A 61,704-nucleotide genomic window follows, 5' to 3' on the forward strand; every position below is an offset into this window, starting at 1 on the left:
CAAGAGCCCGGCTTGCCAGGCTTTGAGGGGTCAATGGAAGGAGGGCGCTTCCCTGCCTGCAGACAGCCCAGTTCCATTTTTTGTCAAATCAGTGCAGTGTTAACTTACTTTAAAACTCAGGTATCACAGGGTAACCAAAGGGACCTTAGGTGGCTTTCAGTGCCAATAACCAGTGTTGGAGACTTACACAACCTCAGTAACCAAAATGAACACAGAAGAAACGGGAACTCTGTTTGAGAACTTTTGCCCTTTAATTTGCATTTAAAATCGGTTTCTTTAAATATTTCAGTTACGAGTTCTGAATAGTGAAGACATAGCAGATGCTGCAGGCACTCAGTACTGGCTCCCATCCCTTCCCCCCACCCGTCCCCCAGGCCTTCCCTCTTCGAGATACAGGTGGGCACTCTGCACTAAGTGGCTCCCATGTCAGGTGTCAGCAGCCTCAGGCCTGAATGCAGCTGGATTTAAAGCGATGCAGCCTGGTAGCTTTCATGACAAGGCGTGTACCTTTAACCATGTTCCAAGGAATTCCAATGACTGTGTCCAGACCCATCAGGCAGTGCCTCAGAGGCGACATCAGTCACTTCCCCCGTGTACTGGCATCTTGGGGCTGGTTCCCACCAGTCCACCCTGCCCTAGACCCGTGCTCTGCAGAAGAGCCAAGGCCCCACTTGCCAAGGGCCGTGATCAGGAAAGAACAGAACGGCCTCTTCAGTCACATGCTCATACCAAGGGAATTTAAAAGCTCAAGTCAATCCGAGCCTGTCCACAGGAAGCCTCCCCCGCCCCAATCTCTACCAGGCTCCAGTCCATCCTCCACTGCCTTGATGTACTAGAATCGGCTCCAGATGAGAACAATGTGCTAGAACGGTTCCTAGCAACCTAGAAAGGTTGGCACAACCATAGCTGTGCCATAATGGGTTTTCCTGGTGTGAGGCTATGACAGAATGTGAGGGCAGGCCTGGCTTCTGTTCTCTTGTTTATAGCTATGACCTCAGGGGGAATCTGCCCTCTCCCCCTCCACACTGCCAACACCTCTCCTACCCAGGTCCCCCGGCCTGTGCTTCCTGGAAGAGGTAGTAGAAGCATCCTGAAGTCAATGACAGCTGAGAAGGAAGGTGCATTTAGCAGCAAGGCAGCACCTTGGCCTGTGGTCAATACCTCCACACAGGTGGAATCAAGTGAGAATGTGCACAGCCAGGGCAGACAGAGGCTGCTCCGAGCGTGGGAGGCACAACCCTCCCAGGCAGCTCTGGAGAACACTTTCAAAAGACTGAAACTTAATACCATGGTCCCCAGTGGTTTCCCTATCGTGTACTGGCACGGGGGAGAAGCAAAATTATCTCGGCAGAGGGTTAATGAAGAAAGGCAGGATATTAATGAGCATCTGTGAAGGCTCTCTCTTTCTCTCCCTCAAGCCTAAGGAAATAAGATATTTGAGTGTTGAGAGGGGTACAGAGAGAGAGAGAGAGAGAGAGAGAGAGTGAGAGAGAGAGAGAGAGCTGGTAGGAACACCAAGAAAGACCTGCGACTGCTGGTTATATAGTGCCCTGGCTTCCTTGCTTGAGGCCAACAGCATGTGCCTGTCTGTCGCCAGGCGAACCCGGGACCCACGTGGGGCAGAGAGAAGACTGGTTTTCAGTTCCTGCGTGGTCAATGTGTTGGGTGTGTGACTTCCTCCTAAAGGTCCATTAGGAGGATTCTGGGATCCTCTACCGCTGCCTTGATTTTTCGGAGGAAAGTCACAGCCTCTCTGCCGTCGATTAGCCGGTGATCATAGGTCAGTGCCACGAACATCATGGGCCGCACCTCCACCTACAGAGAGAGGAGGGTATAGATTTGTCTGCAGTAGCAGAAAAGCCCCATGGAAGTGGGGAAATGAGAAAAGTTCTGTTCCTTTCCTATTGGTGTTGCTCTAGATACAATATTTTCAAAGACCAAGCCTTATCCTTAGTGCACAGCTGCCCTGCTTGCCCCACTCTGAGACAAAGAACAGGAGTCTCCGCACAGCTGCCTTTTTACACACACTTTACTCTTCATTCGTTTCCTAAAGGAAGAGTTCCCCTTTCAGTCTGGCTTTAGGGTTATAAATTTAAACCTGGGGTCCACAAATTCTCTGAAATTGTATGTAAAGTAGGGTGTGTGAGCATTTTCGGGGGGAGTGGGGGGGGGGGAGAAGATCTATGATTTCAGACTCACAAAGGAGTTAGTGACCCAAGAAAGTTTGAAACGCAGTCCCAGAAAATGTTTTCGTCCTGACATGTCTTTTGGGGCCAGCTCGACCCTGGGACTTCCTTCCCTGAACTCCCAGAGAACCTCTAAGCCTTACCCTACACTTGGAAGCTCGCGGACTGCTCTGCATTATCCTTTTCCCGGGCAAGGACCAGGTCCCCAACTGTATCCCCACTATCTACAGCACCTAGAGAATGAAGCCGGCTGACTGTCCTAGATGAAGGAGCAAGCTTTCCTAGCTCAACTGTCCTCAAACTTTACTGCACCAGAATCATCTGCAGTTTCTGCTTCAACAAGTCCAAAAGGGGGTCCAAGATTGTGCATTTCTGGTAAGTTCCCAGATGATGCTGATCCACACACCACAATGAGAATCAGTGCCTTAGTTTTAATTAGAAACTAAGAGATGAAACTTAAGCCTAAAATTACAGTGAATCTCACAATTAGCACTTAGTAAGATTTCCCTCTCATCACCTTACTCCTAGGACATGAACAGTGATGGTTCTTACCTTGCCTCCCACAGCCACTGGCCTATCAAAGATGGCGTGCATGCCTAGGATGGCAGACTGAGGGGGGTTGATAATGGGTGTTCCAAAGAGGGAGCCGAAAACACCTCCATTGCTAATGGTGAAAGTACCACCATCCATATCTTCAATGGCGAGTTCATTCTTCCGGGCCTAAAAACAGAAATTACATCATTGCAATTTAAGGTCAGATGAGCTTTCTTCACCTAAAGGAAGTCCAGAAAGCTCATATCTGAGGTCAACATGGCAAGACCCAGCTGTAACATGAAAGCTGTTCAACTGAGCCCAGCCAGTGTGGCTCAGCGGTTGAGCGTAGACCTATGAACCAGGAAGTCATGGTTCGATTCCTGGTTAGGGCATATGCCCAGTTGCAGGCTCTATCCCCAGTGTGGGGCATACAGGAGGCAGCCGATCAACGAGTCCGTCTCTGCCTCTCTCTCTCTCTCTCTCTCCCCCTTTCTCTCCCTCTTCTTTCCTCTGAAATCAATAAAAATATATTTTTTTTAAAAAAGGAAGTTTTCCAGCTGAGATGCTCCACCAAAGGACAGACACAAGGCCTTCAGGTCCTTTTCTGTTCCAGCAGGTTCACTTGATGAGATCTTCAGTCACGAGAGCATGCTAAGCTCTGCCCAATGTCTGCACTTCAGCTCTAGTGGGTGAGAGGCTATGCACTCTTACGGAACAACGTGAGGCTCCAGCTCTCCGAGAATTGCTCACTGGCAAGCCCTGCCTTCCCCAGGCTGCTTCCCTGCCCTGCCCTGCAGCTGAAACACATGCTGCGTTCTACTTTACCTTCTCTCCCAGTTCAAAGATGGTTCGCTCAATATCTGCATAATTCATTGTTTCCACGTTCCTGATGACGGGAACCACCAGGCCCTGATGAAAGTGAAGAGCGTTTTCAGCTGCAAATTAATAGCACCCTGTACAGTTATAACTCCCTGATTCAAGTCAATGGTCTCCCCTTCCCAGAATATCTAATTACTCAATTTGATTAACACAGTCTAAAATATTTAGGCTTAACATTAAAAGAATGTGGTATGTTCAAAAATAGGTTACTCTTTTATTAATCCCCTTCTAAAAAGACAGAATTACAGACATCATCTGTGCCTAGCTGTCTGCTTCTTCACACAAATAAAGGTGAGAATCTAAGACGAGAACCCCCATCTCCTGTCCCAACATACCCGTGGGGTGGCCACCGCAACACTGATGTCAATATAATCCCTATATACCACCTCTTTGGTTGTATCGTCAATCACTACAAGAGAGAAAACACGTGTTACATACAACTCCTGAGGCCTAGGCTAATGAGGTAATATTTGCATTAATAGAGTAACAATCCACAGTGCCTGGTACAGTGTGAGCTGACCAATCAGTATGAAAAAAAGCACTGCATTACCAGAGGCAAACTCCTCTCACTCCCATACTAACCAATCATAACATCTCCCAATGCCCTCACTGAGCCCAACAGCCTGAGCATAGGGCACCATTTCTTTGGCAGCCCTCGCACGGGCTCAGTCCACTGGCTCACATACGGTAAGTATGCATTTAGTTCCTGTGAATAAGCCTTCCCTTAGCTGAGAACAGCTGGGTTTTGCCCGTCTGCTGTCAACTCGCAAAGGGGACAAGGCAGGAGGGAAGGCTCTTCTAGGAGGTTCAGGAGGAAGCAGGGTGGTCTGGCTTTAATAGTGATAGCAAACAGCAGCTGCACATTTAGGCCCAGTGCTCATGAAAAAATAGGCTTGGGAATCTTTTCCGCAGAAAGTGTATGTTGTATTGTTAGACAAAGACACCAGGAAAAAAATGTAAATGACAAAGAGGCCACAAGAACTCAGAAATGCCTAGGTGTATGGGCAGGCAGACGACCAGAGAGTGCCAATCAGGAAGCATAAGAAGAATGGAAGAAATAAAGAGGTAATATATAGGTAAAACAAAGACAGCCCTCCTATCTACCTAGGGCATATCACTTGATGGAAGGGACTAGGGCAGGGGTCCTCAAACTTCGGCCCGCAGGCCACATGCAAATACAAATATTGTATTTGTTCCCGTTTTGTTTTTTTACTTCAAAATAAGGTATGTGCAGCGTGCATAGGCATTTGTTCATAGTTTTTTTTTTAAACTATAGTCCGGCCCTCCAACGTCTGAGGGACAGTGAACTGGCCCCCTGTTTAAAAAGTCTGAGGACCCCTGGACTAGGGCTTCTATTTCTAGATCTTTAGGGACCCTGGCCTTGCTGAGGGTTGCAAAAGTGTCAATGTCACTTCTCCAATCTTTCAGGGAACAGAGAAGTGTCTCAATGGGAAAGAACTGCTTGATAGGTCAACATTTCAATGATGTAGGTGAATAACACAAAGAAAACGAGCACAATCTTCCAATGAGGCCCATCAACCAGAAACCAAAGGTCACCCTGGAGCCTATGCCAAGTGTGGAAGTCAGGCCCCAAGACAACAGAGCCCTGGGGAAGGTGAGGAGTGCCAGACAGGACATGAGCTTCCACCCTGACATGAGGGGCCTGGAGAGCTGAGCTGGCGGAGAACTTCCGAGCTATGCGCTAGAAAGAGAAATCACACTGTCCATTTAATGGGGACAAAGTAATGATGATACTATTTCCGGAAGGTGAGCCAAGAAATCCCCAAGAAACACACTCATGTTTTCACAGGTATGAAATTCAAAGTTTGGTCTGCCTGGCCAGTGTGGCTCCATGGTTGAGCATTGACTTATGAATCAAGGTCATGGTTTGATTCCGGGTCAGGGCACATGTGTAGGTTGCAGCATTGATCCCCAGTAGGGGGCGTGCAGGACGCAGCCAATCAATTATTCTCTCATCACTGATGTTTTATCCCTCTCTCCCTCTCCCTTCCTCTCTAAAATCAATAAAAATGTATTTTTTAAAGTTTGGTCTGATGACCCCCACCCTTGTGTCTGTGTTTGTGGGAGCAGTTCTGTGTTCATACACATACCTCCCAGGACCTCTGCAATGCTGGCCACCACAAACTCACCTGCATTTACAACAGGCTGTTCCTGCAAGGCAAAGGCTGAGGCCTTCACAAATGCCGACATGAAGCCCAGTTTGAGGTTATGTTTCTTCAGAAAAGCATCTTTGTGCCGGGCCCTCATATCCTGGATGTTACTGCAAAAAACACATTACAAAGCAAACTGACTGTAAGTGAAGCCTTGATTCTGACTTTCATACTAGTTTCCAACTCCATGTACATGATTGAGTAAGCTTTCCCCCTTCACTCTGTACCGTAAAGTTCAAGTTTTGAAATAGTCCACTAAAGGTCAACACAATAACCTTCCTTGTTCCTTTACCAAAAAAACCTGGACACAAAGGAATCAGGTCCAAGCTTTCCTTAAGGTGGGCTGAGCCCTGGACAGGCTCCTTCATACTCCGTAAGTCAGAGATTTCAGTGACAGGATAATATGGACAAGAACTCACACAGCACACCAACATCCTTGCCCTGGATGAGAAAGTGATTTCTAGCTACCCTAAAACCATGAGCTACCTACCCTGGGGGGAAAATGTTTTTAAGCATAAAATCCACAAAATAAACAGTATTCTTTTTCTTATTAAAATTATTTTTTAAAAACCACCAAACCTGATTACAACTTCCTTGTGACATGCCTCCTATCTCCTAATTAAGACAAAAACCAACCAACAAACAAAAATTGCACAGGTAAATGGGCTCCCTGTGAGCAACAGCAGTCATACAGAAGAGTATAACCCAGTGTTCTTTTAAGCTGACGGCAAAGTCAGTAGATTCATTCTTCATCTCCCAGAGTAATCAGCTCCATCACTTGTTCCTTCAAACAGGTGCCCCACTACATGCGAGGGTCAATGGGGGACACAACGATAATCAAGACACAGCTCTTGCCCTTAGGACCTGTTTAATGGGTGTGGATTCCTTGGTATTTAGGAACATGGCCATGTGTGAACCTAAGCTTCCCAAGTGTGAGCAGCAGTGCCTTCTGAGAAGTCTCTACAACGAGAACAGCCTTTGCGCCTTCGGGACCGGGTTTTCTACATATACACCATGTGCATACTGCAGTGAGTGGAAAATGGCTTTCCCATCATTTAGCTGAAGAAACCCCAGTATTTATCGAAATACAGTTCTGTGATGGAAATCGAATTTAACTTTATTTCAGGCTCAAATGCTCAGTTCTCCCTATAATGGCCTAATTCAACATTAGCATGAAAGATAAGATGATATAACTTTAACTCACCCTTTCAGACCTTTTGTTTTTCAAAAAGGAAGTTTTCCTAGGAGGATTGATTGAGTTTAAATGTTTGTTTTCCTGAGTCTAACCTTATTTAGTGCTAGGATTACCACCCTAAAGACATTACTGGTTCCCAAGACACAAGAGCTGCAGAAGAGAGAAAGAGAAGGGATCAACATCTCTGCTCTCAAACCTGCCCCAATGCTATTGTCTGGTCATTAAGTAGTTTCTATTTCAGAGCTCTGTCCTTGGAGGCAGAGGCTGGGACAACAGGGAGAGGAGAAGGTTTCTCAGAAAGGCCCCTTATGGGTTAGCTGATCAGCACAAGACCCAAAGGGCACTCGATCTAAACCAAATTACTGACTGCAGCGAGACCCCAGGCCATTGTTAAGTGACACCTCGATTAGCTGCTAAAAGGAGACCAAACTATTATTCCTACCTTCCAATCAAAGCTGTTGAGCCAACTGAATCTTTCAAGACCACAAATATTTACATGTTTTGTCTTAAGAAATTGGGTAGAATTTCAAAGTCCAATTCAATTTGTGCACAATTTGGCCCTAATGCATTGAAACCTAAGCTGCAGACTTTGTGATTTATTGGTCAAGGTTCTTCCCCACATCCGACAGACAGGAGAGAAATCTCTAGCTTGAATGACATCCGATCTTTTTAAGAAGCTTCACAACAGAATAGATGATATCTAGTGAAATAGGCCACAGAGCCCTCCTCTGCAAACAATGCACACGGTCAAAAACCATCCCCTCCTCTACACTTTTCAGATCCCTTCCAAAGGAAAACAAATTTCCCTAATGAAAAGTAGACTAAACACTTAGGACCAAAAGAAACAAAGAAATGCCCTGAAGACTCAATGACTTACCCCTGAATTAAATATAAACTCATATCCCTGTTATTCCATTCCTTCTCATACACATTCCTCAGAGCAAATTTCTCAAATGTGTTTTTGTGCTATCCTGTCTGTTAAGTCCACATTGTTAACATCGTCTGGAACAATCTTTCTCCACAATGTTACCTGTGTCAAAATGCTAGTTGTGTCCTGGCCAGTGTGGCTCAGTGCACCGAAGGTCTCGGGTTTGATTCCCAGTCAAGGGCATGTACCTGGGTTGCATGTGCAGGAGACAACCAATCGAAGTGTCTCTCTCACATCTTTATCTTTCTCTCCCTCCCCCCGCCGCCCCCCCCCCCCCAATCCACTTTCTCTAAAAATAAATGAGAAAATATGCTCAGGTGAAGATTAACAAAAATAAAAAAAATAAAAAATGGCCCTAGCCGGCTTGGCTTAGTGGGATAGAGCATCGGCCTGTGGAGTGAAGGGTTGCAGGTTCGATTCCAGTCAAGGGCGCATGCCTGGGTTGCGGCTCGATCCCCAGTGGGGGACATGCAGGAGGCAGCTGATCAGTGATTCTCTCTCATCACTGATGTTTCTCTGTCTCTCTCCCCCTCTCCCTTCCTCTCTGATATCAATAAAAAACATATATATTTAAAAAATGCTGGTTGTTCTCTTTTCTCCAGGAAGCCTTTCCTGACCTACCCTCCCTACCTCTTCCGCCACCTCAAAAACAAATGATATCTTTCTCTTTTCCACTTCACACTCTTTGTACCCTTCTGATACTTATTTGATGCTTACCCACACTAGACAGTAGGCTCTAGAAGGGTAGGGGCTCTTTTCACTCATCTTTGTATCCTCCTCAAATACATATAATATCTTATACACAGTTAAGTGCTCAAAAAATGTTAGATTTAACTACATTCTCTTCCCTAGAGTGCTGGTACTTGTAAACACCAAAGTCTTTTCAGAAAATAGGCGAGTTAACAATTAGCTTACTACAGAAATGTGTGTACAATAAGTCCTCATTGGTATTATCACTGCTAGGTTCTATGACTTTAAACAAAATGATATATAAAGAAACCATTTTTACCACAGGCTAATATAAACAAAAGTTAAGTTCCTACAGCCTTTTTAACATTATAATGAAACTATGTTGAATGAAACAACTTTATTTGAGGACCCAGTGTGCTAATTTGAGTTAGTCCCTTAATTTAGTTAATATTCTGAGGTTTTCCTTTGAAAACACCACTTGCTTTATTTATTTTTTTCAAATATATTTTTATTGATTTCAGAGAGGAAAAGAGAGGGAGATAGAAACACCAATGATGAGAATCATTGATCGGCTGCCTCCTGCACACCCCCCCACTGGGGATGGAGCCCACAACCCGGGCAATATGCCCTTGACCGAAATCGAACCCAGGACCCTTCAGTCCACAGGCTGATGCTCTATCCACTGAGCCAAACCAGCGCAGGCAAAACACAACTTGCTTTCCATTTCACTATCAAAGGTGGGAAAGAGGAAAGATAAGACAAGCCTATGCCTTTTCACCCGCACAGTTCTGAGTCTCTCAGGAACATGTGTGAGGCGCAGTCTCTGTGAGGGTGGGATACCCTGGCTCCAGGCACTGTCAAGTGGTTCTCCATCCCAATGGGTAGGCCCTATCTTTACTTGGCAACTCAACACTAGTCATCAGAGTTTAAGACTATTTTCAGTCTCATTTATCAGAAATCACAAAATTTAAGTATAAAAGTCTGAAAAGCTAAGTTTTTAAAATATATTTTTATTTATGTCACAGAGGAAGGGAGAGGGAGAGAGAAATAGAAACATCAATGATGAGAGAGAATCACTGATTGGCTACCTCCTGCATGCCCTCTACTAGGGACCAAACCCGCAACCCAGGCATGTACCCTTGACCGAACCCTTCAGTCCACAGGCTGATGCTCTAACCACTGAGTCAAACCAGTTAGGGCTGAAAAGCTGTTTTTTAAGTCAAGAGGAGGCAGGCACAGTATTAGCAGTTGATGAGAGAATGACACCAGTGGGTCACTCTGTTTAAGTCAACAAGCAATACAAAACAGGAAGAACCTCTTCCCTGCTCAGTCAGTTTTGGAATTAGCACTAATGGGGACTGGGGCAAGTTCAAGTGTCCTCCAAGAACAAGGGTATGGAAATAAGAGGAACAGAGCTCTCACCTCATGTCAATCTCATTGAAAGTCGTCAGCATTGCACATGTATTCTGGGCCTCCTTCAGACGCTGAGCAATGCGTAGCCGCATCCTGTTCATTTTCTCCTGAAAGTGAAAGTGGGACCAAGTATTGACAACCTGGGTCTCTTTGGATCAAGCACTCCCCATTTGGCCTGTGGGAGTAGATGGCCAGGACTATTAATATCCAAGTACAATGAGAGTGCCAGCCTTCCTCTTTCCTGTGGCCTTGCTCCTCTGAGCAAGAACAAGGAAACAGACAAAAACTACTCATTCAGACTCACTTAAAGTTTGACCAAAAATGGAGGCCCAGGAAATGGTTTGATTTAAAAAACAAAACCAATTTATAGAAAGGAAGAGTGTGGTGTGGTGTAGGGCTAGTCAGCCAAGGGATACGGCAATTTCTAGTGTTAAAGACTTGCATGAGAATAGCTACTTGTGGAATGGAAACTCTGAAGCACTAACTTTTGAGGCTATAGTATTTTAGGAGGCATTCTCTCAGGCAGAGAAACCCACACTCTTGACCATACTTCCTTGAGGTTTTATGTCTGCCCCTGATAGCTACTGCTACTGTGAGGCCTCAGCTAGGTATCCCGGAAGTATAGGGATAGAGCTCACTAAACCACCTCTCTGAAGTGTGTTAATGCACTCTTCCCTCCCACGATACTAAGCTATCATCCCTACAAATAATTTACTCACACAAGACAATTCAGTGGTAGCACAACATACTAGGAAAAACCACTGGACAAGTGTTCATTCAGGTCCTAGTCCTATCATTTGACAATCCATGACTATGAACAATTCACTTCCCAAACTCAGTTTCCCTGTCAAGGTCAAGAGAATAAGCAGCCAGCCAATCAAATGCAGGCACTACCATGCCCACACTTCACTAATCTCAACATGCCCTCTGCCTCGGGCTTACCCGATGTTCTGTACGCAGGCCTTTACCAGCTCCTGGCTCAGCTACTGGAGCAGCAGTGGGTTTTACCGCAGACACTGAAAAGAAAGTGGGGGTGTGGGGAGGGGGTGGGGACAGCTGCATCAGAAAATGAAACATTTACTGAGTATGTGCCAGTGCTTTCATACTGTATAGTCACCTAATCGTCAAGATATTCTGGGGTAGCCCTAGCCCGTTTGGCTCAGTGGATACAGCATTGGCCTGCGGACTGAAGGGTCCCGGGTTCAAATCTGGTCAAGGGCACATGCCCGGGTTGTGGGCTCAGTCCCCAGTGTGTGTGTGTGTGGCGGGGGGAGGGGGGGGTGCAGGAGGCAGCCAATCAATGATTCTCTATCACGGATGTTTCTCTCCTTCTCCCTTCCTCTCTGAAATCAAAAATATACTAAAAAAAAAAAAAAAAGGATATTCTGGGGTAGCCCTGGCCAGTGTTGCTAATTGGTTAGAGCATCAGCCTATGCACCAAAGGGTCGCAGGTTTGATTCCCAATCAAGGGCTCCTACCTGGGTTACAGGTTTGATCCCCTGCCCTGATTGGGGTGCGTGCGGGAGGCAACCAATTGCTGTGTCTCTCATTGCTGTTTCTCTCTCCCTTCCACTCTCTCAAAAAAGAAAAAAAACTATTCTGGGGTGAAGATTAACAAAACAAAAGATATTCTGAGGTACACTGGTACCATTCCCATTTCACAAATTAACAATCTGCTCAGAGTAGTTAAGAAGCCAAAAGTCACACAGCTGTAAACAGAAAGCTGGAATGCAAACCCAGGTGTGCTGATACAAAGTCTACAGTTCTTTCCACAGAGTAGCCAACAGAGCCTGTTCAGAGGCATGATTAGTCTCAGACTTTGCCCTGTGAGAAAAAAGACACATGGGAGCCCTGCCAGTGTGGCTCAGTGGATAAGCTTCAACCTATGAATCAAGAGGTTGTGGTTCAATTCCCAGTCAAGGCACATGCCCAGGTTTCGGACTCTATCCCTGGTAGGGGGCATGCAGGAAGCAGCCAATCAATGATTCTCTTTCAACATTGATATTTCTATTTCTCTCCCCCTTTCCTTCCTCTCTGAAGTCAATAAAAATATATATTAAACACACACACACACACAGGAGTGAAGGCTTACCTGGTTTGCTAGCAGAGGGTTGTGAGGGTGAGGGCACTGGCGGCATCTGAGTGGGTATGGATGCTGCAGGGGAAGGAGGAACTGCCGATGCTATCGGTTCTGCCTTTGGGGCTTCGGCAGCAGGGGCTTCAGCGGGCTTGGCCTTAGCAGGAGCAGCTGGAAAACAAGAAAAACAGATGCCACTGTCTGGAATGGAAAGCAACCAAATCACCGATATAAGAAGGATTTAGCAGCAAAATCTCTATCTCCAATCAATTAACAAATGCTTACTAGATATTCGCTATATATGCAAGGAACTATAAGTTACATATAATGATATAGGCACCATTCTTCTATTCTCCAGGGCTTCTAGAACCTACATAAGACCTACTGAATTCAGCTGCCTCCCTAATTTCACAAATATCCACTGATCATCACATGTGGGAGAATATAGTTAACTATTAAAAAACAAAAGTTTAAATAATCAAGTGTTCATTTAGACTTGAGTTCAAAGCATTTCATTTGGATGATGCTTTTAAGACAATGAGATGGTCAAGTAATAAACTCACAAGGTTAAATTAGATCTTTATTTTGATCTTACCCATCTGGACATTATATTTGGTTTTATATTTAAATTAGAACTATTTTTTTCCAAGGAATAAATGATCAAAAGAAGGAATTCTTCAACTGAAAAATCAATCTTCTTCACTAGCCTTCTACTGAACTTTCTTTCCATTCTGGGCTTCTATACTGCCCTGACCAATCTCAATGATGCAATCTACCATCTCTCTGCTATATATTTTAACAATGAGAAAGAAACTTTAGTATATAGCATTTAACTGAGAATTAGGAAAAAAGTTATATTCGCCCTATTCGGTTTGGCTCAGTGGATAGAGTGTCAGCCTACGGACTGAAGGATCCCAGGTTCGATTCTGGTCAAGAGCATGTACCTCGGTTGCGGGCACATCCCCAGTAGGGGGTGTGCAGGAGGCAGCTGATCGATGTTTCTCTCTCATCAATGTTTCTAACTCTCTATCCCTCTCCTTTCCTCTCTGTAAAAAATCAATAAAATATATATATTTTTTTAAAAGTTATTTTCTGTTCTGTTCTCTAATACTGATTGTAAGGTCCAGTACAAATTCATTTGCTTACTTCTCATTTATTCTCAAGAGAAATACCAACCCTCCCTACAAATGTTATGGAAACAGATGTAAAAATATTGCACTGAATTCTCCATAACAGACACCATGAAACATTGCTTTTTCTCACTTCTCACTTTAGAACAGTAGCTCTCAGTTCTGGCTGTGTATCAGAATCACTTGGAGAGCATTAAAAACCACACACACACACACACACACACACACACACACACGAAAAACTATGACAGACAACCAAGATCTTGTAACCCCAGATTTAATATATCAGAATCCCTAGACCATGGAGTCTAGGCATTTGTATTATTTTTAAAGCACCCATGTGCTTCTGATGGCAGGGTTGGGGGGGGGGAGGGGGGAATCCCTGTCTTCAGAACCTTCTTGATTTCTATCATATTTTTAAGAAAAGGTCCAGCATAAGAAACATACATGGAAAGAACAGAATACTATGAGGTTTATTTATTTAAAAATATTTTTTTATTGATTTCAGAGAGGAAGGGAGAGGGATAGAGAAATAGAAACATCAATGATGAGAGAGAATCACCAATCAGCTGCCTCTTGCATGCCCCCTACTGGGGATCGAGCCCGCAACCCAGGCATGTGCCCTTGGCCAGAATCGAACCTGGGACCCTTTAGTCAGCAGGCCAATGCTCTACCCACTGAGCCAAACCAGCTAGGGGCTATGAGGTTTATTTTAATACCATTTTCTTCTAAAACTTGACATTTAAAGTTCACATTATATAAATATCACCCCCCTCTATTCCTTCAACTAAGGGCAGCTGGAATGCCAAATTGCCTGAGGTACCAAGGAATTAGTACATTATGCTCAGCCCCAATTCCCAGGGCAACACTGAAGGCCTGGACAACTAGGGGAACTTCCTTACCGCCAGTTTTCCTGAGTGTGAAAAGAGGAGTGCCTCCTTCTACTTTTCCCCCATCAGGTACCAAAAGAGCTTCAATAACACCGTTTGCTGGTGATGGAACCTGCACGGATGTCTGGAAAAGGAAGACAAATGGACAATGGACAAATTTTTACTCAGCATCAGAAAAATAATTGTACAGAATCTCAAATATGAGTTACAAGAGTTGCAACCCAGTTATACAAGAACACGCATAAAAAAATGCCAACGCAACACCTGAAAGTGATTGAGAGTATGACAAGTCAATGCTACTGTGAAGATACACTCTTCACTCTTTATGTCCTTTCTCAGAAACATTAAAGCAGCATTCAGTCCATAAGTTTCCAGGTGATACTTGAAAAAGAAGTGGCAACAAATTGTGCAGGCTCTTACACACAGGCACAAAGAGCTACAAAACTATTACTAAAGTACATAGTACATGCATCTAGAACGGCAATTTTCAACCCCTATGCTGAAGCGCACTGGTGTGCCCCAAGAATTCTTAAAATATGCAATACCTGGCTATTTAGTCAGGGGCACTGACCTCTTTTCCCTTAATTTTTCAAATTTTAAAAAATGATAACAGACAATACAATAGCAGTCATCCAGTGTGAATGAATAAAACTATACCTATCTTTTTGTCAGAGTGGCAAAAATATAATACATTTTTTTGTGTGCCACGGAATTTTAGTAATTAGTTTATGTGTGTTATGAAATGGAAAGGGTTAAAAATCACTGACCTAGAACAATCTAAAATTAAACCTTTCTTTTTTAATGAGCTATTCCAACATTTTTACAACTGTGCTGCTTAGAACCAGTTAAAGATGATCTTTAAACAACAGTTAAAGCCCTGTTTCTTTCATTAAGTTAAGAAACCAAGGAGAGACCTTAAACAAATTGGCACTAATATAGGACAAGCCTACCTTGTCAGTTTCAATCTCACAAACCACTTCATCTTCTGCAACTGTGTCTCCAACAGCTGAAAAAATAGTCAAAGGCTACCTGTCAGGAAGGACTCCAGTAGCCACAAAATACCCTTTTGCAGATATAAGTCCCCTTTCCTACAGGGCCAGGATAAAGTAGGCCACATGTAAAGAAAAGGGTGGGGCCATAGGTTCTACTGATTATCATTGGGGGTGGGGGAGATAAGAAAAGACTTTTGGGAAGTATTTCAATTTAAGTGAGAGGGCACTAATCTTACCTTTCTCCCACCTGACATCCCCTTCTGTGACAGATTCTGCAAATGCTGGGGTTTTTACTGTAATCACATCATCCTCTAGGAAAAGAGAAGGAAAAAAAAAAAAAAAAAGAAAGAAAATCACACATAATCCATATGTTTTTTTCCTTCAATTAAACTCAGACAATTGTTCTCTTCCCATTAAAACTCCATTCCCAAGGCAGGGAGCTGAAGGCAGGTACTTACTGCACACAGCTGTAGTTCTGAAGAAGCGAACGCTGAAGACACTACTATTGTTAATGCTAGAAAAGAAACAAAAGTTAACTCCTTCGGCAAGTGAACCACTCCCATTTTAGGCACCATGGATCACCTTCCCTTTAAATCAATGATTCTGGACCCAGGGTGCCTCAGTGTCACCTGGGGTAGTGGTCAGCAAACTCATTAGTCAACAGAGCCAAATATCAACAGTACAATGATTGAAATTTCTTTTGAGAGCCAAATTTTTTAAACTTAAACTATATAGGTAGGTACATTGTTATTAACTTAATTAGGGTACTCCTAAGGCTTAGGGAAGAGCCACACTCAAGAGGCCAAAGAGCCGCGCATGTGGCTCACGAGCTGCAGTTTGCTGACCACGGACCTAGGGGAACTTGCCTAGGCCTCATCCTGAGATTCTTACTTGGCAGGTCTAGAGCAGAGCCTGGATGGGATGACTTGAGCGCCGTAAGTAGTGAGCTCATTGTGAGTCCAGGACCCTATGCTGCAGTGGAATTCTCTTACAAAACAGACTTACATTTGGTTCTTTGAAGAAAAAGATAAGCATCTTGGTCCTTTGCACACTCACCAAAGGACTTATCTTTCTGATCAGGTTTTTCTTCCTTAACCAAATCCAAGTAAGATCAATTGCATGCCCTTGTGATACTGCCATTGTGCCAAATATAATGGAATTTCTGTCCATAGGATTGCAGATTTAGATTAGATAAAGTAGCTAGTTGAGACAGTTAACTTGGAAGTAAAATAAGGTTATTCCCCCATGCACCAAGAAAACCCCCCAAAAACCTCATATGGTGTCTCCTCATATGGACTCATTAAAGAGGAACCGCAAAAGACCAAGGAATTTCTTGATATGGCACTAACTTTAAATAATGTAAACCAGAGAATACTACCACCTTGTATGCCAGAAAGTGTTAACAGTGGTCACCTCTGGAGAGTGAGAGGCATAGTTATATGTATATGGGATCTATGGTTATCTGTTACAAACATACGCATTTTGGGAGAGTGCTTCAGACTGATGGGGACTTCCACTTTGTGCATTTCAGGACTGTTTGACTATTCTATACCAAACACCTTTGTAATAGGAAAGTAAAACAGATTCAAGTTGCCTTTTGATATTTTTAACCTTTATAAAGTCAAAATAAAATCTATGTTGAACCAAGGGGAAAAATGTAAGTTACAACAAAATACAGACCACAAAGTGTTCTGTATAAAGTTTATAACCATGTATAAGTACATGATCATGGGCAAGAACCAATGGGTAATGCAGAGACTGCTCTGTGAGGACATCAAGAAACTGGAGCACTGGCTGTCTCTGGCAAGAGGAACTTGGTGGCACTGGAGGGCAAGAATAAAGTCTTCTCATAGACACTGTTTTCTTTTGAACCCTGTACATGTATAACCTATTAAATAAAAATATAAAGCCAAAAATAGTTTTACAATCAAAGATTTTAAAAATAAAGTGGGTAGCCCAGCCGGCATGACCATGGCTGAGCATTGGCCTATGAACCGGGAGGTCACAGTTTGATTCCTGGTCGGGGCATATGCCTGGGTTGTGGGCTCAGTCCCCAGATGTGGGGCGTGCAGGAGGCAGCCCATTGGAGATTCTCTCTCATCATTGATGTATCTATCTCTCCCTCTCTCTCTCCCTTCCTCTCTGAAATCAATAAAAATATTTTTAAAAAATAAAAATAAAGTTATTCACACAAAAAATACACAACACAGCCCAGCCAGCATGGCTTAGTGGTTGAGGGTAAACCTATGAATCAGAAGGTCATGATTAGATTCCCAGTGGGGGCATATGCCTGGGTTGTGGGCTCGATCCCCAGTGTGGGGCCAGCAGGAGGCAGCCAATCAACGATTCTTGCTCATTATCGCTGTTTCTCTCTCTCTCCCCCCACTCAAATAAAAAAATAAATTTTTTAAATACACAAAAGTTATTATCTAATGTGTAATCTAAGCAACCCCTCAAATTTTAAGGTTTTAAGAAATGATTTACTTTCAAACAGTTATTTGTTATATTTAGTGCATGTAGGTTTGTGGTTGCTCCAATTTTCAAAGAAATTGCAGATGAGTAGCACATTTTGATTCTAACTTTTTCAATTATAAAAGTATTAGATGTTCACTGTAGAATATTTGGAAAGAGCAAAAAGAACATTTACAATGGGATTATACCAGACAGCAGAAAATGCAATCGTTTTAAAAACTGCTTTTTTTTTTTTTTTTTCCACTTATCATAGTGTGAACATGCTTAACCAATCTCTGTTGCTTGGCCATTTGAGAGAAATCTGGGGACACCAGGATTTCTTTAGTATAGATTCCTAGAAATGGAATTGCTAGATCAAAAGGTAGACACGGTTCAGACTTATGAATGCCAAATTGCCCTCTAAAAATAACACATCATTTTATTTTTAAAAATCCCATTGAGATGCACAGTGAAGAAGGAACTAATCTGCTGACTCTTCATTTTGAAGATTTTCCTGCAGTAAAAGTAGCTTGATAGCTGTTTACTACGTAACTAGAGAGCATCCTCTTACCACCACCTTGAAAATACTTGGAAGGGAAAGTAACATTAAGCAACATTCATAAGCAGAAGTTAACCTGAAACACACATGGGTGGCCTTTGTCCAAACTTTGCATTATGCAATAACATTCCCTCCAAACTAGTCAAAGTCCCAGGACTCAACAGACTAGTCTTTTGCTTTTACTGTTTCTAAAATAAATAGCTATGCTACATCAAGAGGATCCTCTCAACCTCCACAATAAATGTAACCTCCAGCCCTTGAGCTGCACTTGTATCCAACCAGAATACTATTTAGGAGCACCCTTCTATATCTACTAGCCATAAAAAGAGGATTCCAACTCCAGTTTCATTATAATCTAAGCACCTTAGGACAGGCACACTCCTGGTCCAGCACTGGACGTGGGGCTGAAGCTCAAGGTACATCACACATCATAAATTAACATCCAGGTTAGGTCTAGGGACTCAACCTAATTCTAGAATTCGAGCCCTGGAAACCACTGAAGAAAGTAAATGGTCGAATTTATAAGTGATATCTTAAGTGCCCTATGGCCACATAACTCTACTCCCCAGTGATACTTACGCGCTCGTCCTCCTGTCAGGGTAACCTGGTCCCTGACATAAGGAGACCCCTGCAAGAAACAAAACAACTCTTAACCAACAACTCTTATCTTATACAGGATACCTGTTGGGAATGAAAAAGAAGTCCATTCACCCTCTAACTCTGAGAAAGAGTAGTATCAACTACAGGCAACAATATAATCTTTATCACACTGAGTCCTGATTCTCAAACTTTCCACCAAAATAACCATAATAGCAGAGAGCAGCAGGTGTATGGGGTTGACAGTGGGTATGTGGCTGAGCAGGAAAGGGGAGAATTCTAAGGGCATAGCCTGAAGTAGTTTTATCTTATTTACCTTAAAATCCATAAATGTTTATTATTCCTATTATGTTTCCAAATAAACTGTCTCTACTCCCCAAGTCTTCAAATACAACAGAAGCTTGAGAAAAGACACACAATGGTTTATCCTGTAACCACACACAGCCTAATCTGAGAAGCAGTGGGGATGTTTGGTCTGGGTTTCTGTTTCCCTGGTTACTTAAAAATGCACTGAGCTGGAAGTCCTATTGCCTACCAGTGGCGGGCAAACTGCGGCTTGCGAGCCACATGCGGCTCTTTAGCCCCTTGAGTGTGGCTCTTCCACAGAGTACCACGTGCAGGCGCACATGTACAGTGCGATTGAAACTTCGTGGCCCATGCGCAGAAGTCGGTATTTTGTGGAAGAGCCACACTCAAGGGGCCAAAGAGCCGCAGTTTGCCAACCACTGGTAAACCCTACTAGCAAAGACAGGGTTACTTTAGGCCCAGGGCCTCCAGCTGGTCCTAGTACTCAGCAAATAATTATCCCTCCTTTCAGTTTACTGTCTCTTCCTGAGGTCGTCTAGTCTGGTAACACGCAACAGGTGGGAGTCCTTTCTGCCACCGTCCTTCTCACAGATCACTGCATTTCCGCAGCTGAACTAAGTACTATAGCTGCCTCACCTGAATATGTTCTTTCATTTTTCCAATCTATTAAGAATCCTTTCTGAGCCAGGGTTCGGGAGACACCAAATGAGAAATCTCTCTCTTGTGCTCACCTCCGCACAGACACCCCCTCGGTTTCAGAGTCAAGTCACCTATGTCCATAGCCAATGACTCTACAGCACAAATCCCAAGTATGCTAGCATGTTTTGAGCTAGAACAGCCAGCAGTCCATGCTGATTTTTAGAACCCTGAATCCAATTTAGAGTTCAGCCTACAGCAAGTTTCACTTGTAGGGTTTATAAAAAGCTTTCACATAATGACCTCATTTTGATTTTCCTGTCTCACCATTCCCTGAAGTAGAAGCACCATCTGCCACTATTCCCATTTTATAAGTAGGGCTTCCAAAGGTGAAGCTGCTAGCCCCAAGGTAAAGCCCTAAGCCACAATGCAAACCCCAAGTCCAAGGCTCTTTCCAGCCAGACATGCTTCCTTTCCATTCTATGATTAGTCGTCTCTTCCTGCCTGAAAACCTTTGCACAAGCAATTCATTTTACTTGGAATATAGTTCTCTTGGGTAACTCTATGTACTCGTCAAGGCTTGGCTTAAATGTTACTTCTTTGGGGGAGCCTTAACTAACATTCCCACAGCACTCCCCACCTTCCCAAGCTGGGCTACCTCATCCCACCCTCTCCTTACACCCTGCACTTCCCTTTCACAGTAACCACAACGTAAGTACATCCTTATGTGTGCATAAATGTATACAGGCTGTTTCTCCAGCCAGCACAGAAGACCCTTGAGGGGAGAGACCATCTGTATTTCATCCCCTAGAACAGTAGTAAGAACTCAAATAACCTGTTGAGTACATGAGGAGTCAGGCTTGACCAATAGTAGACTGAGTGACCTTGGTCAAAGCATTTAACCTCTTAGCCTTGGGTTCTATGTGTGTAAAATAGAGAGGATACTCCCCGTACTGTTTCTTAATGATTAACTGAACGATGCACAGAAAGCACTCAGAACACTGCTTGGCACACAGAACGCCCACAACAAGCTCGACTCATTCAACAAATGCTTATTCCAGGATTATAAGCCATTATTGGGATAAAATCTACGTTCCTTCCAGTAGTCTCCACACCACACCATCTTCTATCTCATGCCACTCTCTCCCTTAACCAGAACGCTCTGGCCAAATCACCTTTATTTTTTTTCCAGTTCCCAAGCACGGCTAAGCTCTTTCCTTCCTCGGGGACTTTGTACATGCGTTTCCCTTCCCTTCTCCTACCCTTCACTGGGCTGGTTTCTGTCACAGCCCCTGGGTAACAGCCTTCACACCACCTATGAAAGAGGACTCTTGCCCTCGCCGGTTCTGCTTGGTGGATAGAGCAACGGCCTGCGGACTGAAGGGTCCCGGGTTCGATTCGGGTCAAGGGCACAGGCCCAGGTTGCAGGCTCGATCCAATAAGGGGCGTGCAGGAGGCAGCCAATCTCTCAATCTCTCTCTCTCCCCACCCCCCTTCCTCTCTGAAATCAATTTTTAAAAATGTATTTAAAGAGGACTCTTCTGCCCACCTTCATCTGCTTAGCAATCTACACTTTCTTTCCCACCAGACTGTAAGCTCCAGGAAGGCAGGCCTGTTCCACGGCTGTGCCCCAGGGGGTGCCTCGCTAGCGCCTGACACAGTGGAGACTCAGTAGCCACGGACTAAACGAGCGGGTGACAGCTGTCGTTACCAAGCGGCATCTGGCTTCCCTGCTCTCTATCTGCACGTTATGGGGAGAAACGCAGGCACCCCGGCTTCCTCGCCGCCGCCTCTGCCCGGGAGGAGAACGTTTCAGGCGACGGCAAGGGCAGGACTTACCGGGCAGGGAGCGTCTCCCGAGAGGGCAGCTCCCCTGTGGAGAGAGAAGACATTGGCGGCGTCACCCAGGTGGAAGGAGGGAGAAACGGCTCGTTCCCCTAAGAACGGACTCCAGGCTCTCCCGGCGCAGGTGACAGGTGCCGCTCGGGACTCCCGGGCGGAGATGCCACAGCCCCGGCTCCCGGCCCCGGTCAGCGCGCCGGCCCGGCCCGGCCCGCCATCGCAGCTCCCCGGCGGGAGGGGGGACCCCCGCCTAGAGCGGGAGAGAAGGACGGGCCCCAGGACCCCGCCGGGGACTCGCGGCGTCGCCTCCCTCCCCAACTCGGAGTCTCCGGCCGGTGCGGGCGGGCGGGCGCGCCGCCGGACCCCTCCTCAGCGCGGCCGGAGGGCGGGGGGCGGCCGGGGCCGGGGCGCCGCCGCCTCGGGAAGGCGAGGGGCCCCGGGCTCTGCCGGGCGACCCCGGGCGACCCAGCCCGCGGCCTCTGCGTCCCGGTGCCCTTGGTGCTCGGCCTGGCCGGCGCGCCCGCCTCTGCCCCCCGGCAGCCCGCCGCCCCCGGCGGGTTTCGCGCCGCCGCCGCCCCGCCCCGGCCGGACCGTACCTTCTGGAAGGCGGAGAGCGAGCGGCTGAAGGCCCGGGACACGCAACGGGACCGGGACAGCATCGCGGCGGCGGTAGTGGCGGCGGAGCGGAGGGCGGGCGGACACCGGATATAGGGCCCGGCAGCCACCGGAAGCGGGGCGGGCCGGGGCACCGCGCGGGGAGGGGGGAGCGGAACGAACCACTGGCGGCCGGGGGCGCGGCGCGGGGCAGCCCGAGTGCCGCCGGGTGACCCAGCTCGGGGCGGCGCCGCCCGCCGGCCGGTCCTCCCGAGGCCGCCTGCGACGGTCCGGCGACCGGGGGTCCTCGAGGTCCCGCCCCGCCCGACCTCCCCGCGGCGCTGGCTCCGAGCGGGGCGCCCTTCTCTGCGGTCCCGGGGCGCCGCGCCCCCCTCCGCCAGACCCACCGGCCGAGAGCAGAAGGCGGGCGCGGACTTTGAACGCGGGCCTTGGCGCCTCGCCGGCCTGATCTGACACTTGTTTGGCCTTGGGCAGGTGACAGGCCTCCCTGAGCCTCCGGTTCCGCAAATGTAATTTAAAAAGCAATAGCCTAGTCGCCTCCCTGCCTCCCTAAGCCCGGAGCAAAGAAACAGACTCCGAAGAACCTCAGGGGGCTCCCACCGCCCTTGGCCGAGACCTCCACCCGGTGGCCTTCCGTCTGCAACAGCGTCTCCTGGTCTTGCCCGCGCCCCGCTCCAGCCCCTCCAGCCAGGCCAGTGGGTCCTCAGACACCCTGTGCATGTGGGCGGCTCTTCGTCCGTCACTGCCCCCAGAAGATAAGCTCCGTGCATTGTTCAATGCTGCATCCCCAGCATCTAGAACAGAGGCTGGCGTCGGCTGGGTGTGCAGTAAATATCTTCGGGCTGAATTTGGGCCTCCGGGCTCTGGGTAGACCATTCTGCCCCTATCTTCAAAGTGAAAGCACAGAGCACCCCCTTTTCTTCTGTGGTTTCCTAGCTCGCCTCCCTAATAGAAAAGGTTTTCTGTAAGCTTCCCACTGGGTTCAGGACGAATGAATGAGGGAGCCGCTTGGCTCCTGTTCGTATTGGTTCCCTGAGGTGAGTCATCTTGCTGGGTCCTGGGACCTTTATGGTGCCTTCACTCATCCAGGCTCTGGAAGCGCTGCCACTGCGGCTCTGGAGGGACTGGCAGAAGCCCTGAAGAGAAGCGGAGAACATCCCTGCCTGCCACTGCCCCCGACCAAGTCCTCAGCATCCTTCACCTGGCTAATTACTTTTTTTTTTTTATTGTTGACAGTATTGCCGATGTCCCCATTTCCCCTTTTGCCCCCCTCCACCCAGCCCACACCCATCTGATTTATTTTTTAAGTTTCCTCATTTTCCCTGGGCCTCCACTCTTTTTTTAAAAAATATATTTGTTGTTTTTAATTTTAGAGAGAGAGAGAGAGGAAGGGAGAGGGAGAGAGAGAGAAACATCAATGATGAGAGAGAATCATCAATTGGCTGCCTCCTGCTGGAGACCAAGCCTGCAACTCCAGGGATGTGCCCTGACTAGGAATCAAATCAGCAACCTCTTGGTGCACAGGATGATGCTTAACCACTGAGCCACACAACCACTGAGCCACACAATCACTGAGCCACATAACCACTGAGCCACATAACCACTGAGCCACCAACCACTGAGCCAAACAACCACTGAGCCACACAACCACTGAGCCACCAACCACTGAGCCAAACAACCACTGAGCCACACAACCACTGAGCCACACAACCACTGAGCCACACAACCACTGAGCCACACAATCACTGAGCCACATAACCACTGAGCCACACAACCACTGAGCCACCAACCACTGAGCCAAACAACCACTGAGCCACACAACCACTGAGCCACACAACCACTGAGCCACACAATCACTGAGCCACATAACCACTGAGCCACATAACCACTGAGCCACCAACCACTGAGCCAAACAACCACTGAGCCACACAACCACTGAGCCAAACAACCACTGAGCCACACAACCACTGAGCCACACAATCACTGAGCCACACAACCACTGAACCACACAACCACTGAGCCACACAATCACTGAGCCACATTGGGCAGGCACCACTCACGCTCTCTATCCTCCACACCTGTGTCAAAGATTCTTCTGAAATTCAAATCTAATCCTGTCACTCCCCTAATTAAAGTCTTTTGATTGCTTCTGCCTATTGGCAGGATAAAGTCCAAACTCCTCAGCTTGACTAAGTACCTGGCCTCTGGCTACATTGTGAGAGTCCCACCCACACTACCCAGCATAGCCCCAAGGTGCTTCTCCTTCAGATGTTTGTGTGGGTTGTTCCCAACTCTTATTTACCCAGGACTCCTGTCATCCCCAAAGCGATTTAAAATCCTTCCTAATCCCTTGGGGCAGAGTTAACATAACTTCTGTGCTTGCAAAACCTTGTGCTGTATCTCCACATTGCTTTGTAATGTCCTATTTACCTGTCTGTCTGCTCTACTGGGCAGAGTAGCAGGAGGAAAGAGATGGCCCAATACCTCATTTTATTGCACTTTATTGTATTTACAGATGTTTCATTTTTTACAAATTGAAGACCAGATCTTTCACTGGCAAAAAGATTACAACCTGCTTTATTGCGGTACTCGCTTTATTGCAGTGGTCTGGGACTGAACCCGAAACATCTCTGAGGTATGCCTGAATTTTCCTCTAGCCTCTGCACAGAGCATACTGCCTGGTCCTCTTTAGGTACTCAGTAGATACAAGTAGAATGACTAAATACTGCCGGGTGCAGCTAAAGAACCCCAGAACAGTAATTAGAACCATGGCAATCCCTTGGAGGGGTTGCTGTTGTATTTTTTAGATGGCTACTTAATTTTTTATTTATTTTTTATTCATCGTTATTGTTGAAAGTATTACAGATGTCCCCATTTTACCCCCTTGACCCCCTCCTCTTCACTCCCCTCCCCCTCCCCCTCCCCCATTGTTTTAGTTTTAATTAATTTTTGAGATTTTTTAAAAAATATATTTTTATTGATTTCAGAGAGGAAGGAAGGGGGAGAGAGAGATAGAAACATCCATGATGAGAGAGAATCATGGATCGGCTGCCTCCTGCAAGTTCCCCACTGGGGATCGAGCCCACAACCCGGGCATGTGCCCTTGACCAGAATCAAACCTGGGAGCTTTCCGTTCACAGGCCAGCGCTCTATCTACTGAGCAAAACTGCCTAGGGCAATTTTTGAGAGTCTTATCTAAGGTTTATAAGTCCACGCCTGGATCAAGTGGCAAAGCATTTATCCTGGAATTTCAGTGATCACCCAGTTAACCTTAGCTGTTACAGTCATAGCCGCCACCACACACACACACGCACATGCACACGCACAGTAGTATGCAAAGTCCCCCTCAAAGGATAAAGGTTGAATTGATTTCCTTGAGATTTGCATATGAACTTCCATGGAGTCCAAGGTCCAACTCAATAGACTTCCACCCTCTTCTGTGTGAGCCTCCCAGGACACAGCATCATCCACTGGGTTGGGAGTTTATGAACGTAAGTTGTGGCAGGGTTCAAAAGAGAATGTTTAAAATGTATTGTAAAGTATACATTCAAAAGAGCGTATAAATGCATGTGCATGGTTTAAAGAAAAATAATAAAAGGAATATCTGTTACAGAAGACCAGAGAAGAACCAAGCAACGCTTAGAGAGATGGAGTTACATTTATTATTATTATTACTATTATTATTATTATTATTACACATAGGCCAGAAAACTGTATTTCAAATTCTGGGCCCCAACATGGAGGAAGTTTCCCTATTTATATCTTTTTACCTTCTTTGTCTCCCAAATATGGGGTTTTCCGGTCCCCTTTGCAAGTTCTTAAAGAGCCCTATGTGCTGGGGCTTTGAGACCTCAACCAAAGGCCTGGCCTGGTGCCAGCCCTGATAACTTCATCTGGGGAAGGTTTATGGCTTCTCTGGAATGAAAGTAGTCTTATTTTCCTTATTATTTAAGCAAGCAAGCATTTACAGGAGCAAAAATAGCAGGGCTTAAATTTCAAACAGCACTTTTTATATAAGATGGATGCTTCATATCCACACTCACCACCCATCGTAAGGAATGGAAAAACCCTGTGTGGCCCTCGTTGCTGATCCTCCCAAAGTTAACCACTGCTGCACTGAATTATGTTTTAACCACCCCCTCACTTTGTAGTTTGAATACACACATGTCCTAAACTATACTCAGTTTTGCCGATTTTTTCAATTGAGGAAAAGACGTGTGTACTTTCAAGTTATATAAGAAAAATTTTTGTTTCTAGGAAGGTTAATAATGGCTCAGTTAATGAAAAACACCACAGAGTGTCAGCTCACCTTAAATAATACGTACAGCACCCTGGGTGGAATGGCTCAGTGGTTAGAGCACCGTCCCGTGCACCAAAGGGTCAGGGGCTTGATCCCTGGTCAGGGCACATACCCAGATTGCAGGTTTGATCCTCAGTCAGGGCACATATGGGAGGCAACCCATACATTTCTCCTTCACATCAATGTTTCTCTCCCTCTCCTTTCTCTCTCTAGACCAGTGATGGCGAACCTATGACACGCGTGTCAGAGGTGACCAGCGAACTCATTTTTTTGGTTGATTTTTCTTTGTTAAATGGCATTTAAATATATAAAATAAATATCAAAATATAAGTCTTTGTTTTACTATGGTTGCAAATATCAAAAAATTTCTATATGTGACACGGCACCAGAGTTAAGTTAGGGTTTTTCAAAATGCTGGCACGCCGAGCTCAAAAGGTTCGCCATCACTGACCTAGACTCAATGGAAATCATATCCTTAGGTGAAGATTTAAAAAGAAAATACACACAGCACTCTTTTTAAAAAGAAATATGTATATTTTTTAATTGATTTTTTACAGAGAGGAAGGGAGAGGGATAGAAAGTTAGAAACATCGATGAGAGAGAAACATCGATCAGCTGCCTCATGCACACCCCCTACTGGGGATGTGCCTGCAACCACGATACTTGCCCTTGACCAGAATCGAACCTGGGACCCTTCAGTCCGCAGGCCGACGCTCTATCCACTGAGCCAAACTGGTCAGGGCAGCACTCTTTTCCCTGACCTGAAATCCCGCAATATTCGTATGTGTGGTCTGAACTCACAGCCTCGCTTATATATTTGTGAATATTATTGACCAATGGCCGATGGGGCTATAACCTACCCTTCCACTTCTGGGCTCCATAAGTAGAGACGATACGCTTTGTATGATGCATGACACATAGATTCCATCTATCTATCTCTCCATTCAGTTTTAAATTAAAAATAATGGCCCACCCTAACCAGTTTGGCTCAGTGGATAGAGCGTCGGCCTGCAGACTGAAAGGTCCCAGGTTCGATTCCGACCAAGGGGATGTACCTTGGTTGTGGGCACATCCCCAGTGGGGGGTGTGCAGGGGGCAGCTGATCGATGTTTCTCTCTCATTGATGTTTCTAACTCTCTATCCCTCTCCCTTCCTCTCTGTGAAAAATCAATAAGATATATTTAAAAAAATAATAAGGATAGGTGAATACTCAGTGAAGATCTAAACATTGTTTGGCCTATTTTAAAATGTAACATAAATGGAGTCACAGTGCCTGTATCATTCTGTGGCCTCCTTCTTTCACCCAACATTACGTTTTGAGGCTTTATCCATGTTAGGTTGAGCTGAAGTTCATTGAGTTTGATTGCTGTATTTCACGACCCTCACTCCCCTTCCCAACCTGAAGGAGAAGATGGCAGAATTCAGTGATGTTCAGATGTAGGTGATCTGGCCAGTGAGCTCTCCCCAGCTCTGCCACAGATGGGGGCTATGGGCCCAGCAAACAGCCTCCCCACCAGGGTTTGAACCTCTGCAGGAGGAACAAGCCACAGGGCCTCTCCTTCCTGCAGAGCTGAGACGCCATATTTCGGTGCTGGGCTGATTTCAGCATCTTCGGGAGGATACAGGGAGGAAGAAGTTCACTTTGGAGCTGCCTCACTGGGGGCTTTGGAAGCAGCAGCCAGGAGCTCCCTGTTGGAGGCCAGTGCAATGGAAGATGCTGAGTAATTCAATCCCCAGATTTTCAAGGGGCTGGTAGATCTGCAGGCAAGGACAGAAGAGATGGCATTTCAGGAGGGTCCTCTATTAGCTGACTTTTCTGGGCATGAGTTGAAGTGGAGGGTGGAACATGGCAGGGGGTCAGCCAACCAGCTGTGGCCTCTATCTGCATATTCATAAGCCCCACACCGGTTGGCTGTGCTAGGCAGCCCCCACTGTCCCCAGTGCCCATGGCTGTAGCGGGGCTGGGGCTGTCAGACCGCGCCTTGCACTGAGAAGGGGCTGAAGACTTCCCTCACCCAGCCACAGGCACCAGGCCTGACTGGGGAGGAAGCAGGGAAACCAAAATCACTTCCTGACCATGGCTCCGTGAGCCCAAGGCTGGTGAAGGGTGGACCGCTCCATCTCCTCGGGTGGCGGGCCCCACCTGGCCACAGAGCCCAGGACTCAGACCAACCCGAAAGCATCTTCTCTGTGAGTAACACCATCCCTTCCCTTTACCTTGCCAGAGCACATTTAAAAACGATGGAATGTTTATTGTTTAAATGTTTAAATATGCAGAAAAGCGGAGAGACCGGCAGTGTCTACGTACCCATCATCTAGGTTTAACAATGGTTGAGCTATTGCTGTATTTGCTCCATCTTTTTTTGTTGGCTGAAATCCTTTCAAGTGAACCACAGCCACAGAGACCTCGCACTCCGCAGTCCCCGAGCACTTTCGAAACTCTTCCTTCATTAGGTGCTCACACCTGCCTTGAGTGAGGGGGCGATTATCATCCCTATTTTAGCAAAGTGGAAAAGGCAGAGGCTTGAGGGCAAATGGCTGGGGGTAGAGTTCAGACCTCTTGCCTCACAGCCCAGGGCACCTGTCTTACCTCACGGCCTGTGGAAGGATCTCTGACATCCAGGGGTGTTTTCCTAGGGAGCGGTAAGCCATCGCAGCCTCTGTGTGTGATCTGCGGCATGTCGCTTCATCTCTCTGGGCTTGGTTTGCCTCATCCATAGAGCAAGGTCAAGGCATGAAGATCGAGGTTCCCTAACACTGGTTCGTGATGTTTTCATTGGTTTTCACAATGGACAAGGTATGGGGTTTTTTACAAACCTAAATTTATTTATTTATGCCCTTCATTCTTTTTTAAACATGGTGGTTAAGATACTTTTCTTTTACGAAATAGAAATGATAGTAAATTGTAGTCTTTTGTAAGCTTATTTTTTGTGCTCTTATCTGCAAATAAAATGTGAGCCATTCTGAAGCTGGTCCCATTATTTTATTTTATCAGTGGTTGAAATCTAAAAGTTTGGAAACTGCTCAGTGTACCAGGTCATCCCTAAGTCCCTTCCAGCACAAACATTCGGGGCCGTGGGGCCTTCCAGAAGTTACTGTTATCAGGGCTGGAGAGCGCAGGCACTGGGCATGTGTTATTACATGTGATCTTCACTACAACCCTAGGAGACAGCACTGTTATCAACCCCATTTTACAGAGGAAGAAACGGGGGGGGAGGAGGAGGAAGAGGCGAAGTTAACTTGCATAAGGCCACATAGAACTAGTGCATCCTACGTAGGTCCGACACCCGGAAGGTAGATGGTTCAGCAGTTCATAGGCTCCAGGGACAACACATATGTAATAACTTAATCAATAAAGAAATTTAAAAAAAATAAAAATAAAAACGCTAAATCCATAGGCTCCAGGGACGCCAACCATAGTGGCTTCTGTGGCTCCAGGGACGCCAACCATAGTGACTTGATTGTATGTCTGTCGGTGGACAGGACTGTGTGGCCTGAGCGGTCAGTCTGACCTCCTCTCCCCATTTCCACCAGCAGTCAGTGGGGCAGGGAGCTCTCAGGGCTGGGCCAGCGACGGATGGTCCATGCGGGGGTGATGCAGGACCCCTCCCAGTGGCCCCATCTGAAGGAATGAGACAGAGATGAGGTTGTCTATGAAAACACCTGAGTCAAGCATAAAAATACTGCCTGCCCCTGAGATGTGCTACTGAACAAGTGTTACACTGGCAGCTAAAGTTTGCCGAGCCTGGTAAGGACAAGAGGGAAGTACTTGATGGCCCAGGGATACTGTGTGTGTGTGTGTGTGTGTGTGTGTGTGTGTGTGTGTGTGTGTGTGTCAGACAAACGTGTGTTTGGATATAAATGTGTGATTAAGTGATCACTATTATGATGGGCCCATGGTGGGCCCTTAGCTCCTGTCGCCTCTGCAGCGGAGAGGTTGATTCAGGAGAAGGCATTTTCCTAACAATATTGTGGGTGGTTACCTACTAGGCACAAGGCTGGTGCAATTGGGATCCAACTAAGTCGAGGAAATGAAGAGAAACACGAAATGTTCCCAACAAAAACCTGGCAGGAACTCTATCAGGAAGTCGCGCTAGCCCTCCTGGTACACGTCTGGAGTGAGCATCAGTGTGTGATGAGAAAGAGTTAGCACCTCTGGAGCTTCCCTTGGTGCCTCTTACCGAAGGACCCCCGTAGCCCGCCTCGCTTTCTTAATTGGTTCCCTGGTGGCCCTGCTGAAATGTGTCAGAGGCATTTGCCCTCCCCTAAATGTGGCCTTGGCCGGCCTACGAGAACCCCTCCCTCTACCCCTTTGAGCAGAGCTTGGGAGGCCTCCGGGGAGACCCACAGCGGGGCGCAGAGGCCCAGGGAGGAGGGCTCCCAGGTTAGCCGCGATCTGTGCGATGATAATCTTGCAGACGCTGCCTGTCTTTTCTTCTAACACGTCAGCTGAAAGGAGACAACACACGGCTTCTTTCTGATGTCTGTTACTTAACACTCACCCTCACCCTCATGCCACACTCTGTAGCTGTAAAATCCTATGTAACCTCTTTACAGAAATCTCATGAGCCCAGTGTTCTGTGCTCATGTTTGTAGCAAAATTTGCTTCTCCAGTGGGGCTTTTGATGTCTGGTGCCCGGCAATATATATATATTTGGGAAAGACTCAGTGAGAGAAAATGCAAGCTTTGTTTGTTTAACAGACTTAATTTTTTAGAGCAGTTTTAGGTTCCCTGCAAAATTGAGCAGAATGAACAGAGATTTCCTCCACACGTGCACAGCTTCTCCCTCAAGTGCAAGTTTCTAATTACTAAAGGCAAAGGTTGCCTTTTTTAAAAATTTGAAAAGTAAAACTATACCCATAGAAAATATGGAAAATACTGAAAAAATAAATAGAGAAGACAATGGGGTGGTGAGGGCTTGGGAAGGGAGGAGGAAGGGGGAGGGCTGGGAGAGGTTAATAGGGGGAAAGGAGGACCTATGTAATACTTTCAACAATAAAGGTTAAAAGGAAAAAAAGAAAAGGAAGTAGAGAAATGAAGTTACCTATGGTTCTATCACCCATAAAGAACTATTGCTTACATTTTAATGTATTTCTTTCTCATCTTTTTTTATTTGTAATTAATTTCTTTGTATGTAATTTCTCTCCCCCCCCACTTATTATAAAATATCCTATAAGCTCTTCTCAAACATGATTTAAAAATAATAACTGAATAATACAGTCTCTTGTAGATGATACATACTTTGTAATTTATTTCACCAATCTCTACTCTTATAATTCTGGGATAATCATTGTTGACATAAATCTGTGGTTATTGTCTATTTTCTTGATTTTATTTCTTAGATGTAGAATTATTAACTCAAATGGTATAAAGATATTTGCTTTATAATGTATACCACATAAATATTTCCTAAAAATAGATGAAAAGTGAGCAAGACTACTGGGAATCAAAGAAATACAAGTAATGAGATAACACTCATAATGGCAAAGACTTAAAAGATTGACAATGCCCAATGTTGATGAAGATGAGGGGATATGTGTTCTTTTATAGATATGTTGGTAAGAGAACAAATAGGCCATTTAAAAGTATATATACAAATAATGCATGAAAACATTCTTTTTTTGTTGTTGCTAATCCTCACCCGAGGATATTTTTCCATTGAACTTTTAGAGAGAAACATCTAAAACATTTAGGGAGGGGGGAAACAGAGAGAGAGAAACATCGATGTGAGAAAGACACATCGATTGGTTGCCTCCTGCACACACCCCAACCAGGCCTGGGGATCGAGCCTGCAACCAAAATATGTGCCCTTGTCCAGAATCAACCCGGGACCCTTCAGTCTGTGGGCCGATGTTCTATCCGCTGAGCCAAACCAGCTAGGGCATGAAAACATTCTTCTAAAAATTCAATTAATACAGAAATACGCAGAGTGAAAATGGAAAGTTCTTCATCAGTCCCTCATCCTCACTCCCAAACAGTTGGTACGTTTCTGGAGGGCATTTGGGCAACAAACAAAATGTTTAACATCTGCCTAGTCTTTGACTCAGAATTTCCTTTTCTAGAAAGAAATCCTAAGGAAATGATAGGATAAGTTCCCACAGAGGTAGATAGAGAAGTGTTTCTCTCAATATGACTCTTGCTCGTAAGGACAGCTAACAGTTATCAGCCATTTGCTAGGCGCCAAGAACTATTCTAAAAACCTAACGTCCGTTAACGCATTGGCTCCTCACAGAAACCCTGTGATATGGTAGGGATTATGGTTATTCCCATTTTATTGATGAGAACGCTGAGGTACAGAGAGGCCACAAAGCTAGTAAGTGGCCCTAAGGAATCAAGTCTAGGCAACCTGACTCAGAGGCCCACACTCTCAGTCTTCATGCTATGCGGCCTCGACTGCTATAATAGTGAAAACACAGGAACGAAGCGATCAAAAGGACTTTATTTAATCAATTGGGGTACATCCATGCAATGCAATCTCATCAGCTTTCACAATGATGATGTAGACTGATTTTTATTGACATGAAAGAGGAAAAAGTGAAGCTATAGAACTATGTATCTATAATTCCGTATTTTTGGCTTTTACAATTCATATAGTTATAAGAAATTATGTAAATTTATCTGCACACAGAGGAAGAAGTTTGGAAGAAAATGAACACCAAAATGTTTTCTGTGGTTTTTTTCTGGAAGGTGCATTATAGGCATCTTTCTTTTGCTCTTCATACATTTCTGTATTTGCAAAGTAAAACGATCCCATATTACTTTCATAATCTAAGAAGAGCAGGAAAGCTATTTTTAAAGGGCTGTGGCAATTGCTCCTTTTATCAGTGGATGGGAGAGCGCTGCTAGTTAATTTTCAAACAGAGAGCAGTGCTGCTTCACGCCACACCCAGATGAAGGGCTTTGGGCAGCACGCTGCCCCCAGCACAGAGGTTTCCTGTTTCTCAGCCCAGATGCAGAGTTGCCATGATAGTCCTACCAAGACGGGCACAGACACCTCTGGGTGCCCGACCGCAGTGGAGTCTGGCTGCATTTCCAGGTTCCGGCCTCGAGACATTCCTGCTGATTGTTACTTCGTGAAACACACCGAGTCCCTAGAAGTTCTGGCTTCTGGAGCACACAGACTACATGGGACCTCAGAAGCCATACCTTAAATGCCCACAAGGGAGATCTGGCAAAGTGTGTGGGTCTACTCTCTTGCACATGTGTGGTCTCTCTCTCTTCCTCCCTCTCTCTTGCACATGTGTGGTCTCTCTCTCTTCCTCCCTCTCTCTTGCACATGTGTGGTCTCTCTCTCTTCCTCCCTCTCTCTCTGTATTGACTTTGTTCCATGTAGGTGCTACATGAATCTGAAATAAAGTAGCTCTAATACGAGAAGTCAGTCTACTAGTAAATGAAGCGCATACAGAACCATTAATTCAACGGAGTCAGCAAACATCTATTGGGCGACCGTTGGCAGCCAGGCACCACTTGGAGACACAGAGGGAGCTCACAGTCTAAAGGGGAAGACATGTGGTCACGTTAGAGAGGTGGTGACGTTGCAGTGCGTTTTAGAAGAGGAGTCGGGGTTTATCAGGTGGGAAAGTGGGAGAAAGGCCTTCCAGGCCGAGGGAAGAGTAAGTGCAAAGACATGAGGCACGAGTGAGTTTGGATGCTCGGGGAACACAAAGCCCAGGACAGCTCAACGTAAGTGAGTGTTGATGGTCGCCAGATGGGAGAAGGACTGGGGGGATGAGTGAAAAGGGTGAAAGGAATTAAGAAGTAAAAATTGCCAGTTATAAAATCAGTCATGGGAATGTAGAGTACCACTGAGGGGATATAGTCAATGTTGTAATAACTATGTACGGTGTCAGAGGGCGCTTGACTTATCAGGGTGATCACTTCATAATGTATATAATCACTATGTTGTATACCTGAAACTAAAATAATATTGTATGTCAACTGTAATTTAAAATAAATTTATAAAAAAACATAGGTGAGTGTTGAGGGTAGTGACTCCAAAGATGTTAGATTAAACTTGGCAATAATAATTTCTTTAAGTTATATTAATTTGTCGTTATTTTTAAAAATAATTTTAAAATACATTTTTATTGATTTAGAGAGAGAGGAAGGGAGAGGGAGAGAGAGAAACATCTATTGATTGCCTCCCATACGAACCCTGACCTGCAACCTGGGCGTGTGCCCTGACCAGGAATTGAACCCACAACTTTTTGGTTCATGAGACGATACTCAACCAGCTAAGCCACACAGGCCAGGCTCAAGTCATCTGTTTTTATGTTTGTAATTTACAAATGTCTTACTCAAAGCAAGAACCTTCTGGTAATTCTGACCCTAGAACCTGGCCTTCCAGCGGCATGTCCCCTCCTGCCCTCTTCCCCGGAGTGCGGAGTGACACTGCTCACAGGGAGCTTGTGTTGGGGTCTCTGCTAGGCGCCAGGAGGCTGCAGGTAGAGGCCACAGCCAAGTCTACGGACAAGGACCGACTGGCTACAGAAGAGCTGAGATTTGCCTGAGGTAGAGAATTCCAAGGAAGCATTAGGATGAAGGTGGAAAGACAAAAGCAAACTCTCCTGACAGCATTTGCGCAAGAGGAACAAAGGAGAGGGGAAGTTTATAGAGGGGGGAGAATCATTTACCTCTTCTAGGAAGGGAGGAATCTGCTTAACAGACAGAAAAGTCCTTTCACCTGCAGGGAGGTAGCTGAAGAGTGATTGCGCAAAAGATTTGGAATCAAAAGATTTGTAACTGAGAGCCACTCTCAGCTGGGAGAATTACACTGGCTCTCAAGTTCAGTGTGAGGTGCACTGAGGTAACATGTGCAAATGTTTCGTAAACTCGAAGTGCCTCAGACCTGCTATCAGAAGCCTCCAGGTTAAAGCGAGTGTATCTTGAAACTTTGTGGGACTAAAACAGCCTAAGGCAGCCTTTCCTACAACAGCTCCCTCCTTTCCCCCATGCCTTCATTTCCAATCCCTATTGTGCTTTTTCTCAACAGGTCTCAGGGCCTGAAAATAAACTGTTTATTCTCTCTCCCCTGCTGGACAGCCAGCTCTGCGGCTCCTGCTCACCACTGTCTCTCCAGGTGCCCAGAAAAGGCTTGGTGCACGGGAGGCGCTCCGTACGAAATAGCTGTTCAAGGTCGAGCGCATGCAAATGAACGCAGCACCTGATTCTTCCAGGAGCGGTGCCGCTGGCTCTCAATTTTTGATTTGTTTCAAAGGCAGGTTCCCTGCCCCAACACTGAGGGACTCTGATTTAGCAGAACTGGCTACTGAATTTGCTGTTTTTAACAAGTGCCAGGTGGCTCTGTTGCAGGTAGCCACTAAGAAAGTTACTCTGAATCGGACAGATCTTGTCTGGACTCCAGCCTGCCACTCACTAGCCGTATGACTTCACCAAGTAACTTCGTAACCTCTCTGAGCCGGTTTCCTTACCTGTAAAGTAGGCATGACCACATCCTCAGGGAGTTATGATAATTAAATCAGGTGATGGATGTGACGGTTTTGGCATCATGTCAGTTACGCCGTAGGCTGTCATCGTTTTTTTTTTATTGCCATTCTCGTGTTATTGCTATGCCCTGGCAGAACTTCCTCCCTGGAGGACCACTCACTCTTGGGAATCCTCCAAGTGTGGGCCCAAACCGGCAGCACCACAGTGGCTGGGGGCTGGTGAGAGACGCGGCCCCCGCCCCACGCAGACCTGGGAATCAGCATCCGCATTCTGACAGGGTCCCCAGGAGACCTGTGCACACATTCAAGTTCGAAAAGCACTGCTGAACGTCACATGTACCGCGTTCTTCCTGTCTTTAATTTCAGAGCCAGCCCGGGAGGTCCCGAAGCCCCGGTATCCCAGAGGCTGAATCCTCGACCCGGCTCATTCGGCTGCACCTCCAGCTGAGGACCTTAGGAGAAGGGATTCCCTCACGGAGCTTCAACCAAGCCCACAGCCTCCGAGCAAGTGAGTGTGGAGCAGGGGATGGATCCAAACGCTGGCTTGCTTCCTGCGCCATCCCGGGCCTGTCCCCAGCCAGCACAACCCGGTATGGAAGGGAGGAGCAGCCCATCGCCCCGTGAGCAGGGCAGAGGCGCCTCCTTTCCCTGGAACCAGGTCCCCAATCCCAGCCTCACGGACCCGGACTGGTTTTGGGATGAGCACATCCAGGCAAAGAGGGCCCGCGTGGAGACCATCATCCGAGGCATGTGCCTCTCCCCTAACCCTCTGGTGCTCGGCGGTGCCCGAGCCAGGGACGGCCCCGGCTGCCCAGAGAAGGTCCGGGAGCGGAAGAGGAAGCAGGACCTTCCCATGCAGCAACCCCCCCTGAAACCAGGCCCTGCCGGGAGCCAGGGCAGCAGGAAGGGGGGCCCTCGCGTGAGAGAACAGCTTCGCCTGCTGAAGCAACAGCTGAGACGACTGCAGGAGCACCTCCTGCAGGCCGAGCCCCGGGACCCCGCGCCCGGCCCCGGGAGTGCCCAGCGGAGGGATGGCTGTGGGCGGCCCGGGGCCATGGACAGTGGCCGCCACCAGGGTTCCAGTGGGGACCTCCCTGGGGTGGAAGAACACAGAGTGGCTGAGGTCGATCACCAGCCGGAGGAAGTCAGGTTCCTTCCTTGTGGGACACGTGCTTTGCTGGAGACCCTGCGGAAGGAACTGACGGGGGCAGTGTCCCAGGCCGTGGACTCAGTGTTGCAAAAGGTACTGCTGGACCCGCCAGGCCACCTGACTCAGCTGGGCCGAAGCTCCCAGGGGCTGGTGCCAGGGGGCAGAAGCGAGACTTCACCTGAGGGAGGTGCCTGTGAAAACCCCCTCCCGCTGGCCGCCTTGCCCAGGGGGGCCCAGGCCCAGGCCCCGGCTGGGTGCCCACTGGGAAACTCATCACTGGCCAAGCCTCTAGACTCTCCTAGATACCCTGTCTCCCCAAGAATGACCTCCAAACCCTGCCAGGCCCCCCCAGCAAACTGTGCCGTGACCGTGCCTTCCCTCATGCAGGAAAGTCAGATTCTTGGTCAGCTCCTGGGTCATGGACCCCCTGGACACTGGAGCGGCCGTCTCCCCCAGGGCGCATCTTCCCAAAGTCACTCCTCCCCGGAGTCTGGCCTGCGACCTTGGGGAGCTGTCAGACTGCGACCTTCGGTGTTGAGCCAGCAGCACCCCATGCCCTTGGCTCCCACCTGTCTGGAGAAGCTGCCCTTTCTTCCCCCCGTGAAGATGGAGCAGGGGGGCCTGCAGGCTGCCGCCGAGGTGCTCCCGTTCCCTTCGGTCCACATATCCTTTACCAGAGGGGACGTTCCCCCGGTGACAGCCCGGAGAAGCGAACCCTGGGAGGCGGGGAGGTGGGGGCAGAGAACTGCATGGCATAGGGGGGGCTTTGCTTTCTTTTTTTTTTTTTTAAATATATTTTATTGATTTTTTACAGAGAGGAAGGGGCAGGGAGAGAGAGTTAGAAACATCGATGAGAGAGAAACATCGATCAGCTGCCTCCTACGCACCCCCTACTGGGGATGTGCCCGCAACCAAGGTACATGCCCTTGACCGGAATCAAACCCGGGACCCTTCAGTCCACAGGCACGCTCTATCCGCTGAGCCAAACCGGTTAGGGCGGCTTTGCTTTCTTGATGGTCTTCTGAACGCTGCTTCTGGGCCTCCCCCCCTGTGGCTCACCGCTATTCGGCTCCCGAGAAAGTGGTGCCCACACTCCGGGGCTTAAGCCTGCTGGGAGGGAAGCTTCATTCTCCCTGGCGCATCAGATTCTACCACTACTCACTTAACGGCTTTGGGTCTGAAAGGATTTTGTTTTTAAACTCAAATGAGCTTCCAAAATATGGTAAGTACCCTGTGGAAGGAAGAACTCCATACTTTGGTTGTCAGCTGCCTACACACCTCAGCAGAAAGGGTCAAAGGAATGACCTCACCTGAGGCTTGGCTCCCCCGGCCTCCTGGCTCTCCAGGCAAAAGGCCTGCACTGTCTAGATTGGCGCTTGCCAACCTTTGGGACCTCATGGACCACCTGTGATCCACAGACCATGGGTTGGCAACCGCTGGTCTAGATAATTCATGAGGAAGATCTGAGGGCCCAGACACAGAGCCAGATGGGGAAGGAGACATTTTCCTCAGGGACTAGACCTGAGGCAACTGGGAGGGGGGAAGGAGCCCTCCGTGTAAGGAACAGCGTCTCAGCTGCAGCTGAGAGGACTAAAGTGGGGTTGGGCATGTGGAGGGAGAGGAGACCCCTGAGGAAGGCTGAGGGGCCAGGCTGGTGTGCAGGGGTCTGGACCTTTTGCATCAGCTTTGCCACCTTTAGGCAGGCTCTCCTCTCTTTTTCCCTCTCTCTCTCCCTTTCCTTAAATATGGAACGCTTCACAAATCTGCGTGTCATCCTTGTGCAGGGGCCACGCTAATCTTCTCTGTATCGTTCTGATTTAAGTATATGTGCTGCTGAAGAGAGCACTCCTCTCTTAAATAGTGTTTCCCAGAGTAAAGCTCTCTCCGGATATTAACAGTTGCTGAATTAGGGGGAAAGTAGTTTCAGTAAATACTGGGTTAGTGTCTTTGCTGTGGGACTTCTCAGAGCCTTTAACATGCTGAAGTCCAATGTGAAGCTCTAAGAGGGGAATGTATGCAGTCCCAAACTCATGTGACCAACAAGTCTCTTGTAGGACTGAAGTTCCTGACAACACATTTTGGGGGGTTGCCTTTTTAAAGTGAGCTGAGCTCACGCTGCTGCTTCTCAAGGGCGGCCCTGAATCGAGTGTCCAGAGGTCAATGTGCCTGCGGTGTGAACAGCCTGGCAAGCTGTAGTAAGGGTGGCAGGATGGGGTGGGACAGGCTCATTGCCACACCAGGGCTGGCTCTTGTGTCCTGAATGCTATGCGCGCCCCCTGCTGGTCACAGATGCTGGGAACACCCCAAAGCTGGGTGCTGCCCGGTGCTTTCCAGGCAGGCAGTAGCAACAATAAAACCAATGCTAAGAACACGTCACCTGCTACCACTGCCTCTGCAGGCAGCAGGGGACCTTGAAGCTACAGAGATATCAGCATAGACAGACTTTCTTGTTAGGCGATCACCCTGTGCGAGAAAGGCTACCTGTCTGGTTAAGACTCCCTGTGAAGGTCAGGCAGTGGTGGAAGGAACTCAAGAACTCAGTCCCCAAAGATTCTCTGCTGTGCTTCCCTTGGGAGGGGCATGCTGATCTTTCCCAGCACCTACTGTGCGCCTGCCCTGCCCTGTGAAATGAGGATTGGGCTCAGAGAGCTTCAGGGCCCATGCGCTGGGCCTGGCTGCACAGGTGAGGTACTTGGCTACCTTTGGAATGCTTTGGAGCCCCCAGGCAGCATCCTGACCCCCCCAAATATTCCCACATTCCAGCATTAGAGATTTACTCCCGTGCGTCATGAGAGCTACTTAAGAGCAAGATAACTCTGACCTTTAAAAGAACTTTCACATTCACGACATCCCCCTGAAATAGGTGAAGCAGGTGTGATTAGCAGCTAATAACGAGGTAGCATTTGCTGTGCACTTTCTCTGTGGCAGGCACCCAGCATTTCCCACGTACGAGTCCACTACCACTGAGCTACATTCTGAAACTTGGAAAGCTCTGAAAATCCCTATGATTTCTTTTCCCTAAGGCTGATGGGAGCTTTGTTTTTGGTGGCAAACCTGGCCTGCTCTGATTGGAAGTTACTTACAGATCATCCCACTTAGTGTAGAAATCCATGTTGCTGGGGAAATATTAATGTATTGGATTACAGATGGCTGCCACAGCCTCTGCTGTGGGGTTAACTAACATATGGTACACAGACCAGATGACCTGCATGAAGGAACAGAATTCTGAAATCTGGCCTCCATCTGGCCAGTGTTTCAGATGAGAGGTTGTGGGCCCCAAGCATTCTAGTGGGCATGACAGTTAGACCCGGTATCTGAGAGTGGGGCAGAAAAGTGAACTTGCCCAAAGCCCCAAGACAGACACGTGCAAAGCCAGGATCTGACTGCCAAGCTGTCACCACTGCATTCTACATTTAGAAATGGTCCAGAGAAGGTAAGTGGCTTGCCCAAACTCACACAGCTAGCTGGTGGCAAAATCAGTATCTGAAACTGGGTCTTTGGACGCCCAAGTCCAGGATTCTTTCCACAGCATGTGTGAACCTATGAGAAGAATAAGAAGTGCCAATGAGGCAGGGAGCAAGGGGCTTCAGGAAGCAGCCTGAGTGCCAGGCCAGCTAGAACTCTAATCGGTTGGTTTCCTTTGGCTACACCTGCATATCCTACTGAGGAGTCTTAAAGCTCTAGCTCCGGGACCCGAGAGCTCCCAGGTCCTCTGTGTAAAGCTTCTCACCCGGTCCTGGGACTGTCCCGGCAATGCTTAGTATTCCTGTGCAAAACACTTCGTCTCCCTCCCACTCTGGTGCTAAGCAGTCATGTCACAGCTCCCTGCTCTTGTTAAAGGGGAAGGACTCTTGTTAAAGGTGAAGGACTGAGGTATGGGTTGGAAGACAGTTTCCCTAGTTGTGCATGGATTAAGGTTGACCATTTAATCATTCACTCATTCCTTTATCTAACAAACATTTATTGAGCACCTACTATGTTCCTAGCACTGGGCTAGGCACGTGGAATACAAAGATGAAAATATAAGGTCCTTGCCCCCGAGGAGCTCACAGTCTAAACAGGGAGACAAACATGCAGTGAAAATTCCAATAAGGTCATTGCTACAACAGAGGAATGTGCAAAGAGCCTGGGTAGCCCAGGGTAAGGACAGTAAATGGACAAGGAGAGGTTTCCCCAAGGAGGAAGCAGCTGAGCTGAGACAGGAAGGAGGAGGGACGTCCTTCCAGGCGGACCGAGAGCAGGTGCAGAGCAGCAGCTCAAGTTCCTTGAGGCAAAGTCAACAGTGACCTGCTACTGTCTGGTTAGACGCTTGTTGGCTTAAACACTGCAAAGGCAATTATGAGAGTGAGAATGGGGACCATCGAGTTGACTCTTCTCATTTTACAGATGAGGAAACTGAGGCAGAAGGGAAAGGAAATCTTGGGGTTCTCAAATGGCTTATCTGGGAAAGAGCTGCCGTCTCTTCCCATCCTATTCTGAAAGCACATGCAAAGTACAACAGACTTATTTACGCCACAGAACTTTTACACGTCAAGGCGGTTTTTAAATTCTGCAACTGTGCTGTCATATATGGTATTCAGCACCCGGGAAGAAACAGCTTACTGGTCAGACTTGTCAGAGACACAGAAATGGAGCAAATACACGATTCAACCAAAATAAAAATAAAAGCCATCAGGAACAGGACAACTGATTCACTGTTTGGATAATTTGCTGGTATTATTTGATAAACTGGTGTTCATTTCCTTGACCCGGGGATACATCCAGGAGGGTCTAAATCCTGGTCACTTGAAGAAGGCCAAGCTAATGTTTTTCTTCACACGCTACCCCAGCTCCGGCCTCCTGAAGGCGTGTTTCCCTGACGTCCAGGTCAGTCACCCTACTGAATGCCAGCTCCTCACAACTCCGAGTGGCACTGGGGTCGCCCCGTGTGAGGTGTGAGGCAAGGCCCAGGTCACCGTGTGCGCACCTTAGCTCCCGCCATGTTGGCCGCACTGGTGTGATTTCCAGGTCAGGATGAGACTTGGCTGAAAAACCGTGAATAACTCTGAGCTAGGAGAGTTGAGCTTTTGAGCTGTAGATATACCCAGAAGCAGGCGGGGAGGAAGCGGGGGGGCAGTGAGAAACATTAGGAAATGGGTCTTTGGCCTAGTGTTCTGTCTTTGCCGAGGACACTGCGAAAAGACGGAATACAGAGCCGGACACTGTTGAACTGGCAAATGGCTGCGTTTCAAAGGGAGTGAGGTACATCTAGATCAAGTGTGATAACAAGGAAAATCAAGCTCTGATGGTTGGAGCCAGACCTTGTCTGGTCCCTGAGAGCAGTGGTTCTCACCTGTGGGCCGCGACCCCTTTGGGGGTCGAACGACCCTTTCACAGGGGTCGCCTAAGACCATCGGAAAACACATATAATTACATATTGTTTTTGTGATTATCACTTGGCTTTAATTATGTTCAATTTGTAACAATGAAATTGGGGGTCACCACAACATGAGGAACTGTATTAAAGGGTCGCGGCATTAGGAAGGTTGAGAACCACTGCCATAGAGTGTCTAAGGGCCTCTATTTCCTTGGGTGTTGGGTTAGGGCTAATACTTTGTATCTATATCATTCCTTTGCCTTTCCCAGGTCTTTCCCTCATGTTCTGTTGCTTGGTTGATCCCTACACCAACCTCTGATTTTCACTCATTCTGCAACTCCAAGTTGCTGATAAACTGCTCTCTGATCTGCACACTCACTCCTTCCCTTGGTCCCTTACCTGGCAGAAGGCTATGGGGCTGCCATGCAATTGGCCCAGGCACAGCAGAAACTGGTACCAAACTGGCTTTGACCCTGGACATTCCCAAAGTCACATGGCAAGCTTTTCATGGGTGAAAAACCTTCATAAATCTAGGACATCAAAAAACATTTTTTTTCTAGTAGGCACTACAGCTAATCCAGATTTTTTCTGTACATGACTGAAGAGGCTTAGAAAATAGCCATGGCTGCTGCTACTGCTACTTCATTTTTTGTTAATCCTCACCCGAGGAAATTTTTCCATTGATTTTTTATTTTATTATTATTATTATTTTTAGGGAGAGTGGAAGAGGGGTGGGAAGGACAGAGAGAAACATCGATGTGAGAGAAACACATCGATTGGTTGCCTCCAACCAGGGCCAGGGCCTGAGGAGCCTGCAACCAAGGTATGTGCCTTTAACTGGAATTGAACCTGGGACCCTTTGGGCCACAGGCCGATGCTCTATCCACTGAGTCAAACCGGCTAGGGCAGTGGTCGGCAAACTGCGGCTCAGAAAACTGCGGCTCGCGAGCCACATGCGGCTCTTTGGCCCCTCAAGTGTGGCTCGTCCACAAAATACCGACTTCTGCGCATGGGCCATGAAGTTTCAATCGCACTGTACATGCGCACCCACATGTGGTATTTTGTGGAAGAGCCACACTCAAGGGGCCAAAGAGCCACATGTGGCTCGCGAGCCGCAGCTTGCCGACCACGGGGCTAGGGCCATGACTTCTTTTTCAAAGGAGGCCCTTTTCATGTTGGCTGAAGCCATTCTGATTAATCTGCTGTTGAGCTGGATGCTGACAGTTCTACCCCTGAGCACCTGGTGGTAAATGGCTGACTGATGGACCTTGTTGCTTGTGCAGTTCAACCGCTGCATCACCTCCCAGATGATCAAGTGGTTCAGCAACTTCCGAGAGTTCTATTACATCCAAATGGAGAAATCTGCCCGGCAGGCAATTTCAGATGGCGTCACAAATCCCAAAATGCTCGTGATTCTCCGCGACTCAGAGCTTTTTCGAGCTCTCAATATGCACTATAACAAGGGAAATGACTTTGAGGTAAGACCATGTACCTGGGGTCCCATGAGGTTGGAGTTTTAGAAAAGATCCCCTTCTGTGTGTCTGTCTTTACATCATTGAGAGCCAGGGCAGCCCGGGCTAACCTCTGTCCCATCTGCAAAGATTAGTTTCCATCACTTCTCTTAGGCAACAGGTGGATGCTGCAAACTGAATAAGCAGAGGTCTGCCAGGTGTTATGCCACTTTAGGCTTAATCCTCCGTGATTATCAACTTACAGGAGGCCCAGGACTAAATGCTGGGCTCAGTTGCAGCACCTAGACTTGGCCCAAGTTTTCTTTACAACAGCTTCTATCCATCATTTGGTTCTTATCCTTATTCTCACTTGAACAGTTTTCTCTGTGGGCCTCCCACGGCAAGTCATCTCAAATCCTTTCTGGAAATAATGAACAAACAATATTCAAGCTTCTTAGTCCTGTGGTAGCACCTTAGAGGTAAGGCATCAGTAAAGGGAGAGCAAGTGGCCTAAGAGAACTCCGCATCCGGACACGCGTTTCCCTGCGTGCAGCCGACAGCTCTGCAGGTGCCAGCTGTGTCTGGTCACGCGGCCCACTCGCCTCTTCTGACTTCTCACTTGACTGTGATCACAATGAGCAGTGTGTTGATACCTCCGGGAAAGGGAAGACTCGCTGGCAAGTGCTGGTCAGGTGCTCCATCCGAACATGTTTGCAACTAAGCTGACCTGTGGGTAAAACGGACGGTACCGCCTGAGGCGTGTGGGGTCAGGATGTGTGGGGCAGGCAGTGCTGCTGCATCTCCCCAGGTGGGGTGGTCGCTTGGCATGCAGTGTGGCAAGCCCGGGCCAGGCTGGGTCGGCAGGACCGGTGGGTGCCAGTCGGAGTGCGGTCCTGGAACAGATTCTTTAGCCCCCTCAACCTCATGGTTGATTTTGGAAGCAGAAATGATTCCAAGGCCTATGGGTTCAGCCTCTAAAGGTGGTGGGATGAGGTACGACAGTCATAAACTTGGGGGCACTCTTTCCCATGGTGTGCATTAAGGAAAAGAATGCTAAACACCTCTTTTGAACCACAGGTTTCAGGTCAATCAGAGTCAGAGTTTCCCACTTTAAGAATGTCTCCCATCAGTGGAATCAGCTCCTGCTACCAAGGGAGTGTCCTTAATAGGCTTTCTCCCAGGGCTGTCTCATTGGTACAGCCTTTTAAGGTTTGTAGTCGATGAGGGAGCAGGGGATTCCTACGGCTGCAAGAATCAGGGCCCAGTACAGCAGGGATGCTCTTATCAGCCGCCCCGGGAACAGGAGCGCCGGGCAGTGAGGCTGCAGGGCTCCAGGGCTTCCCAGCCTCATGTCTTCTCTTTCTTGTGTGTCTCGTTGGGAATGCAGGTCCCGGATTGCTTCTTGGAAGTCGCCAGCTTGACATTACAGGAGTTCTTCAGGGCTGTCTCCGCAGGGAAAGACTCAGATCCTTCCTGGAAGAAACCCATTTATAAAATTATTTCCAAGCTGGACAGTGACATCCCAGAGGTATTCAAATCTCCCAGCTATCCCCAGGAGCTGCTTCGGAACGAAGATCCCACAGAGCGAGGAGCAGCTGGCCAGGGTTTCCTGGGTTTGTCTTAAATGGCCGCTGTGGTGATATAAAAGGGACATAAGGGCAGTCCTCTCCCCGCCACCTCCCCCCAACAGGAATTATTACCATTTCTGATCGTTTTTTTCCTTTTCCCGAATCACTTAACTATAATATAGACCAAGTGTAATGGTGTGTTGGTAGCATATTGTAAAAGGAATCAGAGGACTTAAATCCCCAATCTACTATTTCCAAGTATTGTGACCCTGGGACCTTGCAGGTAATCTCTGCATCTGTAAATAAATACTCTGTGAACTGTTACTCACTACACGTTAGTGTTTTCCCCCGTGGCTTTCACATAAGGTTATCTTAGTTGGTTTGTCTGTTATTGTTTTTTACAAATTGCTGGTTTTAGTTACCTATTGGTCAAGCTCCACCTAGTTGCTAGACACTTGAAAATACATTATCTTAAGCTTTTTACACCGAAAAGGAGATATTATCTCCATTTTTTTTAAAAAAAGTAACCAAGCAGACTTTTTAGAAGTGCCATAACTCGCCAACGTACAAGGCTAGGGCGTTTGGGTTGGTAGGGATAGTCAGACGTGTGGAGGAACCCCAGACCTTCGGGTGCCAGATTGTCTCCTGAGCACCTCACGCTGCCCGTCATGATCTTCAGCAGACCACCTCCAGGGAGCACCCGCATGGAAGGGGCACTGCCACCCGACAAGCCCTGCCCACACTTAGGAGTGCTTCCCCACCCAGAATGTCCTCCGATCATTCCAGGAAGCCCAACACAAACTTTCTGCCGGACTTGCGTGTTGCTGCTCGTTCACATTTGTCTGCTGAAGGGTTTATCCGCTGGACAACCCAAGTTGTCTGTAGTTGACAAATTGATGCCCTCACCTCCTATGTGCAGAAGCTGCACTTCAGAATGCAAAAGCTAGGGAAGGCCCTAGGAGGTCATCCCACCCACCCTGCTTCGATCAGGAAGGAGGAAACAGAGGCCCGGACAGGAGACTGGCACAGACTGTGCACACCTCACAGACGATGAGTGGCACAACTGGGACAAACACAGCATCACACAGAGAAATGGCAATTCCCCCACTCCATAAGGAAATTACAGCTCATGGTCCATCTTTCACAGATAAAGGAATTCATGGAACCAACATTCATTTTACTATTTTCCTGCTGGCCAAATGCAAATTGTGACTCACTCGGAGGATATAGGCAAGTCATCTGCCAGGTCGAATAACTGTGTCTGTCTTCTAAGAGAGTCAGAATCAAGTGTTTGGAAACTCTGCCCGAGGTGTGCAGGCTGGGGTGAGGGCACACAACTCGGGCTCTGATTAAGGGGTGTCTGTGACTTTAGCTGCCTTCTTTTCCATCGACATAAAACAAGTTTTCATATTCAATTACCCACTTCTTTTTCAGGTGGGCTGGATCAGATGAGATAAAATCCCTAACTATGGCTAGATGTGTCAGCATGAAAATGTATGAAAGATGACTTTCTTCTGCATTTTCATTTACTTCAAACAGCTGAGAGGAAAAACAAAACAAGCATGCTCCGCCCAAACGAATCTTTTCACTTTGTTATTCTGAAGTGACCTTCAATATGTCCATTTGCACTCAGATCACCTTTGCCCTATTTTCGCCCACAATGTTCCCTTTACAAAAGTGAAGGAATCTGCCAAATCTAGGTTTTAAAAGTAGGCAAGCCCCGACTACCCAAAGTAACTCAGTTATGTGTATGGAGACAGCAGAAGAACCCACTACCCAGAGTGATCTTGCATGGCTATTTAAGATTTTCATGGGTGCTGAAACCGGTTTGGCTCAGTGGATAGAGCGTCGGCCTGCGGACTGAAAGGTCCCAGGTTCGATTCCGGTCAAGGGCATGTACCTGGGTTGCGGGCACGTCCCCAGTGGGGGATGTGCAGGAGGCAGCTGGTCGATGTTTCTCTCTCATCGATGTTTCTAACTCTCTATCTCTCTCCCTTCCTCTCTGTGGAAAATCAATAAAATATATTAAAAAAAAAAAGATTTTCGTGGGAAACAATTCCAAGTTCTCATGATTGTCTGATAGGGAGCAGCCATTTTCTGTCCCAAACCTGAAATTCATTACTGTGTTTGTTAAAGACTGAGCCAAGCCACCTCCGGAGCCGTGAACCTTGTCCCAGGGACCAATTAGGTGAAATGTACAAACTCAAATGGAAAACATTTGTGTCCTGCAGTCTTTCCAGGAACTGTTTTCGAACCACTGAGCTAAACACAGAAGAATGTATAAATATATATGCTCTGCCAACAGAAGTCTGTTTCATTATATTTTTCTGTTTCTACCAAGTATATCTCTTTTTCTGCTGGGAACGCATTCTGAGTGTAAGCTGAGCTGGTTATTGTTCTTTTAGCAGCCATTACATTGCCAAGGTCTGGTCATTCTTTCCATTAAGATATATGTGGGCATCATTCTCTCCCAGATTAGACATATTCAGAGTCTGGTCGAATACTGCATAATTGTCTAATACTTCAATGGTGAGCAGTGGGGCCTGGACTGTGTTTTATGATGATGGCACTATTTAGGAGTTAATGCCCAGTTATTAATTAAAAGCAGGCAGTTAAGTGACGTTCCATGCAGGAGAAGGTTTATTAGGAACCTTATTTCAAACACAAGTGGCCCGGTGCACATTGAAAAGAAATTAATTAGAAGAAATATTTTAATATCGCTATTCGCCCTTTCTTATAATAGAAATGTCAACAAAATTCATGATCAACACTGACAGATGGAAACACAGGCGTGAGATTGGTGCCAGGGAGAGCTTTATATGTATCGCGAATGCGCAAGTCAACTTAGCCTTTTATAGATATAGAACAGCCGTGGGCAAACTGTGGCCCGCTTGAAATGAATAAAACTAAAAAAAAAAAAAGACCGCACCCTTTTATGTAATGATGTTTACTTTGAATTTATATTAGTTCACACAAACACTCCATCCATGCTTTTGTTCCGGCCCTCCGGTCCAGTTTAAGAACCCATTGTGGCCCTCGAGTCAAAAAGTTTGCCCACCCCTGATATAGAATAAACTTGCTTAATTAGACCTGCTTTCTTCTTCTTTTTATACCAGTCCCTTTAGCATTCCTTGCATTGCTGGCTTGGTGGTGATAAACTCCCTTAGCCTTTTTTTGTCTGTGAAGCTTCTTATTTCCCCTTCAAGTTTGAATGATAGCCTTGCTGGATAGAGTATTCTTGGATTCAGTCCTTTGCTTTGCATCACTTTGTAAATTTCAGTCCATTCTTTTCTGGCCTGATGTGTTTCTGTTGAGAAATCATTTGACAATCTAATGGGAGATCCCTTGTATGTAACTTTCCGTCTCTCTCTTGCAGCCTGTAAGATTCTCTCTTTGTCCTGAACATTTGCCATGGTAATTATGATGTGTCTTGGTGTGGGTTTTTTCGGGTTCACCTTGTTTGGGACTCTCTGGGCTTGTGTGACTTTTTTCTTCCCCACCTCAGGGAAGTTTTCTGATATTATTTCTTCTAATAGGTTTTCTAATCCTTGTTCATCCTTCTGTTGTTCTGATACTCCTATTATTCGTATGTTGTTTCGTTTCATGTTGTCCCAAAGCTCCCTTAGGCTCTCCTCCTGTCTTTTAATTTTTTTCTCCAATTGCAGTACATTTTGGGTGTGTTTTGCTTCCTTGTCTTCTAATTCACTAATTCGGTCCTCCGCTTCTCCTAGTCTACTGTTGATACTTTCAATGAAGTTTTTCATTGCAGCCATATCACTCTTCATTTCTTCTTGGGTCTTACTTAAGTTGTTGATTTTTTCATCTGTTTCTTCTAGCTTCTTCCATATGTTATCGATTTTTTCATCTGTTTCTTCTTGCTTCTTGCAGAGGTTGTCGATTTTTTCATCTGTTTCTTCTTGCTTCTTGCAGAGGTTGTCGATTTTTTCCTCCATCCGGTTAATGCACTCTAGGACCCTTATTCTGAATTCTTTTTCTGTCATGTTGCATGCCTCTGTATTACTTAGCTGCTTTTCTGGAGAGTCCTCCTTCTCTTTCCTTTGGGGGTTTCTTTGTCTACCCATGTTTCATCTCACTGACATATCTAGACGTTGAGTCGTTCAGTGGTTGCTCCCTTGGTGGCAGTGACTCCTTGGTCTGTGGTTGCTCTTCGGGCGGTTGCGGTAGCAGCTGCTCTTCAGTTGGCAGCAGCTCCTCTGGTGGGTGCTGTTCACAGCTGTGGTGGCTCTTCTGGCTGGTGGGGCGAGGTTTCACGTACAGCTGCTGTTCCTCAGCAGAGGATGTGGTGTTCAGGAGGTTGCTGTTGCTTGGGTCTGCTGCGCTGATTTAAAGGCACAAAATACAACACAACAAGGCACCACGTACCAGGCACTATACACAAATATATTCACGATATTAATAACCCCAAATAAAGGTGACCACCCGAATTAAGAGAATTAGGGGATAAGGAAGAAGGAAGAGAAAAAGATAAAAGAGAAAAAAGAAAAGAAAAGTAGGGACCAAAAAAAGGAGTGCAAAAATAAAATTGGGAAAAAGGAGGGGGGAAAATAAAAGCGAGAAAAGAAAAGAAAAAAAAATAGAGCGAAAAGAGAGAATGAAGTGGAAGAGGGGAAGAGACTTTTTATATGAGGAGAATACTCCTATAGAACAGCCATTAATCCCAACAAATTCCAGCAACAGTTCCCTGGAGATGAATGCAAACTAGAAACAACCAATAATATAACGATGAAAATAGAATGGAGAACACTAATCCCAAAATAAAATAAAGAGAAAATAAAATGGCACTTTAAAAAATGGTAAAATGGTAGCAGTAATAATACTGGTTAAAAATAAGAAGGTAGGAGAAACCAAGATGGCGGCGTAGGTTAACGCAGGAGATCGCTGCCTCGAACAACCACTTCAGAGATATAACTAAAGGACAGAACGGACATCATCCAAAACCACAGGAAGGCTGGCTGAGTGGAAATTCTACAACTAGGAGGAAAGAGAATATCATACCCAGACTCAGAGGAGGCGCAGTGCTGAAGTGAAATACTCAGGTGCGGAGTGCGCGCGCGGAGCGGGCTGGTGGTGGAGGGCGCGGTTGTTGTTTTCAATCGGGAGGGAGTTTCAGACTCTGAGCTCCAGATCCAGGCGAGTCTCTGGGGAGCAAGACTCAAACGGGAGAAGCGGGACTGTCTGGCTTCGGTCGGAACTCGAAGGCAGCTTTCTCTCCGAGGTTTGCAGCCATTGCTGGGACTCTGAGAGGCAGAGCCCCTGGGGAAGGAACTGAGAGCAGCCATAACTGCTCGCTCCGGCCAGCCCTGTAGATCCCCTGGGACCCGCCCCGCCCAAGCCCTGCGCAGAACCATTTGCCGGATAGCCTCAGGCAAAGGCTAGATTAGCACCGCCTTAGAGATCCAGCACAGAAGCCCTCCCACTGCAGACCCAGCGGACTCTCATAGCCAGTTAGCCTGGAGGTCAACTCACCCCCGGTATTGCCGACATCAATCAAGGCTTAAAGGCAACAAGACTGCACACAAAGACCACTAGGGGGTGTACCAAGAAAGCATAAAAAATGCGGAGACAAAGAAACAGGACAAAACTGTCAATGGAGGATATTGAGTTCAGAACCACACTTTTAAGGTCTCTTAAGAACTGTCTAGAAGCTGCCGATAAACTTAGTAAGGCCCTCGAAAAGACTGGTGAGACCGCCGATAAATGTTGTGAGATCCTCAAGAAATCTAATGAGACCCTCGATGTTATATTGGGGAACCAACTAGAAATTAAGCATACACGGACTGAAATAACGAATATTATACAGACTCCCGACAGCAGACCAGAGGAGCGCAAGAATCAAGTCAATGATTTGAAATGCGAGGAAGCAAAAAACACCCAATGGGAAAAGCAAAATGAAAAAAGAATCCAAAAATGCGAAAATAGTGTAAGGAGCCTCTGGGACAGCTTCAAGCGTACCAACATCAGAATTATAGGGGTGCCAGAAGATGAGAGAGACCAAGATATTGAAAACCTATTTGAAGAAATAATGACAGAAAACTTCCCCCACCTGGTGAAAGAAATGGACTTACAGGTCCAAGAAGCGCGGAGAACCCCAAACAAAAGGAATCCAAAGAGGACCACACCAAGACACATCATAATTAAAATGCCAAGAGCAAAAGACAAAGAGAGAATCTTAAAAGCAGCAAGAGAAAGGAACCCAGTTACCTACAAGGGAATACCCATATGACTGTCAGCTGATTTCTCAACAGAAACTTTGCAGGCCAGAAGGGAATGGCAAGAAATATTCAAAGTGATGAATACCAAGAACCTACAACCACGATTACTTTATCCAGCAAAGCTATCATTCAAAATTGAAGGTCAGATAAAGAGCTTCACAGATAAGGAAAAGCTAAAGGAGTTCATCACCACCAAACCAGGATTATATGAAATGCTGAAAGGTATTCTTTAAGAAGAGGAAGAGGAAGAAAAAGGTAAAGATACAAATTATGAACAACAAATATGCATCTATCAACAAGTGAATCTAAGAATCAAGTGAATAAATAATCTGATGAACAGAATGAACTGGTGATTATAATAGAATCAGGAACATAGAAAGGGAATGGACTGACTATTCTTGGGGGGGAAAGGGGTGTGGTAGATTCGGGAAGAGACTGGACAAAAATCGTGCACCTATGGATGAGGACAGTGGGTGGGGAGTGAGGGCGGAGGGTGGGGCGGGAACTGAGAGGAGGGGAGTTATGGGGGGGGGAAAAAGAGGAACAAATGTAATAATCTGAACAATAAAGATTAAAAAAAATAAGAAGGTAGTAATTAAAAGGGTAAAATCAGTTGATGGAAAAAGAAGAAAAAAAAAAAAAAGAAAAAAATTTGGTTTCTTAGTTAAAAGGTGAAAAAAGAAAAAAAAAATTGCAGTAGTGAAGGTCCTTCGGTTTTTCTATTCTTCAGTGTGGCTCGCCTTAGACCTGCCAGGTATTCAGGAGAGTGTTGAGTTTCCCTGCGATATACTGTTCCTCTGTGTTGTAAACCACGGTCCTTATTGTAAAGCAGGCCGCATTTATTTCCCAGACTGCCTTATTTTGTGTTTAGCAAAGAGTCAGTTTGTGGGTCAGCCTCTGGGCGGCAGTGTTCTGGGGTTGGCCTCTGAGGCTATAGGGCCTCTCTGTCCAGTGGAAGTTCACTGCCCAGAGCTGACTGCGTAATAGTTAGTTACCGGCGCTGTGTTGTTGCTGGGATTGAAAATCCCCCTATAGGCCAGACCCTGTTAACTCCCAGGGACTGATCAGGTTATCTTAATCCTTGATCTCGTACAGGGTGGAATCTGGGTGTGGCTGTGCTCCTTGCCTGGGGGCTGGGGGGAGGAGTCTCACTCTCTGGAGAGAATGGCTGCCCCAGTCCTGGGCTCAGGGGTGTCTCAGCACTCAATTCGCTGCCACCTCTCCCGGCTCCCCCTCTCTCCCCAGTCTCTCCCCAGATTCCACTCCTCCGCACACTCTCCCTCTCTTCAGCACAGGTGAGTGTCTGTATCCGAAATGTCCCATGAACAGGATTCAGTGAAAACAAACAAACAAACGCCGGCCACGGAAACGGGGAAGGCTTGGTTTCTGTAAGCTTCTTCTCTTACTGGGACTGCATGGTCAGGTCAGCTCTTCAGGCTGCCCCCTTTAGGCTCAGTCCTCCGTGATCACAGAACCCAGCTCTCAATTTCCCTGGCGGTGCCAGGAATCCCGCGGTTCTCCTTTCCCCCGTCAGGTGCTGTGCCTGTCCCAAGGGACGCGGCTGTCTGCCACACGGTCTCCCTCCGACCCTCTGGGCTCAGAGGTCTGGCAAACTTTCCTGCCCAAAATCCCTGTTTTTTTTTACCTTTCCAGGGGAGTTCTGCTCTTCCCGGCTGCAAACCGTCTCACCAGCTGAGCAATTTCGCCAATTCGGTGTGGGTGTTACTAGTTTCAGCTGCTCATTCCATCATTCCATTTGCTCCTGGACACGACCTGGGACGCCTCTGCCTATATCGCCGCCATCTTCCGTCTCTCTAGACCTGCTTTCTGATTTACCTAAGCTTTATCCAGCCCAGTGACCCCAACTTCTTTTTCAGGTAATTGTCAGCAACACAGCAGTAAATATCAACACGAAGTAGATTATTATTGTAGATCACGCAGGGAGAACAAAGGGTAAAATATTTACCTGTAGCAGTGTTTGACTATATTTTGTGCAGTGAGAAGACCTGAAGTCATTTTCAAGGTCTAACATTTCTTACTTCTTTTCAGTCGGGTCAAGTTTCTAAGCTTCCTGAATCTCTGTTTTCCGGCTAATGAAAAGAAGATAGGATTCCACCAAGTCTCCTATATACCTACTCCAGGACTTCTGTGAGGATCAAATGAGATGAGGCTCGGGAAAACATTTCACAGACATTTGGTTAAAGTGTGAAATGTTTGCACCTGGCTATAAAGCAAGTCGTTGCTAAGGACAGGAAGCCGGGCGTTACTATGTGACATCATTACCCAGACGGACACCTAGCATATTAACCTTTTATATAATAGAGGCCCGGTGCACAAAAATTTGTGCACTTGGGGGTAGGGGATCCCTCAGCCCAGCCTGTGCCCTCTCGCAGTCTGGGACCCCTCGGGGGTGACCACTTGCTGGCTTAGGCCTGCTCCCCGGGGGATTGGGCCTAAGATGGCAATCAGACATCCCTCTGGCAGCCCAGCAGCCCTCGGGGGATGTCCACTTGCCAGTGGGTAGCAGACCTAAGCTGCAGTCAGACATCCGTAGTGCTGCTGAGGAGGCAGGAGAGGCTCCCACCACCACTGCTGTACTGGCAGCCATCAGCCTGGCTTGTGGCTGAGTAAAGCTCCCACCTGTGAGAGCACCCTGACCACCAGAGGGCAGCTCCTGCATTGAGCATCTGCCCCTTGTTGGTCAGTGTGTGTCATAGTGACCAGTCATTCCCAGTCCTTCTGCTGTTAGGGTCAGTTTGCATATTACCCTTTTACTATATAGGATAGAGGCCTGGTGCACGGGTGGGGGCTGGCTGGTTTGCTCTGAAGGGTGTCCCGGATCAGGGTGGGGGTCCCGCTTGGGTGCCTGGCCAGCCTGGGTGAGGGGCTGATGGCTGTTTGCAGCTGGTCACACCCCCTTCAGGGTGGGGGTCCCCACTGGGGTGCCTGGCCAGTCTGGGTGAGGGGCTGAGGGCCGTTTTCAGGCTGGCGGGCGACTGAAGCTCCCAGCCTTTTTTTTTTTTATTCTGGGATTTATTTAGCTTCTATAGCTGTCACTGGAGCTGAGAGCCGGCTCCAGCTCTGAGGCCCGGCTCCAGCTCTGAGGCCGTGGCTGGCTGAAAGCAGTTATCTGGGTTTTTTTTAGCTTCTATAATTGAAACTCTGTTGCCATCACTGGCACCCTAAGCTCTGAGGCTATGGCTGGCTGAAAGAGATCACAGATAATTGGTATAATTTCTTTCTTAAATGCTTGGTAGAACCCCTCTGGGCCTGATGTTTTCTTTTGGAAGGTTAATAATTATTAATTCAATTTCTTCAAGTTGTCTATTTTTTCTTGTGTTTGGAAGACATGTCTTTCAAGAAATTGGTCCATTTCAACTACATTATCAAATTTGTGGGCAAAGAGTTGTTCCTTTGTTATCCTTTTAATATCCATGGGATCTGTAGTGATGTCCCATCTTTAACTTCTGATAATAGTTATCTGTGTAAAGAATATTCTTTAAAAGGTTTAGTAATTAAATGAACTAGATCCTCTCAAGAAAAGTGGGTATTCCAGACTTCACTAAACTTTTTTCTCACAAACAAGGGTACAGTATTAAAACCTTTATTTTCACAATTACTAAAACTAGTATTAAAAATGTGTGATGTGAAAACATATTCACAGCACCTGTGTATCCAGCTGTCATAATTCCAAAAGGATCAGAGAAAAACTTGAGAAAAAGAACTTCATGATTAAGGGAGATTATCTCCTCAATTGGCAATTTAATTTCCCTATCATTGAAACACAGCACCTATTCCCATAACCTTATTAGGTTTGAATATGGCTACTATTTAGATAGAACCTAGTTTGCTTATCCATATCAATTCCAGCTGATTTAAAGAGCACAATTCAAATGAGAGCAGCATATAAAACTGGAATTTTAAAATATAAGAATTCTTCATACCATGGACATTAGGACTCTCTCTAAAACACACATGTGGATAATTATTAAGACATAAAAGAAGTTGCTTCCCTTATAACCCAGTAATTCAATTTTTTCTGTATTTTCCCCAGAAAACTGGAGAACATGCCTAAAAGGGACATTTACAAGGATGTTCAATGGAACATTATTATAACACTGGAAAACTGTCAAAAATAAGGAAAAATAACCTAGGTTAGGTACATATCATGGAATATATACACATATATGAGTATACACACATACACACAAGACATAGTGGATATGCAGAACATTTAAGACTATCACTCGTGATAAATAGTAAAACTATATCCTCATAGATATATATGTTTTATAAATGCACAAAAAAGGTTTGCAAAACCACATTCCAAAACGGTAATAGCGCCAAAGCCGGTTTGGCTCAGCGGATAGAGCGTCGGCCTGCGGACTGAAGGGTCCCGGGTTCGATTCCGGTCAGGGGCACGTACCTGGGTTGCAGGCACTTCCCCAGTGGGGGATGTGCGGGAGGCAGCTGATCGATGTTTCTCTCTCATCGATGTTTCTAATTCTCTATCTCTCTCCCTTCCTCTCTGTAAAAAATCAATAAAATATATTTAAAAAAAAAACAAAAACAAAAAAAAAACAAAAAAAAAACAAAACGGTAATAGCAATTACCTCTAAGATTTTAAGATGCCTATTGCTCAATGGAGGAGTGTGTGTTATTTGTAGTATTTACATTTCATAAATAATAAGTATGAATTCATATTTTATGGCTGAAATGAATTGAGAAAAGGTAATGCCCAAAAAGTACTTTAAGAAACCAAACACAGCAAAGGTATACCCACCTTGACACAGGCACCAACAGAAAAATGACACACACCCTTTTTCCCCGGTGGAAATTAGTAGAAAGCAATGGAGAGTCAAGAGCAGGATATTCTGGTCAAATTCACATCCAGGTGTGGCTGTTCAGCTGCTCTACTTTACCGGAGGGAATTCTTGCCGTCTTCTTTCTCTGGGATAGGTGTGTGACCACTATTTACTTGAGCACACACTAGGTGCTTACCTGCATCTTGATAAATGGATGTTACCCAAAGAGGGAGTAATGTATATGCTTCCATTTAAAAGAAAGCAATGGACAAAAATAAACTCACTGCAGCTCTAGCCAGTTTTGCTCAGTGGATAGAGAATTGGCCACAGCACTGAAGGATCTCAGGATCAATTCCAGTCAAGGGCACATAGCTTGTGGCAGAGCAGGGGCATGTGCAGGAGGCAACCAACCTATGTGAGAGAGTCACATTGATGTTTCTCTCTCTGTCTTTCCCTCTCCCTTCCATTCTCTAAAAATCAATGAAAAAATATCCTTGGGTGAGGATTAACAAAACAAACCAACCAACCCACTGCAAATTCAACATCTGTATATTATATATGTTTTGCCATCTCACTCAATGAAAACAGAATTGCTCATTCCAAAATATCAATTAAAAGGTGTTAGTCAAAATATTTACAATCCATATAACTGGGGGCTTCCTCTCCTATAGATATCTTTGCAACAATTGTCTTTCAGAATTGTTATGGAATATCCTTTATGGTATATGCCAGAGCCCCAAAATGATGGCCTGTAGGTACTATGTGGCCTCCAGAGGTGACTTGTTTTGCCTTTACTATATTGTCCCCATAGTATTTTGAAAAGGCCATTTCACATAAAAATCCAGATTTCCACTTTATCCTCAGTTGGTAACACTGGGTCTACTTTGCTTATGGCAACCTCCGCCCGGAGAAGAACTATTTCATTGAGATAGGGCAAGCACTCTGCATCACCTCAAACCCTACCATGCCCCATTGCTCCCTAACACTGAGCTTGAGAGTCAGTTGCCATTATCATTCTGCTTCTGCTATTGTTTTGCTTATACTAGTAGTAGTGTCAATTAGAAAATTGATACTTGTACTTTAGCTCTACCCAAAGTGGGAAAACTAAAGATACACAGATTGTCAAAATGTTTCAAGGAAAATGGGAAAGAGGATATTTTTCCATAGAATAAAGAATATTTTACATGTCTAATTTGCAAGCAAAGTATGCTTCTGATGAAGGAATATTACATGCTGTTATGAAACTATTGGCCAATTCTCCCAATTACATCTTCCTGTCCATAGCAAGCATTTGAATTTGTGATGTCCAGTTTATATAATACTTGTGGATATGCCACCAACTGAAAGATAGAGGCAGTGAAAAAACAAACACAAGAGTTGGAGTTTTATAAATTACACATGTATTAACCTATATTTAAATTTACCACATCATCAATTCTAAATAAGCTTGTTGAGCATCAAATGTACATAACAGATATCTGGGAGCTTGTATTTAAGAGTGGGAAGGGATGGGGAAGATAGACTAGGCAGGTATATAAGTTACTCTACTAGGAATGCAAATTAAGATCAAGGACAAATACAGGCAAAGCTCTGTAAGAACTGGAGAGAGGGAGCAAGAGAGGAAAATCAGAAACAGCTTTAGGGAGAAGGTATCATGAGAGCTGGGCCTTAATACAGTTATCATTATTAAAGTATGGATAACAGGGAGGCAGTAAAACAGGAATCTACAGGGAGAGTTGAGGAAACGGTACATCATACAGTACACGTACAGTATATGTACAGGATGCCATTAGTTGTGTTCCTTCATTGACAGAAATTAGACAAGTATAGGAAGTTGCAGAGTGATGACAATACATGAAATTCACAATTTATAAGAGCAAAAGAGAACATGAATACCCATCAGTAGAGACCAGGTATATTAAATTATGGGAAGAACATAAAGTAACATATTCTACAGCTATAGTAAAAGAGAATGGGATGGGATGCTATGAGCAACAAAAAGGAACAATACATATAACAACTTGAATGAATGTCAAGGGAATTACGCCAAGTGAATAAAGCCAAAAAGCCAATACCAAAGTGTTAAATACTATATGATCTCATTTATGTAAGTCTTTAAATTATAAAATTACAGAAATGGAGAACATATTATTAGATGCCAAGTCAGAGATGGGGATGGAGGGTGGGAGGAAGATGGGGGTGGACACACAAGCCTACACGTGATGAAACTGTAGTGAAACACACCCTCACAATATATATCCCATGCCATAAGAGAATAGAAATACGGATGAAGCAATTGATAAAATTTTCAGTAAAACTCCTTATAATAGGAAGGTACCTTTGGAAAAATTAGAAAGAAACGTGAAAAGGGGGAGGGGGTTAGAAAGGAAAAAAGAAGGGGGAGGGAAGAAATGAGAATGGTAATGTTCTATATATTATTTGAATGATCATTAAGACCCAAAAAACAAACAAAACACTGTGACAACCTGTTGCTTTTTACAATCCTAGTAGTATGCCAGGCAGTAGACACCTATTATTACCAAACTACAGGCAGTCATTGGGTTACGTCAGACTTGACGTAGGTTGTTTCGTGGTTACGTCGCCATCTCCCATTTATTTATTAAAAAAAAAAAAAAGAAGTTCTGTCATTTTGACATATGTACATATGTGCTTTATGTTTTTTATTATTTATTTACCATAAGTAAAGGTCAGGAATTGTTACCTTTTAAATTTTTTTTACTGTTTCACTTCATTACTGCTGTGTATGTGCTCCATGTGAGTGACCTAGGTGCTTATGTAGGTGGGTTCCCACTTACGGCGAAAATTGCGTTATGTTGCGCCGTAGGAACAAGTCTCCGACGTAACCCGAGGACCTACTGTACCTGCAAATCTGCATAGTTAGGAAGATATAATACTTAACAAAAAGCTGAGTAGCCTCCAAAGTAAGTTAAGCTAGGATGAACTTTTTAGTCAACCCAATTCAGAGTTCATGCTTGGTCTCCAGATGAACTGGCATTTATCTTGGTTTGCCCAAGCAACTCTTAGAATTCTTTCATTAGGGAAATAAATCCATCTAGAAAATTTAAGATTTTATCTTTGTCAATGAACTTCTGACTTAGTTATTGATATCTGAATCAAGTTAAAACTTCTGGAAAATTATGTGAATCAAGTAAGCATCAACAGACTACTGTATATGATTGATAGCTTTTGATTTGTGTTCAGTCACAACATATTTTGACCATGTCAACTTAACCCTAAATAAATGATTCCCAAATAGAAAAGTCTCCGCATTTCATCTACCAAGTTACTTGCACAGGGAGTCTGAAGTGAGAGGATTTACATTTAGTTTAGAAGATCTGAAACATTAAAGATATCAGGAACTTGCCCCCAAATCAGCCAATTTTGTATTAAGACACAAACCCCACAAAATTTTAAATAAACTTAAAAGGATTAAAATACAAATTTTAAAAACGGCATCAAGCAGTTTTCTGAGATAAGAAAAACAATGCTAATAAAAATGACAGTAAAATGCTCACAAATAAACAAACCCCAAGTTTGGTCCTTTGTATCCCAAGAACACCTCTTAATAAATTTAAAATACTTGTTCTACCAAGGCATTTCCTACCTACACCAAATTTCTCCAAATTATTCTTGGACTATTCTATTCTGCTTCTAGTGATAATGCAAATTAAAGAATTTCTTAACAGTCTCATATAGGACTAGCAACGTTAAGTATTAAATGATAGTCTCTGTTTCATTCCTTTTGGTGCCTAATATTTCTTCATTAATCTCCTTTCATTGAAATTATTTGCTATACCAGTACCTTAAAGTAGGCAACATTTTATGTTCATTCCCTAAGGCCATTTAACTCGTTTGTTTTTTAATATATTTTTATTGCTTTCAGAGAAGAAGCGAAAGGGAGAGAGAAACATCAATGATGAGAATCATCGATCGGCTACCTCGTGCATGCCCCACACTGGGGATAAAGCCTGCAACCCGGGCATGTGCCCTGATCAGGAATCAAACTGTGGTTTGATTCCTGATTCTATTGGTTCATAGGTTGACATTCAACCACTGAAATACAGATGAAGCAATTGATAAAAATTTTTGAGCCCTGCCTGCTGGGCCCTACGGCCATTTTAATCCATATCTTCCAAAAACTGGCAGAGACCATTTCTGATTCTGTTCACTCTTCCCCAGCCCCTCTTGACATAAGATCATAGACATGAAGCCATCGCTGTAAGGCAAAAACATGTTGAATTTAAAGTGATTCATGGGTGAGTACCACTTCCTATTTCATTGGCATTCTGAACACTGCCAGCCAAAATATTAAAAGGTTCCGACGACTGAAAGTAAAACATTCTCTATAAGAACATATATGCCTCTGTTTTCTTCTGAACTAGAGAACACATTTTGTGGTCTTTTTACAAACAATAATTCTACTGGTTACCTGGTGATGTACCTTCACACAACACAATAAAGGCGGCTGAGAAAGATCAGTACATACACATGTATTGTTGGCCAAAAGCAATCTAAGTAGCTTGTTAAACATTACTAACAGTGAGAGGGTTTTTTTTGTTTTGTTACTTTTTTTGGGGGGAGCTATTTAATGTAGCAAATTGTACATTCAATATTGACCTGTTAATGAACTTAACGCCTCTTACATGTAAGCATTCAGAATTTCAGGGAGGATAAAAGTACAGAAAGTTGTCTGGAGTTCCCACTGAATTAGTCTTCAGTACTTCAGTACTTTAACTTCAAGTTCTTGAACCGAACGTGATACTATTCAAATACTAATAAATATGATCTCTATACACACAGTATTTAATGTAGGTCATAAAACTAAGAGGTTTTTGCCTGGAGTCCAAAAGTGAGCATTTAAAAATATTCAAGCCCTTTGGTGAACAGACTTATGACTTGCTGAGTTGGATTACAAAGCAGAAATGGTGTTTGAGGAAGAAGGCTCCTCTGTGTCTCCTCTCATCTAGAAAATGACATTTTTCTTCGCAGAATGAAAAAGGAAAAAGACCTTCTTTCCTACTTTTATACAAGCTATTTGGTTGTTAGGTCTGCATGTTCTAGGTTCCTCCTGGTACTATACACAAGAGAGGAATCTGTGCTGACGGCCCCGCTTCCCAATCACGAGCAATCTGGCAGGAACCTGAAAACCTGACAGGCTTAAAGGCTGCCTGCCAGAGGGCTCTGCATCTCCATACTCCTTCCCTGCAACTCTGATTAAAAAATCAACAATTCAAGTTTAGCAGTAAGGCAATAGGCTCCTGAGTTCCATGGAGTACGTTAGT

The 61,704-nt window shown here is 45.9% G+C and overlaps 2 protein-coding genes and 1 non-coding gene across 3 annotated transcripts; 1 reads left to right on the plus strand and 2 right to left on the minus strand.

The window, feature by feature from the left end:
- Nucleotides 1-230: 230 nt before the first annotated feature.
- DLST (dihydrolipoamide S-succinyltransferase) lies at nucleotides 231-22,159 on the minus strand. Its single transcript, XM_059690378.1, has 15 exons — nucleotides 22,073-22,159; nucleotides 21,474-21,507; nucleotides 18,675-18,723; nucleotides 15,544-15,599; nucleotides 15,322-15,396; nucleotides 15,044-15,099; nucleotides 14,106-14,217; nucleotides 12,089-12,244; nucleotides 10,939-11,012; nucleotides 10,006-10,103; nucleotides 5,750-5,880; nucleotides 3,935-4,008; nucleotides 3,546-3,629; nucleotides 2,739-2,906; nucleotides 231-1,815 (listed from the first exon to the last, which is right to left on the minus strand). Exons 1-15 carry the CDS (start codon nucleotides 22,133-22,135, stop codon nucleotides 1,681-1,683), a joined length of 1,365 nt encoding a protein of 454 aa, XP_059546361.1. The 5' UTR covers nucleotides 22,136-22,159; the 3' UTR covers nucleotides 231-1,680.
- A 13,456-nt stretch (nucleotides 22,160-35,615) lies between these two features.
- On the plus strand, nucleotides 35,616-45,473 carry PROX2 (prospero homeobox 2). Its single transcript, XM_059690390.1, has 4 exons — nucleotides 35,616-37,651; nucleotides 41,747-41,854; nucleotides 43,628-43,822; nucleotides 45,183-45,473. Exons 1-4 carry the CDS (start codon nucleotides 36,365-36,367, stop codon nucleotides 45,417-45,419), a joined length of 1,827 nt encoding a protein of 608 aa, XP_059546373.1. The 5' UTR covers nucleotides 35,616-36,364; the 3' UTR covers nucleotides 45,420-45,473.
- LOC132223761 (U6 spliceosomal RNA) lies at nucleotides 38,728-38,834 on the minus strand. The gene has a single exon (XR_009450516.1). It is a non-coding gene; the product is annotated as a U6 spliceosomal RNA (small nuclear RNA).
- Nucleotides 45,474-61,704: the final 16,231 nt, after the last annotated feature.

Source organism: Myotis daubentonii, chromosome 1, assembly GCF_963259705.1.
Source record: "Myotis daubentonii chromosome 1, mMyoDau2.1, whole genome shotgun sequence".
NCBI classification, from domain to species: Eukaryota; Metazoa; Chordata; class Mammalia; order Chiroptera; family Vespertilionidae; genus Myotis; species Myotis daubentonii.

Bases quoted from the DNA above. Each gene is read 5' to 3' on its own strand.
- DLST (XM_059690378.1), bottom strand. From the start codon at position 22,135: ATGCTGTCCCGGTCCCGTTGCGTGTCCCGGGCCTTCAGCCGCTCGCTC. The intron at 14,218-15,043 runs GTAGGCTTGTCC...TTCCTTTTCCAG, and splicing joins GTGAGATTGAAACTGACAAG to ACATCCGTGCAGGTTCCATC. The intron at 2,907-3,545 runs GTAAAGTAGAAC...TTCTGTTTTTAG, and splicing joins TCTTTGAACTGGGAGAGAAG to GCCCGGAAGAATGAACTCGC.
- PROX2 (XM_059690390.1), top strand. From the start codon at position 36,365: ATGGATCCAAACGCTGGCTTGCTTCCTGCGCCATCCCGGGCCTGTCCC. The intron at 37,652-41,746 runs ATATCCTTTACC...ACCCGGGGATAC, and splicing joins TCCCGTTCCCTTCGGTCCAC to ATCCAGGAGGGTCTAAATCC. The intron at 41,855-43,627 runs GTCAGTCACCCT...TTGCTTGTGCAG, and splicing joins CGTGTTTCCCTGACGTCCAG to TTCAACCGCTGCATCACCTC.